This window comes from Clinocottus analis, unplaced genomic scaffold (genome assembly GCF_023055335.1).
Source record: "Clinocottus analis isolate CAN_PGR_092001 unplaced genomic scaffold, fCliAna1.0.p SCAF_23, whole genome shotgun sequence".
NCBI lineage: Eukaryota > Metazoa > Chordata > Actinopteri > Perciformes > Cottidae > Clinocottus > Clinocottus analis.
The window spans coordinates 2,558,221-2,629,200 of NW_027175965.1; the positions used below are offsets into that span (position 1 = coordinate 2,558,221).

General features: G+C 40.8%; 5 protein-coding genes across 5 annotated transcripts in view; 1 reads left to right on the forward strand and 4 right to left on the reverse strand.

The window, feature by feature from the left end:
* Positions 1–3,908: 3,908 nt before the first annotated feature.
* Positions 3,909–22,076, reverse strand: tut4 (terminal uridylyl transferase 4). The gene is made up of 31 exons (XM_068589713.1): positions 21,950–22,076; positions 21,715–21,837; positions 20,357–20,912; positions 20,128–20,270; positions 19,589–19,705; positions 19,323–19,500; positions 18,706–18,794; positions 18,530–18,581; positions 17,687–17,756; positions 16,532–16,658; positions 16,025–16,144; positions 13,894–14,076; positions 13,570–13,744; positions 12,971–13,476; positions 11,733–11,883; positions 11,055–11,141; positions 10,349–10,452; positions 10,176–10,233; positions 9,975–10,078; positions 9,777–9,866; positions 8,842–8,955; positions 8,656–8,733; positions 8,310–8,487; positions 7,982–8,029; positions 7,816–7,898; positions 7,605–7,720; positions 6,683–6,837; positions 6,424–6,521; positions 5,321–5,885; positions 4,534–4,692; positions 3,909–4,428 (listed from the first exon to the last, which is right to left on the reverse strand). Exons 3-31 carry the CDS (start codon positions 20,838–20,840, stop codon positions 4,340–4,342), a joined length of 4,521 nt encoding a protein of 1,506 aa, XP_068445814.1. The 5' UTR covers positions 20,841–20,912; positions 21,715–21,837; positions 21,950–22,076; the 3' UTR covers positions 3,909–4,339.
* A 3,172-nt stretch (positions 22,077–25,248) lies between these two features.
* LOC137793620 (interferon-induced protein with tetratricopeptide repeats 1B-like) lies at positions 25,249–28,128 on the reverse strand. The gene is made up of 2 exons (XM_068589888.1): positions 28,115–28,128; positions 25,249–26,554 (listed from the first exon to the last, which is right to left on the reverse strand). Exons 1-2 carry the CDS (start codon positions 28,120–28,122, stop codon positions 25,249–25,251), a joined length of 1,314 nt encoding a protein of 437 aa, XP_068445989.1. The 5' UTR covers positions 28,123–28,128.
* A 3,896-nt stretch (positions 28,129–32,024) lies between these two features.
* Positions 32,025–36,724, reverse strand: LOC137793550 (interferon-induced protein with tetratricopeptide repeats 5-like). The gene is made up of 2 exons (XM_068589783.1): positions 36,645–36,724; positions 32,025–33,430 (listed from the first exon to the last, which is right to left on the reverse strand). The coding sequence occupies exons 1-2, from the start codon at positions 36,650–36,652 to the stop codon at positions 32,113–32,115; spliced, it is 1,326 nt and encodes a 441-aa protein (XP_068445884.1). The 5' UTR covers positions 36,653–36,724; the 3' UTR covers positions 32,025–32,112.
* A 6,118-nt stretch (positions 36,725–42,842) lies between these two features.
* On the forward strand, positions 42,843–45,785 carry gpx7 (glutathione peroxidase 7). Its single transcript, XM_068589905.1, has 3 exons — positions 42,843–42,976; positions 44,899–45,160; positions 45,342–45,785. Exons 1-3 carry the CDS (start codon positions 42,845–42,847, stop codon positions 45,503–45,505), a joined length of 558 nt encoding a protein of 185 aa, XP_068446006.1. The 5' UTR covers positions 42,843–42,844; the 3' UTR covers positions 45,506–45,785.
* Positions 45,786–67,947: 22,162 nt separating this feature from the next.
* LOC137793773 (threonine-rich protein-like) overlaps positions 67,948–70,980 on the reverse strand; it is a gene marked incomplete at its 3' end in the record, with an annotated part of 4,446 nt that continues 1,413 nt past the window's right edge. Inside the window, exons 2-4 of the mRNA XM_068590128.1 lie at positions 69,127–69,171; positions 68,536–68,796; positions 67,948–67,989 (exon numbers count right to left, since the gene is read on the reverse strand). Of these exons, the coding sequence (XP_068446229.1) occupies positions 67,948–67,989; positions 68,536–68,796; positions 69,127–69,171 (348 nt within the window). The remainder of the gene's footprint in view (positions 67,990–68,535; positions 68,797–69,126; positions 69,172–70,980) is intronic.

Here is a 70,980-nt window from a genome sequence, read left to right on the forward strand (position 1 = left end):
ACTATTAAAAATACTTTATATTCCTGTAAAAGCTTTAGCCTACGGGTCCCTTATGGTGGGTTCCCTGGGCTCTCATCGGGTTTCCCCAACATTAGGGACTTCATTCGGTCAATCTAGGTCAGTTTGAAGTCTTCTGAAAAGATTGTCAACGGCCCGTGTTCACATGAATTTTTTTTTTAATAATATGAATAAATAAATTTCCCTGCAGGAATCTCATTAGATGATGGATTTGAGCATCTATTCAATCACTGCAATACGTACACATCAGACACAAACACATGCACACAAAAGAGACGGAAAGGAAAAGAGACAACAAATGGTCATAAAATGAACATCATATTTCTTCATCTGGCATTTAGTTTCACCTTCACCTGCTGGTCACTTCTCTCCTCTGCCTTTTCACACATTTTTTAATAATGCCAGCCGACTCCAATGCAAAACACGCCTATCGTGTGTGTCTGTGTGCATAAAGTGACTCCCAGTCCTCTGCAGAGGGCTGCAGGGTGTCAGGGGGTGGGAACAGAGTGGCTACTGAGGAGACGAAAGAACAAACAGGAAGCCAGACACCTCGGGAAACTGGTTCAAACTCACAGGACAAGAAGCACTTGGTCATGGAGAAGTATAAGGGAGATGGAAAACTGAATAATTCTATCAAGAGGAAACCGAAGAGATCCTGCTGTTCATGCTGTCGGTGCTTTACCGTGCTGGCTTCAACACCTTGATAATACAAGTTCGAGCCCTCAATCAGCCCTGTGATTGATGCCTCTCCGACTGCTCGTCTCGTCCTCCAGGGAATCCTGGTCACATCACCTGTCCTGCGTCATGGCTCAGAAAAACACGTCTGCAACCAATTCAATCCCCAGACTTGTTGTCAGGCTCATCGGCAGCAAACAAGTCAATCAGTTTAAAGAGGAGCCGTACAAGTGAGATGTGCATTCAAGATACTGCGTCTGATTGTTGCCTGAGGACTATGTATTAGCTGTTAAACCCTTTAAGTGTGAATTCATTCAATGCTTTATTCTTGCTTTTGTTGTTCTGTATTCTTTACCATTAACATCCCATTGATTTATGGTAGTTTTTACTCGTTATCACAGAATCAATATCACTTGTCGTGTATTTTGTTTATATCATTTTAAATCCCCTTGATGAATTAACTGTGATTATGGGATGGAATCGACTAGATTTGATTTAATAAAAGTTATTATTGTTCGTTTTCCTCCCAAACAGAGAATCTGGAAAGATGTCCAAAAAAAAAGAAGAAACTTCACCAGTTGGCATATTTGAGGATGATTTCCATAAGTCTAGACTAGAGGGAAACAATAAGAGATGATGTCCAAGTCTCACAGACAGCAGACTCCGCCCTTTGGGCTGTGATTAACCAGGTATAGGTCACACATATTCAGATGAAGGAAAAACTACTTACATGCATGAAGCACCTCTCAAAATAAAGGCTGAAGCAGCAAAAACAAAGAATGAAAGTAAATCAAATCCCCATCCATCAATCCATCCATTATCCGAACCGCTTATCCTCTTTAGGGTCGCTGGCACCGATCCCAGCTGTCAATGGGCGAAAGCAGGTTTCACCCTGGACAAGTCGCCAGTCCATCACAAGGCAGACATAGAGACAGACAACCATTCACGCTCACATTCACACCTACGGGCAATTCAGCGTCCAATTAACCTAACCTGCATGTCTTTGGACTGTGAGAGGAAGCCGGAGAACTCGTAGAGAACCAGCAAAAACAATGAATGAAAGTAAATCAAATCCCCCCACAAAAAAAAATCTAAAACCAAGATAGAATAATTGGAAAAGGTGGAAGATACGGATTGGGAGCATTTTCATTGCCTCTCACCGGCTCTCAACTGGGCGCCAGCAGGCCAGTGTCCGTGAGCTAACCTAGAGGTAAATGTGATAGAGTAAGCTGTACCTGTCAGATAAATGTAGTTGAGAATATTGAACTGTAAAGAATAAAATGTAGTGTGCCTCCTAAAAACAGCACAAGGGACATTAAGTGCCATACAGTTTAGAAGTTCTGGTTCTTATTAACACGTTTGGTTTCTTTGAGGAGAGTGTGAACACAGCGGCCATACTGCAAGCACATGTTCATGGAGGCTCTACTTCACTGATGCTTATTGTGTCTCTCTCCAGGTTGCAGACAGGTTGTGCGTGAGAGCGCCCTCTAGTGATCGCTCCAGGTCCTCCAGTCACCCAAAGACTCCACAGCTGTGACATCAGAGCCGCTGACCTACTGGAGACTAAAGAGCATGTTCTCCTGTGAACCACAACATACAACTACAGCTAACAACTACACGTTCTAACAGTAAAATGTACATGAAGGACAAAATGATGAAGCCGATAAAACCTACCACAGATTCAAATCTTTTTAAAGGTCATGCAGCAAGGACAATCGTGTGTTACATCCATTTATTTTAACTGGAACATCAAGGCTGGGATAATATGAATTGCTCTGCTCGGCTGTCTGATTGGCAGCTCTCTGTGAGATTACCTGAGGAAGAGGTGGCAGCTCTCGATCTCACCCTCACTTTCCACTACCTCGACCTTTGTGAAAGTTGTGTAAGAATCCCCAAACACCTGAATACAATAAAACCGAGCGACGTCTCGCCACGTGTACAGTCGTACACGGCATTAACCTTTGTTTTTCCCTTTGTGTTGACCTCGAGGGGTCACACATTTGTTACAGAGATCTCCTGCAGTTCATGAGAAGTGCTGCGTCCCGTGAGGAACTCCATGTGACAGTGAAGTAAAGTCGGTTTTCAGGCGCACGATAAACTCACTACATCAGATTTCTGTATCAATTAACTGAAGAGGCGACTCGTTCTCCTTTCATCCCTCTGTAACGTCAGTGGAGCCGAATCGGGAGCAACAATTGTATGTGAGACGATCACGTTGTGAATCTGGAGCAATGCCAAGCAAGGAACCACACTCACCTGGCCACAGCGCTGCAATGCCTCAAAGGACTTCACTTCACGATTTTGGGTAGAAATGAACTGGATTGTAAATTTGTTTACCTATATAAACAAACATACAGGATTATTACACTTGTCTTCATTTAGCACACATTGTGTCTAAAAAGGAACTTGCACGGGCCTGCCAGCAGGGACGCTCAAGGACACTTTAGCTCATGGGCAGGACTGTTTTTCAGCCAATTAAATTCATAGCTTTATAATCATTAATACACTTATTTCAGTCTTTTGAGTGTAATGTCAGACTTTGTGCGTACCATAGGAAGCCATGTTAGCTCGGGGTGAAATGGTCATTGCAACAGGCGCGCACCGAGCTACAGAGCAATACGTCATTTTGGCGAGCAATAATTGACAAATGAAGGTGAAAGTCCTCGTCTTGAGAGCAATCCAGTAAATGAAAGTGGTAAAAGCATAATGATAGTGGGTTAAGTTCACATCTGCGATTTGTTCAACAATTCAAGTAGATGTGCTGTTGAACTCACTGATACTCGACCAATTAACGCTAGGACATCTTCTTCCTACATAGCTCGCAAGCTACATTGCTACATCATGCAAAATGGAGACGGGAAAGGATGACTGTCGGAGCTGTACAGGTTGTGATGTTTATACAGACAGAAAAATGAATAAAAAAAGCCACACGTCTTCAGTCGTTGTGAAAACACAACGATTGAGTGGTTCCTAGATATGGATACATTTTCCCACTCTGCAGTGGCTCTGTTCATCTGAATGGAACTTCACTTTTCCAGACTTAACGACGGCATCACACAGACTCTGTATGACGTCTCTGATGCGTAGACCACGTGAGTGCACTCTACAGACCTGGTTTGGTTGATGGGTTTACAAACACACAGTATCCAGGACAACTCAAACATGACAATGACGAGATTAACCCAAACGACACATCAAAGTAGTTTGCTTTTTTTCTTTATTTTTTGGGGCTTTTTTTTTTCTCCCCTTGAGGATTTTTCCCCTTTTTTCTTGCTATCCCTGCTTTTGGCACTACATACTTAGGGTGACATGTTAGATTGTTTTTAAAACAAACGTCTATTCAAAGCCTTCATCTTGTGGCAAGCAAAGTATGAATACAGCTAATAAAAATAAAGGTTTATATTTTTCCTCCTTACTTTACACATGAAATAAAAACACTTTTTGGACCCCCTCAAAAATGGGGGTATTAAAATATTTTACATTTGTATCACAAATCAATGTAATGAGAGAAAATATAAAACATAAAAACTGTACAAAAATGATAAAAAAAAAAAAATCATTTGAAAAATTCTTGTGATCAAAAAGTACACGATGTTACTTTGCTATGTTACTGACCATGAACTGATTTAAAAAAGGAGATGCAAGTTCACTTCTTCTGTTGAATGAAATTCAAATTTACTTGATGCCGGACATGGGGGACCAGGGGGAAGTTTGGATTCGGATGCACCACAGGCCCTGCTGAAGGAAAACAAAGAAATCAAGAAAAGACTGTACAATTGGAGAACTTGTGATCATCTCTTCTGGTCAGCACCAATAAGAGAAATATCCGTCATGTCTGACCTTGGGTTGCGAAGGGTTTGCCAGCCTGGTAGCCCCCGTTCCCCTGCTGGATGAAGTTTTGGGGCATCCGGTAGGGCCAGGATGGAGACATGGCGTACTGCGGTGTTTTATTGTGTTCCCATAACCGAGAGCCTACAAACTGGGCTGGGTGACTTGACTCTGTGGAGACAAAAAACAAACACACTCAGTAACAACAACAACAACAAAGTCAAAGTGCAATAAAATCTAATAATGAAAGTTCAGTTTGTATAAACTAAACCATGTTCCTTCATCTGTGACGTTATGAATCGTTACCAACATCCTAAAGAACTGCATCTTAGAGCATTCACCCCTTCACTGTCTACAATAATCAAGGTTCACTCCTCTTATTGTGACCTAACTTCCATCTACCTTGTGCGCAATCTGTCTTACATCTGTCTCGTGCTCAATTGGTCTTACATCTGTCTCGTGCTCAATCTGTCTTACATCTGCAAACAAGAGAAACGTATGCGACTAAAAATGACAAAACTAGATAGAAAACAGCTCTATGACTTCTGGATGACTGGAGGAGATTGTACTTAAATTAATTATAAAATTCAAATCAGAATGGTCCACAGTTCTGATTTAATGTGGTGTCTGTATGTCGAAGGGGGCGTGGCCCACATCGGAGGGAGCATGCGGTCTCCTTTTACTTCATGTGAACTTATAAAATACAAGGAAATCTAAAATATATCCTTAAAGATACAGAAACTGGAAGACAAAGAGAATCACACACAGACAGTGCCACCAAAGTTCACCCAGTGAATACCTGACTTGACAACAGTGCCATTGCCCATGAGTGACCCAGGTTGTGCCAAGTGGTTGTGCCAGTGTCCTTCCCGTCCTGGCCCGATGCCCAGCTGTCTCCCCGCCGGCTGGGCGAAGATGATGCTGGGGTCGTTCAGGTTCATGGGGCTGGAGTTGCCCCCTGAGCCTGTGGGACTCCCGTTTCCTGACGCCGATCGCAGGGCGAATTTCAGGCCGGGCGGGGAGGGGCCGTTGGGAGAGGACGTGGCGAGGACTGGTCCGTGTATGGGCCAGGAGGTGGAAGGGATGTGGACTGGGTGATGAGGCTGCCCCTGGGACTGGTGTGACTGGTGCTGATGAGAGGGAAGAAGCCCTAGGGCGCTAAGCGCCCCGGGGTGATACTGGCCTGGATGGGAGGTAGGGAAGCTGAAGAGAGACAGGGGCAGCTGGGGGTGAACCGGCGGCTTCAGGGGACCAGCAGGACTGGTCTTAATGTGGGAGGGCTGAGGAGAACTGGAGGACTTTGAGGAACTCTGAGGAACAGCTGGAGTCTGCGGGGAGTAGGGCGGAGTCTGCCGACTATCGGACTATTGACAAGAAGAAAGACAGATTTAAAAGTTATGCTTTTAATTTATATTCAAATATTAATTAATTCAACTGGGAATCAGATTAGACTTCCAAATTGTGTTTCATGAACAGTTCAGCAGGAACCACAGTGGCAAACTCATTGAAATTAGTTTGGATTTGAATTGCCCAAATTTCAAGATACAAGTTTTATAGGAACTAATAATTATAGCAAACGTCTTAGTGCTTTGACTTTGTGCAGAGGATTTTACAGTCTTGACTGAAGAAACCAAAATGTTCTCTACACACTGTCAATGCCTTGTAATGACATTGTCAATTACATTGAAGTCCACAGACCTTCATCGGGTAAGATGATGAAGGTCTGTGGACTGAAACATCTTTCATCGCGAGTTTCTTTACAGAAATTACAAAAACACAAATTTTGTTTGAAAGATTATCTTTCACAGAAATTGCTACACATATAGGTGAGAAATTATAAATATATATCTTTTGTAACGTGTGTGAACTGCCCTCAGTGTCCTGTCTCACTATTTTACTCACACATTCAGAGGGCTGTCTGGTCCTTCCAGGTCTGTCTGCAGCTGTTTGAGGAATGGGGATGGACTGGGAGCTCACTACAGCGCGTACCATGTGAGGAGCTGGGGAAAAATAAAAAATATGTTTTCATTTTGCACTTTAATGGTCTGAATATTAGCCATGTTTCATGAGTGATAACCTTTGTAACCAAAGCCCCCCTCTAAACATTTAGAGAAATGCTTTGTGAGGTCGTCTTTAGGTTGGATGGGGATATTGTGGATACCTGGTGCTCCGGCGGGCCTCTGTTTGAGATGGCGGTACTCAGGACAGTCCCTCCTGACGTGACCCAGGTCCCCACACTGGAAACAACGCCTGTCCTTTGGCTCCCGCTCATCCTCTTTTACGTCCTCGTCTTTGTCGTTTTCCTTCTTCTTCATCCTGGCAGAGGACAAAGTTCAGAGCGAAACAAGAAGGGAAGATTAAATCTGACACATAAGTGTGTGCAGACATACACACAATAATAACAACATCATTGGTAAATGCTCCCTCCTAAATAGAAAAGTGTACACCCTCAACTACCAATTCTACAAAGCTCTTGCCAACAAAAAAGGTTACGGTGTTAATTGAATCCTAGATTTCAACAAAAGTCGTATATAGACACCCAAGGATTTTTTAAAAGTTGAAACTAACATTCATAGCTCAGCGAGTATCATCCTTTCCATAAATATTCTAACAGTTATACAATAAGTTGTACCTTTACAAACACCACCTATAGACCAGCCTAACCTCACTATATCTATATTTCTTTCTGTGGTCGTAAACATTTTGACAGTTTTAAGTGAATATCACCGAAGACTGTGGAGAAATGTATGAACTTAAGCAAAATAGTACATTTTCTATGAAGCCACAACTAAAATAAGGGAGAAATAAAATTCAATTAATGAGTTGATTTCACCATCACCAATTGTGTTTTGAGTCACAAATGACAACACTCATTGGTTAAGAAGACATAGTTAAGAAGTTTACGGCCACCTCGTAGACCGGCAAACATAATTGAAAAGCTGCAATGATGCAGTATACTTTACATTCAGATAAATAAGTACTACTTTTCTTACATTGCGAGTTATCACAAAGTACAACATAACCGACATATTTATTACTTCTCAGTAAATTCTTTTAGTTTAGGCAAACAAAGAGTGGACAACCTGCGTCTCTTTGGACAGTCCTTCATGTAATGTCCAATCTTCCCGCAGATCCGGCAGCACCGGTCGTTGGGCGCCAGCTCTCCGTCTGTCAACACCTTTGAGTCAAAGAAGTAGTCCTGCAGCAGAACACAACAGAAACGGAAGATATTTCAGACAGAGCTGACCGCATTCAAGTCGTTTGTTTCATTTGGTTGGATGGTGATTGACGTACCACTTCAGTGCCCATTATGGGATAGAACGGAGTCCCAAAAAGCTTTCTCCCGTTTATAAAGGCCTTCATGATGAAGTTTGTCACTAGAAGCAAACAAGGAACATTTTCACACTGTGAGTGCATCGAAGCAGACATGAATCTTCTTTTAACTGGACAAGGCACTTACTTTTGCGAGAAACTCCAGCACCAAGATTGTGATTCAAGTCAAACGGATCTGAGGAGAAGAACAGATGAGAGAGTAAAAAAGACGACCTTAAGAGTCCCTTTGGTAGCCGAACGGTTACCACGCATGCCGCATGTTAACCGCAACAACGAAGGTTTGATTCATTGCAGGTCATATCCCTCCTCTCTACCCCAGTTTCCAGTCTGCCTCTACGCTGCAGTCATGCAAATAAAGTCGAAAAACGCCCCCAACATAATCATTTTAAAGTAAGATAGGAAAGCCGACTTGTTAAAATGAAGGTCAAAACAGAGCAAAAGAGCCGTGTAAGCACCTTCAATAGCGATGCATTTACTGGTCCACTGTTTCTCAAAGGTGGTGAGGCGTTTCCTCTGGCGGATGCTGATGACGTGCTCTTTGAAGTCGAACTCTTCAGTGTAAAAGCGCAGGAGTCCCAACCACAGCTCCCCCACCGACTCTGTGTTGGGCTGCAGCTCTGAGAGATGCCGACGCTGTGCAGACAGAGGACAAGCACACTTAGCATCCATGTATATTTAATGCTGAAATATTATAACATATGAGACAGGAGAAACTAGCTGATTTGGACTACATTGAGATAATGGCATTTAAATGCACGATCATCCCAAATTAAAAAGTCATGCATGATTCATTTAACTCACCAGATCGTCAAGGTCATCACAAAAGAAAGCATTCCAGCCATCTACCATCCGCTGGGGGACAGTGCTGCCATCAAAGATCTAAAGAGACATCATACAGAGCTATTTATCCTATTTTGGTCAAGGCTATAAGCCCTTTGCGTTTCAGTTTCAGTTCATTTCTTCCGATCATTAATGAGTGACTGGTACCTCCTGTAAGACTGGAATGACCGGCGGCTGCTTCTGCTGCAGGAAGTAAAGCACCATCAAGATGTAAGCATAAGATGAGAGGCTTCCTCTGGACGCATCTCCGATGTCGCAGCGCTGCAAGCACAGGGGGACGTTAGTTAAAAAAGCAAGAGAAAGCAGGGTCACACTTCACTGCCTTTAGGTGCTCATCAGAAAGCATGAGGTGTATAGTACATGAGATATGAGCACTTATTTTTATCAGGGGGGAAAAAGAGCCATCTGCAAAAGCTGTTTTTTAAAAATAACTTAATGCCAGTGCTGAAAAGCAATGTCAACTCGGGGATTCACCTCTACACCAAGTATCACTGATGAGAGCGTGGACCTTAATGGCTAATAAGACAGGAGCTGTGCGTTCTACTCATTCTGAAAATGTATTTCTTCTTGTACGCATATCTGAATGATCCCAAGTTTAAATTTGATTGGCACTTTTATGTTTGGTACAGTGTCCTTTCAAACTGGTATTTTCAGTTATATTACAGCTTGTGATGCTGCATTCAAACGCAGTTAGCTTAACTGTTTTGTTATTGACTGCTTCCAATATTTTCAAGCACCAGATGTATAATTGACATTCCCTAAGGATCGCGGTTTCAATGGGCTTAACGGTCTAAACAACTGGGTTTTCATAATGCACACAAACTAAGTAAACCACTAGTGTGAAGACATTACACATAAATTCAGTAATTAATTTGCAAACAGCTGGAGCAACCCAATCCAGATACGTCAATGTTGTTTTGTCAATAAGCCCTAGTTATAGGATGTATTCAGGCAGTGCTCTTGAATGTCAAAAACATTTCTAAACCTCTTAAAGTAAGAAGTAGGACAGAAAACTACAGCACAAACTATCCATAAGCAAACAGCAAAGCGTAACTGTGTCAGTCTGACAAACTTTCGCATACCTTTGCAAAGACCTTCATTGTGTAGCCCAGGAATTGCACACGTGGATCCAGAGCTGCATACATAGCCAGCATTCTCGTGTTGTGTTGAGCCTACACGGGAGAGTACAAAATTAATTCATAAGGCACTTTTAATGAACAAAGACATGTAAACTTAACTTAACTCAATACAACAGTGCATCAAGGTTCTGATTGACTCACCAGAGTATTATAAAGGCTAATGTCTCCCTCCAAACCGCTCTGTCTGTGTTCAAACTTCACAATAGGCACTTTAGCTGTTGTGATAGGCAAGATGTTCCTCAAACCTGTGATGTTGGGAAAATGGGAGATCACAACCAGTCAGATTCAGTCCTGGACACATAGAAATAGTCTTAAAGAGATAATTGGTACATGTTAATTCACCTGTATGCTTCTTTAGCACTTTTGCGAGGCCTTCGATGATCTCTTTGCAGTTCAGCCTCTGTTTAGACAGATTATAATATAAATGGAACAGTGGAGGACTATGAGGGAGACATCTCTTCTCCCATTTGAAGACACATGAGTTACATTAAATGTTGTGTGTTTTGTCCGTCTACCTCTGCAGTCTCATGGCCCTCCAAAGTCATGCAGATGTCGAGGTCACTGTCGCGGAAGCCAAAGCCATTCTTGGACGAGCCAAACAAGCATAGCTGAGCTTTATCTGTGGATTCAGGCACAGGAAGAGATTATCATTTTGTATCCAAATGTAAAATAGCCATTCTGTATCAATTTAGAAAATTCCTAAAACTAAACCAAAAAAAGTTTCTCAAATTATACATCGTTTGTTAAATATCTCTTGATCCTCTTAGATAATATTGCACAACACTCTTGTGTTTAAAGCAGTTGTTACTTAAACTCAACAATTGCCCCAGACATGTCTCAAAAGCCTTCAGGGAAGATCTTGTCCAATTCAAAGCTGGATCTGCAAGTGTTTGAGTCTCTGGCAGACATTTTGAGCCCTTTATGAACCTTAGTGCCAACTTTGCCGAAGGGAATTACCGACACCCGCCATTATGTCTTGTATGCAACTGTAAAGCCTTTTAACTTAAAAAGTACATTAAGTGTGCATTAACATTAAAGAACACGTTAACACAACAGAAATGGTGCAGGAGGGTTTGCAAATAAGATATTTATAAAAACTCAAATAAATTGCGGACATTAGAAAAAAAGGCCTGATTCTCTCTACATTGGGAGGAGTATACGTAAAGGCTCAGGTTAATACGTGAACATTGTTGTCGACAGTAGTTTATGCTTAATGCTCACCATTGTACTCCTTTCTTATGAACCGCTCCAGGCTGCAGAGGATCTGCTCCCTCTTTTGCTGCTCAGCATGTGAAGGTGACAGTTCATCTACAAACCACGGGACAGAAATTCAATCATACAGCGCTGCATTTTAATCATAAATCAATCAAAGTAAAACTATCAAAATGGTTTTGGCTGTCTACCTTAAGTCTAAATTATAGCACATTTTATATTTTGGGGTTTTGGTCAGACAAAATGGAACATCATTAATTATTTGATATAACACTATACAAATTAATCAAAATAATTAATTCCACCACTACAATCCTATTATACTGACTATATTGGGCAGGTTTACTTCTGGTAATAAGAGTAAACTAGCATTAGTAAACTAATGTGGCTTATAGTTGGGAGTAAATGTAATGCATTTCTTCTTCTTTTTTTTTTTTTTTTTTAAACTCGAGTTTAAAGCATACACAAAATAAAACATAATTGTAATACCTGTATTGTATAGCTAATACTTACCAAATTGTAACACATTATAATACCTTAGTACAGTTATCCACTGTAAAATGAGAGCAGCATAAAACCAGAGTCAGATTGCTTGTATGTGCACACACATACTTGGCCAATAAAGCGTAATCTGCCTTCCATCCAGAAAAGAGTGAAGTAAAAGAAAGTGCACCATTGACTACTTACAGAAGCACAATTTGCAGAGCCCATCGAGGATATCCCGAAAGCGGTCGTTCATCGGAGGCAGTAGCTTCAACTCAATCTTCTTGAAGTCTTCAGGGCACTCGTCCTTCAGGTGACCATCTCGCTTGCAGATGCTACACACAACAGTTGGTGGCTGGAACGACAAATTTCAAAGACAGTAAATTAGATGACTGGTTACACATGACGGCCTCTAACGACACAAAACTTGTAATGATCACATATGTCCGTCTCTGTGTACGGCACCAGTAATGGAGAAACATGTTTAGTTCTTTTCTTTTGCGCACTTAAAGTGTCGTGTATGGGTAAGATTATCGGTGGCCTGAAGCGTAAACTCAGGTTTAAATAGGATCTGTTATCATTGTCATTTGTCAGTGTATAAAATGACGTGAGGTCTGAAGAGCGTGCGGACAGGTGAAGCAGTCGGCGTTTCGTGGACTCAGGACGGCGTGTTATTCTGGCGACTAATCTGGTGTGGATTACAAACTGAAGACTGCGCTGGAAGACGGCCAACTGGACCCACATTTAAAATGGACTGCAGTGAGGTAGCGTTGGGTCAAGGGGATGCGTCGCTTCGCTACGTTTCTGTCTGTTGTTGAACTTTGCTTGCTGACTTTGGGAGACGAAGGGGGGATTTTACTTGTCAATAGACTTTCTTTTGGAAACATTAAGAGACTTCGGGACTGTCAGGACCCGGGGATTGAATTGTACTTTTGATGGGGTTAATTGTTTGTTGTGCACATTCAATTTTGAAGCGTATGCCGCATTGAATTTGATTTAATAACAACTTTTTTCAAATCGCAACTGGCTGTTTGGTTTCTTTTATGACCGTTTCCATTAGCAGTCCGGTGGCAGAGACTGCATGCACGTAACAGATCTGCCCATTTCCTTAAATTTAGCGTATGTGCTTTTCCCCTCAGGTTTGATGAGTTGTAGACTATCATGTGTCAATAATCCAATAAACACCCTCTCTAATAATAAAAATCTCACCTAACTGACAGGATCACGCTTCTCCTAAAGTGCAGCTATAAACGTGGGAGAGGTTGAAATCTTTTTTTTTTTTAAATACCTATCAAAAACAGTTCAGAAGCTATATTAAATAGTATCACATACAAAATCTAGGAGGTTTGGCAGTACAATGGGTTAATATATTGTACTATTGTCATAGTCTCAAATACAACAAATACTTGATTGTGTATTGGATAACAAACAGCGATAGTTACCTTCCCACCAGTAAAAATCATCTTATCAAACACATAGTGAAGATCCTCTGATGTAACGGGCCTGTCTTTTTCTGATATACTGCTTTCCTCCGCCTCTTCCTCCTCCTCCTCATCCTCCTCGTAACTGTCCAGCAGGCCATTGGGGGAGAAGGATGGTTTGTTCCCCTCATTGAGAACCATTTCCATGAGTTTTGCATCTAAAGTCTTCTTATTGTCTTTTCTGAAAGGATCTGATCCATCTTCATCACTTTCCAGCTCCTCATCCTCCTTACACCCTTGCTGCTCCTTCGGAGAGCCAAGACTTTTTCCATGGTCTTCATCTTTCTCAAGCGCTTTCAATTTTTCCACTTGCTTGCCTGCCTTCTTGGCTCTCTGGTGCCCCCCAGTGCTCCTTCTCTGAGGGCAAGCAAAGTATTTGTAAGCCGCACGCAAGCGCTCCTGGATGTACTCGAACACCATTTGGCTGTTTAAGCTTCGTGCGACATTCCTCTTCAAGGCAAAAGGATCTGAATCGTAAAAAGAATGATAAAGACAGAGTGAATTTCTGATAATTCTCCAGACCATGTGTTTGTTTTCTTTATAACAGAGAAGTCTCTCACCTTCAATGGCGAGCCTGCGCCGAGGCCAGTTCTTCTTTTCTCTAGAGAGGAGCTCCTTTAGGCGGATGCTGATGATGTGTTCTTCTAGAGCAAACTCCAGTGTGTAGAAACGCAAGAGCTCCAACCACAACTGGCCCAGCGACACATCTTTACCCAAGCCTGATGTTAGGCGAGTCTTCAAGGGACAGTAGCAGAAGCATAGTAAAAAGCAGGGTGACACAGCAAGATTAGCAACACTGCCCTTTGTAGAAGTAGGATTCGAAATCTGAATCAAAGGCTAAATTGCTCTCTTATGACATGACCATGTGCTGCTGTGAGACTCACCAAGCCTTCTGAGTAATAATCCTCAGCAGGTTTGTTCTGCTCTGGTTTGGGTCTGCTTTCTCCTCTGGCCTCATTTCGATTGTCCGTGGAGCTTAAAGGTCTGCGCTCCCACCGGACAAACACATCCAGCGAGATTCCAGTGAGATGATACTCGTCCACATTTTTCACATCAAAGTCTTCAATCTAAAACAGGAGAATTAAGTCAAACAGAGAAGACAACTAATATTAAACAAAAGAGGTGACTTAAAACTCTGCATCTCCTTGGCCGGCATGTTTCCATGCTCCATCGAGATGCTACTGGTAAAGGCTTGGGGACTTCAACACTACACCACTAGAGGTCATCTCACAGCTTGTGTTGCTCCCTATATTGGCATTTAATTTGACAGGTTAAAACATTTAATATTCCATATGTGCCATGTCCAAAAATGTGAAAATGTTACCACATGTTAAGAAATATGCAAACATTTTATTCATTACATCAGAAATATTTGCCAATATATTGATTATCAACTAATGTTGATATTGTATCATGGCTGAAAAAAATAAAGCCATCAAGATTAAAAATAAGAATTCCACATTAATTTCACAGCTTATTATTGTGGGCAGATTTATATTCTAAAGACAACATCCACAGGAGAAACAAGACAATAAATGTCTGAACTTTGTCATTTAAACAAGCCAGCAGGAAAGTTAGCTCCACCCTCTGATGTTAGCATTTCTATCTCAGCTAGAAGTGGTTAAAATGTCTACATTAAAATAATTATCCATTTCTTCCACCACTTTAGCCTTTTTTTGTCAGAGATTATTGAGACAGACAAAAGGACAGGAGGATACAGATGAGGAAGTCATGTTGTAACAAAATCCCTCGCTAAACGACATACGGACGCATTTTATCCAGCCAGCCCACAATGCACTTTGAGGAAAGCAACAAGGACTTCCAGTTTTAGAAAGCTCAGCTCCAAGTGGATACATGCTTTACATCACTGCATGTTTCCCTTTGCTGCACAATCAAAAAAGCATATGTTGAGCAGAAAAGTAAACTATAACTACAGAACTACAAAGATGGAGGACAGCCTACTGCTGCCATTTTACAGAAAGGAAAATGGAGCATTTGGGTCAGTTGAAGTTTCAGGATAAGTTTTAGGTTTGCGTGTTATGTTGTGTTATTATTTTATGTATTTATTATTGTTGATGTCACTGTTTGATGTGGTAGCAGAGTGTTTTCTGGCACAACTTTACCTACTTCAAAAAAGTTGCATGGAGCACATACCACACAGGTTCGTGGGCACATACCACACCACACCACACCACACCCAGGAGTGATGCCAGGTGTGGAATGTTATTGGAATAAGGGCATGACACTATGACAACAGAGTGAGTTGTAAAACACTGTTCTTCAGCCGGGTGTTGTTACTCTTTAACATGCAACCTTTGTTTGAGTGGAGGTCCATTATCAATTTGTTTTAGGTTTTCATACAATTCTGTAGCCTTTCACTGGTTTACACAATGTATTCAAATCCAAACATTTAATTCAATTTATATACTTAACAATAGTCAAATGTGTATTACCTACAGTAACTTCGATGGCGGTCGGCATGCTCCCATTTGGAGCGCACCAGCACAGACGTTAGTCAAAGTTCAGCTGTGCTACATTATATCCAGAAGTCTGGTGGCAAGGTTAAACAGTGAAAGTGGCAATTCAGTGTTTTTTCTCATTATCAGGCAAATTAAAGCAGTGTAGCGGAAGAATGATTTTTGGGTCCAGAGTAAATGTACCTGCTCACAACAATACAGACAGACTTCCACATCTTGTGTTCAACCTGTGTTACCCAACACAGACCAGAGACCTGTCAGACATGCTATGTGTATGACACAGACAAAGAATGTGGATCATCCTGTAAATTGCAATAAATGTGCGGACAATGTCTACATTACACCAAGCAGTCACACTCACACTATCCATTGCATTTTCTGAGACTTGTTTTAAATTGCAGCTTGCTTCCCTGATCTATTTTTTTTTTTAGCAATGAATGCCCCACTACTTATAGAGGGGTAAGCAGGAAGGCACTTAGAAATAAATCCCTGAATGGAAAGGTGGACTAAGACCTGAAATACCCAACACTTCACATACCCAGCGGCCCAGGTAGACGGAGAGTATGGGCTCCTTCCTTTGCTGCAGGAAAAAGATGACCATGAGGGCTAAGGAGTACGAGGGGATGCCACCTTCAGCCTGGCAGTCGACATGACACAGCTGTGGCGAAGAACATACAGTGGGAAAAAATGCTTTAGTCTGCAGTTTTGATATTCAACATTAGAACATATAGATAATACAGATTATTTGTGCAGAGAGAGATGTATTTGCATGTATTTGTAGTCTGCCTCCTTTAAAATCCAGTACTGTATACTATTAGTACATTTAATTTATAAACCTACTAATTTGTTTTAAAAAAAAAAAGAAAAGAAAGAAAAGAACAATTGAAACCTGTTGACACCTGCTTTTGTACTACAATGAGGATATCATTTTTTCCTGAAATGTGTTAGAAAATACATGCAAAGAAAAACAACTGAACACACCAAAACCCATCAGAAACTATTTGTGGTTTCTTCTTTCAGCTGAAGAGTGTCTGTGACAGCTTACCCTTGCCCAGTAGCGGAAGGCCATCACCAGCGGGATTAATCTGGGTTCCAGTTTCGACAGGGCTGCCAGGTGATTGGTGGTGAGATAAGCAACGTCATTACCTGCACTCACTTTACACACCAGGCCGCTGCACGGACACAAAAGGGAGAGAAGAACATGATGAAGAGTCGGGTACCATTTTTAAAAATTGACATCAAACAGAACCTTAGTCCAAGTGCTGCAAGGGCTTATTGAGCGATAAGATATGGTTTATGTTTTTAACCGAGAAGATATAAAAGACAAAAAAACTTAAAAAGTAGAAAAAAAAAATTGAAGGCAGCAAAGTTGTGCCAGACTATTTAAGCTAGTGTTGGAACTGCAAGCCTCAAACGGTAACACAAGTGGGAGTTGATTTCTGGTGAAACAATGTGCAGTTGCATACATTCACTGAAATGAGATCTAACACAACTGAAAAAGAGTAAAATGGCACAATATGAAGCTACCATGTTGAAATGATATGAAGATGTCCTTCCTCTAATCAATGTTAAGTCAAAAAAATTGAAAAACCACATACTATAAACAATCACTAAAGTAACTATGAACTCTCTTTTTAGACGTCAATGACCGTAAACTGACATAAATATAAAAAAAAGTAAACATAAAAGTGGTGAGGGTGCCTGGCACAGAAAACATAGTGACCTTACACCCTCGGGAAAGCACTGAGGTAGCAGAAACATGCTTATTTTTGGTGTAATCAAGCCAGGGGTGAGATCTGTTTTGTGTATTTATAGCTTCATAGACATAGGCGCCCATCGGTAGAGAGGGCACTCGAGGTGAAATACTTTGAGATTTGAATTTATATTTAAACTTAACCACTGATAGAGAAAATATAAGAACATAGCAGATTATACAAGTGAAATTCTACAGCAGCCCCAAAAGGTCTCCATTCTACTCTGTGCTGCAAATATGGCTACTGATTTTAATATTATGAAGTGGGTTATTTCGTTATATTTTATCCATTTTCATGTTTATTCTTTGTCTTTTGTTCATTGTTGTAAAGCACTCTGTTCTACATTTTTTGTGTGAAAAATGCTACACAAATAAACTTAAAATACATGTTAAGCATAAGTAAATAAGTAACAAAAACCTGCATCAATGCATTTAATGATAACTCACTTGATAGCATCCCGACAGAACACGGCAGGAACCTTCGCATGAAAATCTGACTCAACCTCAGAAAATTCAGCTGGAGAGGAGAGACAGAAGAAGAGAACAGCAAGTTATCTTGAGAAGAGTTGCACAAACTAAAATTAATTACAGGACATTTACATTCAACTCAAACTACATCAAGGAGCAATAACGATCCAAACCATTTGAATGAGGTCCTTTAACATATTACATCAAGACCAAAACAATGTCCTTCTTGACAATGTTCTGCTTAGTCTATTTTGCAAATGCTATCAGACGCATGAACCAACAAGACAAAGCCAATAACTCCAGACAAAATAACAGTGGATTGACGCTACTTAGAAAAAAATAGTGCTGGGCAATAGTTTTGATTAATAAATTAAAATTCATGGTTTAGTAACTATAAATGAGTAATTATGGTAGAGAACTGCCATCACTTCTGAGCTCCTGCAGTTCATAGTTAGCATGCAAGTTCTCTTCAGACACAGTTCAATATCAACATGGCAGCATGCGCTAATAAAAGGGAGGTGCTGGTTCTCAAAAAGAGTAGTTCTCCTCAGCAGTAGACGCACAAAAGCTTTTTTTTTCTTCTTTGGGGAAACATTTTTTCAAGAAGAATCATTTAATTGTTTTCTTAAAAAGTTAACATACAATATTAATTCCTTCCTTCCCTTTTGTAGGCCTGGTTTGATAACTGGTTGAAAACGTTCACATAGTAAATTGGAGGTAATGTGACCAAATCTGAGATTTTATTCTCAGGGCGTATTGTCAAGTCCTAATAACAATTCATCATGTCTCAACTCAATGTAACATGCACTGAGCAAAACTTACGGCTCTTCCTAAGGATTTCCAGCACTTGAATCAAGACCTCAGGTTGTGTCATCTGAACGGAGGAAAGGAATGAGAGAATCATCAACTATCTATATAGATATCTATCTATCTATACACATATTTATGTTATTATTGAAAATACATATGTTTTTGCTATAGAGCAAGAGCCGACATACTGAGGCGGGGTGGGTGACGTCGATGTTGATATCACTCGTCTTGAAGGCAAATCGGGTAAGACATGAACCATAGAGACGGAGAGCACAAGCTGGAAAAAAATATAATAAAAAGATATTTCAAACAAACGGATTAATAAAGAAAGACTTGGATGAAAAAATAATAAACTGAGAACCAGTAAGTCCTAAATTTCAAAAGGACTAAAAATAACAAAAGATTCCATAAAACAAAGTTTAAAAACAGTCTCAGTTGTGTTGGTACCAAAGTATTGATATTGAACGTAGTTGTTGCTCTTGTGTGCAGTTATCTTTCATCAAATTATATATTGCTGTCATTAAGTAACAATTGAAAGTTTTGCAGCCAGTCCTGGCCCACGCCTTACAGTAAACTCCACATCTAGTGGAGGAGTACATAATGTTAATCCTCAATAAATATAATATACTCTAGTTTAAACATCCCCTGTTTTTTTTTTGACAAATAAAAATACACTGTTGGGAATAACAGTATGTGGCTGACTCTTTTTCCCACGAGGTTTCCCACAAAGGTTTCTCAAAGAAGATTTTTACACGACTCGCTTCAGAAAATATAGACCAGGCTGAGTGACGTCCCAGCAAACAACCTGAGAGGTGCCTCTTTATGATCTCTTCCATCTTGATGACCACAGCTTTCCGAACCTCAAAGTCCTCCTCTGAGATGCCGTACTGCCGCGCTGTATCTAGGACAGCCATGTCCACGGCCTTCAGCTGGGCAGCAGAGGCGGACGGCAGGGCACGCAGCTCGTTCTCCTCCTGTTTCTCCTGAAAAAACAGAGCCATAATATGTTTAATACTTAATTCTAAGCAGGTCTTGTAATGAGTGACAATACAAACTTAAAAGTTTCCAAACCATTGTGTTCTTCTTGTGTCTCTTCTCCTTAATGTGTTTGTGTGCTCCTTGAATGTTCTCAATGTGCACAGAACAGAGCTTGCATAAGTATTGATAGTTTGGGTACTCAGGGGACTGCTGTGAAAACAGGGAGAGAAGCAAAAGTAATCAGTTCATGCATGTTCTCTCGCAGTTTTTGAGCTGGAGATTTGAAGATCACATAATTGTGAATTACAATTCCAAAAAAGCCAGCTACTCGTATTAGTTGGAGATAAAAACAAACAAATCACAGGAAAAAAAAACAAGCTGGTGGTAATTCTATGAAACAAAGTGAAAAGAGGGTCTTTATGTTTTAAGACTTCATAGTGTATTTGGACTTCACGCAGTTGTATAATTTTAAGTGATTTGATGACCAAAACATGTCTACATTCAGGAAAACAGTTTAAAAAGATAAATAAATGTGTTTATCCATTGATCTATTTATCAAATTGCCCATAATGCAGCAGTTGAAATGACCTGACCCATATATGACATCAGGCACGAGTGGATTGTTTTCTTACTTTCAACAGTCGGTGGATGTAGTCTCTGTAGAGCCGCTCCTCTGCCTGTCGGAGGCCCAGCTGTTGCTCTGTCAGCGGCCTTTCCACCCCAGTGGGCCTCACCTCGTCAATAGACCGATGCATCAATGAAGCCACTTTCACCCCTTTCACATCGACAACGACAATGCAGTTTACCAGAGAAACATTTGGTGGAGAAGACATCTCAGGAAAAAACATTGTGCAAACTCACCATGGGACTTTTCCTTTGCTGGCACTACACTGGAGCTACACTGGAGCTCTGTGGGGCCTTTCTCAGGTGTACCAGACACTACAGGAGAGCTGGTCTCTCTGTGTGCTGAAGGGCTGCTGTCTGCAGAAATAGACACCCTGGAGTCGGGATCCTGTGCCACAAGCTTCTGTTGTGAACTTGCCACCTTTCCTTTTTCCCTTTCCCCAGAACTTGTTCTTCCAGTCAGTCTAGTCAGCCTGGAGGGCCGCCCTCTTCTCTTATCCTGGGGGATTTCAGTGAAAGTTTTGCCTGGCCCGCGGCTTCCCTGACCGCCTATATTATGTTCATCCTTTGCAGCGGTTAGGTTTTCATTGCTGCAGGTTGCAGACTTGGTCCCATCTGTCTGTGCAGGAGCCTCTTTATTTGACTTGTCAGTGGATAAAGCTTTGGGTCCTCTGGGTTGAGAATGTTTGACTGATTTTACTGGATTTTTTGACTCATCCATCCCTGTCCTGCTGTTCTTGTCCCCGGTGGAGTCAACACCTCAGGATGAGCAGGGAGGCAGGCCACCTAAAGTCTAGGTAAAAAGAAGAGAGGAAATTATAGCAATCAGTCCAACTACAATATTACACTACATTGTGATAGCCTGCTTCGTCTCTTGTTAATCTCTCTGATCAGGTGAAGCTAACTGATCAAACACATTTTAAAGCTCATTTTGCATTTAACTTACAAGGATTATATATTATTGGATCTTATTTATTTTTAACAACAGAAATGTAATGAAATGTTAAATCCATTAAAATCTTACAAGTGTTTTTATAACGTTATACAATTCTTAGAAGTGTTCCAAGTCTGAAACAAATGAGTAAATGAGTAAATGTTCTGAAATACAGCATTTCATCAAGTATGGTACTTAAGTTAAATTGTGAGGTTCCTCCATTTTACTTAAGTATGTCCATGGTATGCTACTTTCTATATAGCCTAGTTAACTATAGTTAGGGGAGGGGAAATATTTGACATTTTTAAAATCAACTAAATTTGTTTCCATAATTTCAGTTGCTAAATTACTTTTTATATTCAGATGACTGATACAAAACATGAATTAACCGATAAATGATTGTGTTATGATAAAGAGTGATACCGTGTCGCCACCCACGCTGCACCGTCCGTGTGGTTAACACGTGACCGGTTGGGCTGGCGTTTGTTTCAGGTAACGATACCTACCGTTATTTCACGGGAAAACGAAACTCACAGATGAAACAGACTGGGACAGTGTTAGCTCTACTTCCAAAACACAAATGAAAACATAGAGGCACCTCCCGCACGCATATATACCCGACTAAAATAAAACACAGACCATTAAAACCAAAAAGTGTCACCTGCGTTATGGGAACGATTCACGTTGACTTCCCGGAGGCTCTTTGCTCAGACGACTTTCCCGTGAGCGGTCTTCGTAGGCTAACCAACGTTAGCTGCTGTGCTGGGTCGTCCGCCTGAGCTAGCTAACGGGAAATACATAACATTGGCACCCAGTTGGCATATAGCAGCAAGTCATTAAAAGCAGAAAACAACGACTTCGGCCAGAACAACGCAGAAGACCGCATATAAACTTACTTTTGGTCTCTAAAGTTGATTTCGGATTTTTGTTCAGCTGTCCATGGTGTTGTTCCACATAATATTTTTAAAATCCCACGGCCCTGGTCAAAACAGCAACCGTTGACGCCATGTTAATACATTACCCCGCTGCATTGTGGGAGTGTCAGTGATGATGAAGAGGGGCGTGAAGGGGGATGCGTTCAAGTGCTGCTCGGATACATTTTACTGTAACTGCACTGCAACCGTATACTGTGTACATCTGTCTTGTCTTTCCTCAAAATATAAAACAAATAATCACGGAAAAGTAGGTTAACATATTAAAAAAAATAACATCTTAGCAGTTAATGTTCTTGAAATGTTTAAAAGGTTTTTAACTTTTTTTCTTACTATCACAAACAACTGAACACATTTCATGAAAAAAAAAACATTAAATCGTAGTGCTTATAATCCAAAATTATAGATATTGAAGATGATATTCCAGTATGACCGGAATATGCTGTGATCAGACACATATTGTTATCTTCCTTCAAGCCTATTTTTTATTTAATTTCCCTTTGTTTGTCTAAAAAGCCAAATACAACAATGAAAAATGTTCTGTCCTTACTTGAGTAAAATATCGTTTAATGTTACTCCAAAGGGAAATCCAGGTCAATCAGAGTGTTTCGAATCAGAGCTGTCCAATCATGTTAAATTATAGCCCAAATATCTCATGTAAACTTGCATGATTGAAAACCCTTCTACCCTTCCCCTTTTCATGATATTGATTTATCTGTTAAAAAAACACTGGTCATTTTACTAAAAAGTGTAATGGGGACGGGCTCCCCCCATTTAGATTTAGACTCTATTTTGACATATTAATATATGTATGTATATATATATATATATATATATATATATATATATATATATATATATATATATATATATATATATATATATATATATAAATATATATATATATATATATATATATATATATATATATATATATATATATATATATATATATATATATATATATATATATAAATATATATAAATATTCATGTCAGGATACCGGATAATGTCATGTTTATGTCAATGAGCCCTCTCAAGGTTATTTATTTATGTTTTGATTTGTGTTGGCATACAGTGTAGGCCATTTAAACCAAAACTACATTTCAGAGTGCAGGATATTATCAGAAATATTCCTTCAATCTCTAATTTGTGCAATTAAATTGAGACCCAATTTGTGAACAGTTCTCGCAATAAGTCTGTAATTAATATGCAGAGTTTAGATTTTGTTCTGTATTTTTGGCTCATGTTCATTTGTTTTCCTTCAGAAAAAAAGAAGGCCATGTTGTGCACTTTATTTGCCTAATGGGCTGAGAGTGAGTGCAGAAACGTGTTTGTTCCAGTTACAACTCTTCTCTAGTCAACATGCCTTAAAAATAAAAGCCTGAGATTAGTCTACAACAAATCCCTGAAGCAAAAAGAATATGCTGCACTACTTATAATGTAAAGGTCTTTGCCAGCATACATGCTTTACATTTTTGTAGATTGCTTTTAGCTGCCAAATTCTACTTTATTACAATTTTAGACAAGTTTAATGTCAACGACTGTCCACAAAATGAAAAACCTCATTGTATAACTCTGTTCTGTTTTACTGAGATCGTTATCCCTGACAAATAAACAGAACTACAATTGAGATAGTAAATCTGAATTATGAGATGATAAGTGAAAATTAATTTAACTTCTCATAATTTTGACAAAATTACAATGCTAAAAAAAATGAAAACAAAAAGTAAAAACCCAATTTGCAATGCATACTTTATTTGCAAAAATTGACTTTGTCAAAGTGTAGAGTTCTCTTATTTGATTTAACATGTCACATTTTGGAATTATGAAGTCGTAGATTTTGCTTTGAAATCTCAATTAGATTACATATTTATTCTCAGGCTAAATCAAGGCACATTCTATAGGTTAAAGTGACCTTTATTTGTACATTTGTACCATTATTATTTTTAGATGTATTTAAATGTAAGATTGGATACTTAAGATACCAAAAACCTGGCCAATAGAATGCAATCATCTTTTATATACATGTATAATTTATTATAAATACAAAACACATCCACAAATAAAACTGTGTAAATTACTGAAGACAAGAGATACTTTACAAAAGATTTCAGTTATAATAAATAGTAGGAAACCATGTATATATTTTTTACAAATATGTGGTTGTCCCAACTCACATGTTTTAGCAACTGAAGTTAAAAAAAAAGCACTGTTAAAAATACATTTAACCACTTTAAAAAGTTACTTAACAAATGATACTTGTTTAAATACATTGTTCCAGACACAAATAAATATGCTTTACACCGAGTATTACATTTTTTTAACGAGTCCTTTTTAGAAGCATTATTTGTCACTGATGCAAATATTAACTAAGAGTGCATTATTTTAAACACACTTATATATTAAGTGTATGTGAACAGTGTCGATATGAACAGCGGTTACCTGGAGACACCTGCATTGTGCCGCTCTGCTGCCACCTTTAGGTGTAACCTGGGTACTGTTTGGTGACCACTTCACACTGACGGGGTCCTGTTTAATACACCAGAAAGTATCTTTGGCAGTAGCTTTCAAGAGTGTAGTTTGATTAACGTCCATCACTGTAGCGATTGTGTAGAGTACATGAATGTTATGTATAGTAATCAGAAAAAAACACAACTCGAAGATGTCTTAGTGTAAACATTTCATATTTAATAGTATTAGAAGGCAATTGTGTACAACTGAGGCACAGCTTGACATACTTTATATGCATACAATTAGTTGCATCTGGCATTCAGTTTACGTCAAATTAACTATTGCATTCTGAGATAATTTCATATTTCACAACCCAAAGGCATACAGAAAAGATGATTTCATATAGTGCTAGGAGCAGGAATATAAATGCTCTTACATGAACTTCAAATACAATGCAAAGAGGAAGAAAAACACTTAACAGTAGTATAATAAACACAACATCTATTGTAATAAACCAAATAATATCTAGTTATGGAAATGACATTGAGACATGTCCACAGCGGATGTTATATAAAAGAGCAGTGTTATTAAATGATTGAGCCTGTCATTCTAACAAACAACAACTTTTATTTTTGTTAGGCCTTTTTTCCCCATTGACTTCAAACTTGTAAAAACAGCCAAAACGCCTTTTAAAGGATACAAATAATCAATTAAGTATTTTCAGATACATTTTTTAGGTAATGCAATACCTTTTCGCTTTGCATTTTCTTTCTCCAGATTTAGGACCAGTGTTGTAGAAAAAACAAACACTATGGCTCTTGCAGGTTTTTCAGAAACTCCTCTACGTCTCTACACGTTCGGTTCCTGCTTCTGTTCTTGATCTCCTCCAGAACATTGATGCTGTTGTCACGATAGTAGGATTGCTGTGGTATCGCTGCCACCTTCATGTGATACTGTATTGACTTGTTTGCATCCCGTCGATTGAAGTATAAATATTTTGCGTAGTGGTTGTAGAGAACCTGTTTGTCTGCAGGTTCCAGATCTTTTCTTAGCAGGTCCTGGTAGATCTGCTCAGCTTTAGCCATGCCATGATTGGACTTTGTATGTATATTTGCAAGATCTATTTTCTTGACAAGTGAAGAGTGAGGGTAGAGCGAAATCACGTCCTCAAAGAGACTGACGGCTCTGTCTATCGTGCTTTGTTTTGGGTGACTGTCACTGAATAAAATGATCTTCCAATTGTAGCAGAGTGTAGCACATCTCTTCAGATAACGCTCATCTGGATGCTGTTTCAGAGCCTCCTCTGCCAAAGCAATGGCTTCATCAATAGATGCAAGGTTTCTGTAAACCCTTAGTATCGGTTTTATACCACTGTAGCTGCTGACGGGATTTCTCAAAACCTTTTTGGCCAACTCACGTGCTTCATCCTTAACATCTTCTCCTTTCGCTCCACGTTGCTGAAGGTAGTAAGCAGCGAGGTACAAGTTCTCTGGATCCAGTTCCTTGGCAACTCTCATTTTCTCCAAGAAGTCAGCCGGCAGCCCTGTGTCGCTGTGCTTCACTCTTGCTAACCCTATGACCTGACTGGTGTTCCACTCCACCATGTCCGGCTGCATCCTGATGGCTCTCTGGAAGTAATCTGTCACCAGCTCTTTGTCTGTGCTGAACTTCATCAGGGTCCAGGCTTTCTCAGCGTAGGTCTCTGCATGGAGCTCGTCCTGCGATGGTGGTGGGTATTTCTTCATCAGGGCGTCAACCTTTGACAGGTAAGCCTCGCTCTCTGCTTGGTCTCCCAGGTGGTGGTGGTGGAGCCAAGCCAGGTTCCCGTAGTTCACCACTAACCAGGGACCGTCATCTGCATTTCTCATCTGGCTGAAGGCCTCTGCAGCCTTGTTGAAGAAACTCTGGGCGTCTTCGTTGGAGCCCACCTTGTACTGAATGAACCCCTGCAAGTTGTAGATGTGACCCAGCCAGCTCTTTCCCCCCTCCGTGCCGATGTCCACAAGCTTGTCATTGAGACGTAAAAGTTTGGTCCTGATGAATTCCAGATCCCAGGTGAAGTGGCACTGCAGGGCCTGCAGTTTTGCCACCAGTGTTGTTTGACTCTGAGCAGCACTGATGGGGAATAAAAATAAAAATATTATTCAACATCACTAGAGGAAGGGAGGAAAATTGAAATGGAGTAAGGAGCATTGAATAAACAGTAAGGATATAATAAAAAATAATCTGTCAAAGAAGTAATGAAAGAAGGAATGGATAACTAAAGAAGCATGAGAAAAAAAAATGCACCAACATACCGATGGAAAGAAAAAGTATAAGATGAGCAGCACTGGAAATGAAAATACCAAATATTAATAGGCAAGACATCCCCAGAGGAAATGAGGAAGATAGAAATGGAGTAAGGAGCATTGAACGCCCAGGAAAGAAATAATAAATAACAATCTATCAGCGATTTCTTTGATCTCGACACAAAATCATTTCACTACAGGTCCTGTGTATGGATGTGTATGTGACAAATAAACAGGGTCTGATGTGAAACTGATGTGCATTTTCTGAAAACTATCAAGCGACAGATGAGCGAAGAAGAGGGATTTCACAACTGCTGCTGCAGTGAACTGAGCAAAGAAAAAATACTTTCAGGAAGTGGATCACGTGTCCAAACTCAACGACCGCAGCTGGTTCTGTGACAGCTCGTTAGACAGCGAGGCGTCCGTTAGTAAAAACGTATCCGTCCTCGATTGCGTTTCTCAACTCCTTTGTTTTTGGGGTTTCTAGTCTCAAACTCCGGCATAGTGAGGACACTCAGTGTAAACGTAGCAAAAGATAACCTTTTTTTTCTTAAACATAGTCGTGCAGGCGTGGCCTATTTATTTCAGAGTTATTATATTTAAGTAATAAGTTATTGCATTTAAACCAGCATTCTAGCTTCAGTGGGCTGCCGTGAAGCGCCCGAGGAGCAACTGAGGGTTCAGTGTCTTGCTGAAGGTATTGAACCTGCTCCCTGGTGGTTACAGGACGACCACTCTGTCCCGTGAGCCATACATATGAGGGATCAAGGACTGCATAGATGTGTCTTTATGTAGCTGACTCATGACTTTATAAAAGGTAAAATAGCAATAAAATGTCAAGAACTGTCTTCATCTTTGTTTTATAATTTCATAAATACAACAAACTATCGTGTTTGTATATATGATATGACTATATATAAAACTTTATAAGCTGTTATATTGAATGTCTTTTGCAGCTCCAGACAATTATTTGGTATGAATTCGGGCAAAATGGCTCTTTGGATAAGAAAGGTGACTACCGCCCTATAACTCAAGGGAGAACTAATAGATGGCTGAATGAGGTAAGGAAGGTAGGAAGGAAGGAAAGGGAGGTGTGAGCCCCAGAGGAGAACAAGCAATTTTATGTGAGTATGAATATGGGAATTAAAATGCATTTAACATTTCTACACCAGAATTATATTCTTGTAAGTGTGGGATGAAACTTAAAGAAAACAACTGATCAGTAATAATTGTTAAGTAAAATACATGTTTAAATCATTACATCATCAATGTCTTGAAGGATCCATATTGGTAATAATGTGTGACTCGAGGACACAATGACACGATATTAAACAAATCATAATGATTTACTCCAACGATGATTTGAAATGCAGAAACAGCTTCTTACCTCATCATGCAGCTGTTTCCTCAACTCAGTAACTTCTCTAAGTCAGTGCGGCTGGTTTCTGCTCTTGATGCTGCTCTGGCCTCGCAGGTGGAAATGATGTCATACTGCTGAGCAGCTTTATATGTTCACGATCACGCCGAGGCGGGGCATAAGCGTGTCAATGTTTCTATTATGCTATAAAAACATTTCTTGACTTTCGTTTCCTGGGAATGTAAGCCAATAGTCTAATAAGTCTAAAACATGACAAGACAAGTTTTCTCTTCATTCTTCTTGCAGCACATTGCACAACACTGTGAGAAAGATTTAACCCGAAGATACCACATCTGTATGGCTGCACTTTCAAATCCATTAGAAATAAAGAAGTGTTGTGAAACCTTGACTTTATCACAATGGCATTATAATTGTAACATACATTTTTACACAAGAACTAGATGCACTGTGTTAAGTGTTTGTAGCAAAACACTTAACAACACCTGTCCACAGAGGTTATAAAAACAATAAAATAAAAAAAGAGAATACATACACAAATACATACACAGATACAAAGTACACGTGTGTTTACAGAGGTGTTAGGTGTGAGAACAATGTTGTTTCTCTTTTAGCCATGATTTAATACCTTTATTAAAAACAGAAAATGGTGTTGTACATTCAGTTCCATTGCTTTGTTCCTTGAACAGAGAAAACTGACTGACCAAAGGAGGTCCTGTGCAAAGCGACACGGCAGTTCTCGTCCACTGAGGCCTCTGTGTTCACTTTACTGGTGTGCTTGTGTCTTTTAACAAATGTGTTGTACAGTATAGTTGTTTGTGAGGCTAGTGACCAGGTAGTGATGGAGTATGATAGGTGTGAGAATATCATGGCATGCATGTAAGGCTGGGCTTACACATCAATGGTCTGTTGATTGAACTCGAAAAGTGAAACCTGGTCATATGCCTCCTTGTCCATGAAATGTGACCTCTGAATATAAACCCATCTTGGCTCGAGAAGCAGTGGGCTGCTGTGAAGCAGACCAAGAAGCAACTTTGGGTTTAGTATTTTGCTAATGGACAGCAAGACGGACAGAGGATCAAACAACCAACATGAGGTAAAAGTTTTTTTTTATGTGATTTCTTTGGCAATACATTTCACCCAACATTGCGCAAACACTAATTGTTTTCCCTAAATGTGTTGTGTATAACCAGGAAGAGCTCATTGGTATACTGTATGAAGTGAATTTGGTCAAGCTAAAACATGACTCGTCACATTGTGTTATTATTTTTCCTCTTAAAGGAACAGTGTGTAACATTAAGGGGGGTTATTTGGCAGAAATATAACATGCAAAACTGTGTTCATATCAGTGTATCGTGACCTGAAACTAAGAATCGTTGTGTTTTATTTAGCTTAGATAAAACCATTTACATCAATCTAGGGAGCAGGTCCTTTTCCACAGAGTCCGCCAAATGTAGGGATGTCTGCTGAAACTCTGCATTAAACATGAGCCGGATTAATAAAGATTGGAGTATTTATAAACTCTGACATTACTGGTGCATGTTATGAGTACTTTTTATTTTTGTTGTAATTTAATATCACACTACTACTGTCTTTATTGGGCTGAGCTCCTCCAACTACACGCACACACTGCACACACACACACACACACACACACACACACACACACACACACACACACACACACACACACACACACACACATACACACACACTCACTCACAGTGAGTGAGCACAGAGGCGAGATGAAGGGGATTGAACCTAGTGAAGTGAAGAATACTCGATTGGAAGGCAACTTCGCTTGTCACTGTTAGAGTAAAAAGTCAATGCTTTATTATGTTCAACAAGCACTAACATGTAAACAAAAGTGAAACCTAATTAAATTGTCCGCTCTCATACACCGCCACTGTGTTTACACAAACTCAGCACATGCTATTGGCCAAAAGCTCTTTTTTTAACTTTATTTTTTACAAAAATATTGTATACATTTGCTAAGTAGAACAAAAACTAATACAGTAGACGCCTGATTAATTTAAACTAAGTCGCAAAAGTCAAGAGGCGCAACCAGTAAATCAGGTGAGGCAAATGCAAGGAATGTTACTATATTATAATATATTTGAAGCTCTAATATTATTTACTACATTAATCATTTTAAGTTAAAGGCAAGGTTAGCAATAATGAGAATGTAGCAACAGTATGCCTAATTGTAAAAGTTGACCAATCCCCCCAAAAAGCCAACTCTTTTTCAGTGAAAGTAGCAGCGCTAGAAAATTGCTAAATCTAGCAAGAAAGTCTCAGTCTTTATTCTTCAACCCTCGAAAGCCACTCCCCCAAAATTATTATTATGAATGTAAACAACAAACATGGCGGCTACTAGTACTCATAGCTGTGAGAATTGCAACTTGTGGAAGACCGGTGATAAGCGAGCAATACATAATAGGTTAAAGTAACCAAATGTTTGATCACTAAATAACTATTAATTGCATGTATTCCTTTTATTATGAATACAAAACACAAATTCAAAACATGTTAGTCACTGGAGACAAGAGATAATTGCCAAAAGATTTCAGTTAGTAGTATATATATATATATATATATATATATATATATATATATATATATATATATATATATATATATATACATATATACATATACATATATATATACATATACATATATATACATATATATATATATATATGTATATATATATATATGTATATATATATATATGTATATATATATACATATATACATATACATATATATATACATATACATATACATATACATATATATATATATATACATATATATATACATATACATATATATATACATATATATATATATATACATATATATATATATATATATATATATATATATATATATATATACATATATATATATATATATATATATATATATATATATATATATATATATATATACTTTACACCGAGTATTACATTTTTTTAACGAGTCCTTTTTAGAAGCCTCATTTGTTACTGATCCAAATATTGACTTTGTTGTTGTTTTAAACACGCTTATATATTAAGTGTATGTGAACAGTGTCGATATGAACAGCGGTTACCTGGAGACACCTGCATTATGCTGCTCTGCTGCCACCTTCAGGTGTAACCTGGGTACTGTTTGGTGACCACTTCACACTGACAGGGTCCTGTTTAATACACCAGAAAGTATCTTTGGCAGTAGCTTTCAAGAGTGTAGTTTGATTAACGTCCATCACTGTAGAGTTCTGCAAGATTCTACAGAGTGCATGAATGTTATGTATAGTAACCAGAAAAAAACACAACTCGAAGATGTCTTAGTGTACACATTTCATATTTAATCGTATTAGAAGGCAATTGTGTACAACTGAGGCACAGCTTGACATACTTTATATGCATACAATCAGTTGCATCTGGCTGTAATATTCAGTTTACATCAAATTAATTATTTGAGATTATTTGATTATTTAATTATTATTTAATTATTTGAGATTTGAGAGATTAATTGAGATCATTTAATATTTCACAACCCAAAGGCATACAGCAAAGCTGATTTCATATAGTGCTAGAAGTATATAAACGTAGATGAACTTAAAATACAGTGCTAAGAGGGAGGAAAACACATAACAGGAATATAATAAACACAACATCTGATAAAGATCTATTGTAATTAACCAAGTACTATTTCATTATGGTAATGAAATTAAGACATGTCCACAGTGGATGTTATATGAAAGAACAGTGTTCTTGAATGATTCAGCTGACATACAAATCGAGTGTACTACTTCTCAAATAACAAGGTTGATTTTTGTAACGTCTTTTTTTTCCCATTGAATACAAACATATAAAAACTTGCAGACACCTGTCTATTAAAGGATACAAATAATCAATTAATAAGTATTTTCAGATATTTTTTTTAGGTAATACAATACCTATTTGCGTTGCATTTTCTTTCTCCAGATTTATGACCAGTGATGGGAAGAAAAAAAATCACTATGGTAGGTTGGTAGGTTGGTAGTATGGCAGTTTTTCCAGAAACTCCTCTACTTCTTCACACATTGGGTGCCTTCTTCTTTTCTTGATCTTCTCCAGAACTTTGATGCTGTTGTCACGATAGAAACATTTATCCGGTATCGCTGCCGCCTTCATGTGATACTGTATTGCCTGGTTTTCATCACGTCGATCTAAATATTTTGCGTAGTGGTTGTAGAGAACCTGTTTGTCTGCAGGTTCCAGATCTTTTCTTAGCAGGTCCTGGTAGATCTCCTCAGCTTTAGCCTTGCCATGATTGGACTTTGCATGTACATTTGCAAGGTCTATTTTCTTCACAAGTGAAGAGTGAGGGTAGAGCGAAATCACCTCATTGAGGAGACTGACAGCTCTGTCTATCATGCTTTGCTGTGGGCGACCTTCGCTGAAATAAACGATCTTCCATTTGTAGCAAAGTGTAGCACATTTTTTCAGATAACGCTCATCTGGATGCTGTTTCAGAGCCTCCTCTGCCAAAGCAATGGCCTCATCAATAGATTCACGGTTTCTGTGAGCCCTAAGTATCACTTTTATACCGCTGTAGCTGCTGACAGGATTTCTCAAAACCTTTTCGGCCAACTCACGTGTTTCATCTTTAACGTCTTCTTTTTTCTTTGCACGTTGCTGAAGGTAATAAGCAGCGAGGTACAAGTTGTCTGGATCCAGTTCCTTGGCGACTCTCACTTCCTCCAAGAATTCAGCCGGCACCCCTTTGTCGCTGTGCTTTAACTCCCTCGTTAATGCTATGACATGACTGGTGTTCCACTCCACCATGTCCGGCTGCATCCTGATGGCTCTCTGGAAGTAATCTGTCACCAGCTCTTTGTCTGTGCTGAACTTCATCAGGGTCCAGGCTTTCTCAGCGTAGGTCTCTGCATGGAGCTCGTCCTGCGATGGTGGTGGGTATTTCTTCATCAGGGCGTCAACCTTTGACAGGTAAGCCTCGCTCTCTGCTTGGTCTCCCAGGTGGTGGTGGAGCCAAGCCAGGTTCCCGTAGTTCACCACTAACCAGGGACCGTCATCTGCATTTCTCATCTGGCTGAAGGCCTCTGCAGCCTTGTTGAAGAAACTCTGGGCGTCTTCGTTGGAGCCCAGCTTGTACTGAATGAACCCCCGCAGGTTGTAGATGTGACCCAGCCAGCTGTTTCCCTCCTCCGTGCCGATGTCCACAAGCTTGTCATTGAGACGTAAAAGTTTGGTCCTGATGAATTCCAGATCCCAGGTGAAGTGGCACTGCAGGGCCTGCAGTTTTGCCACCAGTGTTGTTTGACTCTGAGCAGCACTGATGGGGAATAAAAATACCAAATATTAAAAGAAATCACTAGAGGAAGGGAGGAAGATATAAATGGAGTAAGGAGTTGTGATGGTGAGATGAAGCTTCCTGAAGCTTTGAAGCTTTCCATCCAATTGGTTCGCTCATGGGCCAAAGCTTCATGAGGTTTTACTGCGCCACCAAGTGGACAAAACATGTAAAAGAGACAAAGTCATCGTAACGACACAGTGTGAAGCTTTGTTAATAAATAAACGAATGATGTCTATGATGCCAATACATCAATTATGGACTTATTAATAGTGTGTCTGTCTTTATGATATAATGTCAGGGTCAAAAGGAAAAGTGGAAACAAATTGGTTAGAGGGTTGTGATGTGAATGCGGCTCAGTGGCCCACGATGCCCATCTTTCAATTAGAGGATCAATGGTTTGAACCCTGTGCTCTGCAAGTCTATGCTGATGTGTCCTTGAGCAAGACACTTAACCCCGAATTGCTCCCTGTTGCTGTGTCTACGGTGTATAGGTCATAAATTTAAATCGCTTTGGCTGAAAACTTCAATGTAATGTTACTCTAGATACAACATTTTAGTCATTTTTATGAAAATAACACCTTTTCCAGTGCTGGGCTTTTTGAGACAATTTCCCCTGCTTTATAAAATACCCTTTCATAGGCACAGAGTAAGCTGGTTACACAGAGGAAGGGGGGGAAATCCATTGAGTTTCGTTGCCCCACCACAAGGTAAAGCACACATTTTTAGAGCAAATGGACTGACTCACATCCAAAATTAAGGCACAGAAATATAAACTTAAGAGCCCAATACGATCAGAACTCTGCATGAACTAATATGATCAACCCTCACACATGAATTAACTGACCAACAATGATATTAACAAAGAGGAGAAATGAGCTGAAACATAGAAGTCCCTGCCTGCCGGTTAGATTTGTGTCCGACTTGCTCCCGCCTTGCTCTGACGTCATGCACACGTGGTCAACGATACTCTCACGAGAGCAAGGCGGCTGTCAATTGGCTCGTTCGTCAGAGCTGCGACTCGCCTGGGATCCAGACGAGAGCAGGCGACGGTGCGGGAGGCGTTGACAAAAAACTGCGATCAAGTCGGACAGTTTCCAGCTGCCTTGAAAGTATTAACAGGAAGTTACGGAATGTAATACTTCCTGTTAGTTCCGATATGTAGTCTACTTGTAGTTTTCAGTTCACGTTTGAATTTATATGTGATTATAAACATATATTCATGTAGAAATGTGTGTGTGTCGCAGCAACTTTTGTTGTTTTGTTGCTGATTGGCTGTTGTAGAAAATCCTTATTTTATGTGTAGTTGTAATACGTAATGCTCGATTGTTGACTATTATTCCCAGGTTTAATCCAAAAACATATTTTGTGTGGTTTATACTACAAAATCGTATTTGTATAACACACATCCAAACCAGTAGTAATGTATTCCACAGGCAGACATAAAAACAACAAAGGACGCAGCTACACACACATTTCCACATAAATATATATGTATAATTACATATGAATAAATTCAAACGTTAACTGAAAACCACAAGTAGACTACAAATCGGAACTAACAGGAAGTATTATATTCCGTAACTTCCTGTTCATACTTTGAAGGCAGCTGAAAACTGTCCGACTTGATCGCAGTTTTTTGTCAACGCCTCCCGCAGCGGCCGCCTGCTCTCGTCTGGATTACAGGCGAGGCGCAGCTCTAACAACGAGCAACTGTTGGCTACTTATCCACTGCTGCTGCTGCTGGCTCCACCCACTCAGTTTGCCAGCTTCTCAACAAGTTGACGTCCGCTTGCAGCTGTCATGGCAGTTGAATGGCGAACCGTCGCATACTCGTCCCAAACTCGCAGGCGCCTGCGCAGACACGTCGGAGATTCGCTGCTTGACTGACGCCTGCCACGCCCACACGGCTTGCCACTTGGTGCCAGTGCCACATGAGCTCGGCCTTACTGCCGTCCCATCGTGTCCGAATATCGATGTGTTGTGCAACTTCTGAACGAATTTATATCTTTAAGTCTTCTGGATTGTTTTTGCCTCTACTTTCGTTTCCCAGGAATGGACGGTTAGAAAAATATGTGTTTCTTTCTCCAGTAAGATATAATAGCCTATGAGAATGTGACAGAGGGCCGCCTCACTTCCGGGCGCCCAGCGCACCTGTAAATTATTAGCCAATCATAGTGGGCGGGCACCCTACAAAGGTGACAGAGGCGCTAGTTACTCTGCATGGCTTTAAGCGCATGGTACGGTCGGCGTGACGTCCGCTTACCGTCTGTCTCGGGCTCCCCTTCTCCTGCACCAAGTCCTTCTGGTAGCTTAGCATCGGTGAGTTTTAGAGCATCCCGTATCCTATTAGTCTTATGGTGCCAGGTGGCTAATTGACCCATTATTTTGTCTAGCCGGTGGCGTACCCCTGTTATATGACCGCGTACGCCCATCAGAAGGGAACCTCTCCTTGTGCCTGATCAGTATGTGACCTCCGGGTTCTGCTTTATATAGTTTATTGGCTAAAGTTGATTTATTTTCATTGATTAGATGCCCTCATTATAGGGGACTGTTGGTCGGCGGAACCTGCCCCAAACTCGGGGAATCAGCTGTTTTGCCTACGGCTGCGCCGCCTACGGCTGTGTTTTGCCTACAGCTGGGTCATCTCTCTCGCCACTGGCCATTGCCTGCCTTATTATTTACCTTCTTGGTTCTTTTTATTATCGTATAGTATCTAGAATTTGCTAATGTTATGAAAATAAAGATTGTAAATTTTGTACTGGAACCACGTCTCTGCCATTTTCCATTTTACCACCTAAGGACCATATGTCCTCGCCACAATTACGCAACGCTGGGTTACACATTGAAACCCGATATACCACATTGTCACGTCTGCACCTTCTCATCAAATAAAACCAGTAAGATGTGAGCATTATAATTACACATGACGTACACAGTATATATGTGTGTACAACGGATCAGTAATACTTATTAAGTAGAAGACATAATTTTTAAATGTATTTTAATAATCTCTGTGGCACTGACTGAAAGGAAGAAACATCGGACTGAACAGCAGAGTTATACATCATCAATGTCTTGAAGGATAATGGTAATAATCTTTGGCTCGAGGACACAATAATAATAATGATATTAAACAAATCCTAATAATACTAATGATTTACTCCAATAATGAAATGCAGGAACGACTTCTCACCTCATCATGCAGCTGTTTCCTCAACTCAGTAAATTCTCTCTGTGCGGATGGTTTCTGCTCTTGTTGCAGATCTGGTGTCGCAGGTAGAACTTATGACATGTTGCTGAGCAGCTTTATATGTTTACAAATGCACCGAGGCGGGGCATTAGCTTATTAATGTTTCTATTGTATTATAAACACATTCCTTGACTTTCGTTTCTTTCTGCCAGTATCTTTGGCAGTAGCTTTCAAGAATGTAGTTTGGTTAACATTCATCAGTGTAGAGTACTGCAAGATTGTACAGAGTACATGAATGTTATGTATAGTAACCAGAAAAAAACACAACTCGAAGATGTCTTAGTGTACACATTTCATATTTAATCGTATTAGAAGGCAATTGTGTACAACTGAGGCACAATTTGACATACTTTATATGCATACAATCAGTTGCATCTGGCTGTAATATTCAGTTGACATCAAATTACCTATTTCATTGTGAGATCATTTAATATTTCACAACCCAAAGGCATACAGCAAAGCTGATTTCATATAGTGCTAGAAGTATATAAACGTAGATGAACTTAAAATACAGTGCTAAGAGGGAGGAAAACACATAACAGGAATGTAATAAACAACATCTGATCAAGCTCTATTGTAATAAACCAAGTAATATGTCACTAAGGTAATGAAATTGAGACACTGCAAGATTCTGCAGAGTACATGAATGCAGTGGTGGACCATGAGGGCCTCCTAAGCCTTCTCTGGTGGCCTTAACAGAATCACAAAGTTATAGCTGTTCATCTTGTTTTTATATTAACAGTTAGAGCTATTTTATAATGTAATTGGTTTTTACAAATATACTCCATGTATACATTTTTTTCTTCTCCCCATTAGCTTATTTTGTCATTGCACAGCTGCCTTCATCGGTTCTCGGCTCCTTCAGGCCTCTGGTATTCCTTTGAAGCTGGTTAACTGTATTTTTCCAATCACATTTCACCTCTTTTTTTTCTCGTCAGAGTGGTGGAGTGGCTCCACTGTATGAACGCGCCATGTATTGAGTGGGTCGGTCGGTGACAGTAACTCCCAGGATACTTTTTTCCCCTAGTCCGCCCGTGATGTGGACTATACGGCACTCACAGAAGGCCAAAGTCTAAAACGCACGGCCCGCCACTGCATGAATGTCATGTATAGTAACCAGAAAGAAAAACGCAACTTGAAGATTTGTTAGTGTACACATTTTTATATTTAATAGTATTAGTAGGCAATTGTGTACAACTAAGAAACAGCTTTGAGACATGTCCACAGTAGATGTTATTTAAAAGAGCAGTGTTCCTGAATGATTCAGCCGTCATACAAATCGAGTGTATTACTTCTAACAAATGACAAAGTTGATTTTTGTTACGCCTTTTTTCCCCATTGACTTCAAACATGTAAAAACGTGCAGACACCTGTCTGCACGGATACAAATAATCAATTAATTAGTATTTTCAGATATTTTTTTAAGTAATGCAATACCTTTTTGCATTGCATTTTCTTTTTTCTTGCTGCTCTGGCTTCACTGTTTCGATTATATTATAAAACACCCCTTGACTTTCGTTTTCCCGGAATCAAAGGTGTGTGTTGTGATCTGTCTCCTTCAGTTTCGTTTCCCCGGATTGAAAACCTACAGCCGCACCTCATGAAACTTAACTCCCTACATTTTCTATTCATGCGCCACTGTTCTGTAATCACAAGAACATAACTAACTGACAACAGATCTCACAATTACAAGATCTGGATTTTATATTTAAGAAAAAAGTTAAGGTTTAACCTGTTTGGTAAAGTCTGAAAGATATTCAGATTCAGACTTCCCAGATCAGTTACTCAAACACAGGCAAAAAAGGGACAATCGACAAGGTGCAATGCAAAAAAAGGCATCATAGAAATATTCAATAACTTAGTTTGTCATGCTGTGGAGTGTGACCAAAACCACGTTGTACATCAATGGTGCCCTCACGGACTGCGGTTAAGTGAGCCCTCATTTGCTGAGTGAGCCACATGCATAAAAATAAATGGTGTTACGGTATGGTGGTCTACGGTGACTTAAATAGCACAAAAAAACATTCAAACGTAATTTCCCAATACCCCAATATTCAAACGGCTAAACACATTCCTTGACTTTCGTTTCTTTCTGCCAGTATCTTTGGCAGTAGCTTTCAAGAATGTAGTTTGGTTAACATCCATCAGTGTAGAGTACTGCAAGATTGTACAGAGTACATGAATGTTATGTATAGTAACCAGAAAAAAACACAACTCGAAGATGTCTTAGTGTACACATTTCATATTTAATTGTATTAGAAGGCAATTGTGTACAACTGAGGCACAATTTGACATACTTTATATGCATACAATCAGTTGCATCTGGCTGTAATATTCAGTTGACATCAAATTACCTATTTCATTGTGAGATCATTTAATATTTCACAACCCAAAGGCATACAGCAAAGCTGATTTCATATAGTGCTAGAAGTATATAAACGTAGATGAACTTAAAATACAGTGCTAAGAGGGAGGAAAACACATAACGGGAATGTAATAAACAACATCTGATCAAGCTCTATTGTAATAAACCAAGTAATATGTCACTAAGGTAATGAAATTGAGACACTGCAAGATTCTGCAGAGTACATGAATGCAGTGGTGGACCATGAGGGCCTCCTAAGCCTTCTCTGGTGGCCTTAACAGAATCACAAAGTTATAGCTGTTCATCTTGTTTTTATATTAACAGTTAGAGCTATTTTATAATGTAATTGGTTTTTACAAATATACTCCATGTATACATTTTTTTCTTCTCCCCATTAGCTTATTTTGTCATTGCACAGCTGCCTTCATCGGTTCTCGGCTCCTTCAGGCCTCTGGTATTCCTTTGAAGCTGGTTAACTGTATTTTTCCAATCACATTTCACCTCTTTTTTTTTCTCGTCAGAGTGGTGGAGTGGCTCCACTGTATGAACGCGCCATGTATTGAGTGGGTCGGTCGGTGACAGTAACTCCCAGGATACTTTTTTCCCCTAGTCCGCCCGTGATGTGGACTATACGGCACTCACAGAAGGCCAAAGTCTAAAACGCACGGCCCGCCACTGCATGAATGTCATGTATAGTAACCAGAAAGAAAAACGCAACTTGAAGATTTGTTAGTGTACACATTTTTATATTTAATAGTATTAGTAGGCAATTGTGTACAACTAAGAAACAGCTTTGAGACATGTCCACAGTAGATGTTATTTAAAAGAGCAGTGTTCCTGAATGATTCAGCCGTCATACAAATCGAGTGTATTACTTCTAACAAATGACAAAGTTGATTTTTGTTACGCCTTTTTTCCCCATTGACTTCAAACATGTAAAAACGTGCAGACACCTGTCTGCACGGATACAAATAATCAATTAATTATTATTTTCAGATATTTTTTTAAGTAATGCAATACCTTTTTGCATTGCATTTTCTTTTTTCTTGCTGCTCTGGCTTCACTGTTTCGATTATATTATAAAACACTCCTTGACTTTCGTTTTCCCGGAATCAAAGGTGTGTGTTGTGATCTGTCTCCTTCAGTTTCGTTTCCCCGGATTGAAAACCTACAGCCGCACCTCATGAAACTTAACTCCCTACATTTTCTATTCATGCGCCACTGTTCTGTAATCACAAGAACATAACTAACTGACAACAGATCTCACAATTACAAGATCTGGATTTTATATTTAAGAAAAAAGTTAAGGTTTAACCTGTTTGGTAAAGTCTGAAAGATATTCAGATTCAGACTTCCCAGATCAGTTACTCAAACACAGGCAAAAAAGGGACAATCGACAAGGTGCAATGCAAAAAAAGGCATCATAGAAATATTCAATAACTTAGTTTGTCATGCTGTGGAGTGTGACCAAAACCACGTTGTACATCAATGGTGCCCTCACGGACTGCGGTTAAGTGAGCCCTCATTTGCTGAGTGAGCCACATGCATAAAAATAAATGGTGTTACGGTATGGTGGTCTACGGTGACTTAAATAGCACAAAAAAACATTCAAACGTAATTTCCCAATACCCCAATATTCAAACGGCTATAAAAACAGATCCTTACATACATGTGTATGGCTTTGAGATTTTACTGTACAGTTTTAGAGAAAAGTGACTTCAAAGTCAGCTTCAATGACATAATGATATTCATAATATCACAATGTACAATATTCAAACTGTTATAAAACAGATCCTTACATTTGTAATGTAAACTTACAACGCATGATCTCTTTTCATAGCAGTTTGAATATTGGAAATTCTGAATATCATTATTTAATTCAAGCTGAATAAGAATTAAATTTTCTCCAAAAGTGTACAGTAAACTCTGAAGGCCATACACATGTGCGTGGCAGAGGTCAGCCTGAACAAGGTTGTAAGTTTACTTTACAAATGTAAGGATCTGTTTTTATAGCAGTTTGAATATTGGATATTGTGACATTATGAATATTATTATGTCATTGAAGATGACTTTGAAGTCACTTTTCTCCAAAACAGGCTTTCTCAGCGTAGGTCATGCATGAAGCTCGTCCTGCGATGGTGGTGGATATTTCTTCATCAGGGCATCAACCTTTGACAGGTTCATGCCCTTTTTGCTGATCTGGTCTCGCAGGTATAACTTATGACATGTTGCTGAGCAGCTTTATATGTTTATATATACACCGAGGCGGGGCATTAGCGTGTCAATGTTTCTATTGTATTATAAACACACTCCTTGACTTTCGTTTCCCGTGAATGGAAGCCTACAGTTTTAAAGTCTGAAACATGACCCATCAATGAAATGTCATGATTATGTTTTCTCTTCATTCTTCTTGCAGCAAATGATGCCACACTGGGAGAAAGATACCATATCTGTATGGCTGAACATTCCCATCTCGTGAAACCTTTGAAAGCATCTGTGTGTGTTGTGATCTGTCTTCTCCTTCAGTTTCGTTTCCCCGGATTGAAAACCTACAGCCGCATCTCATGAAACTAAAACTTAACTCCCTACGTTTTCTATTCATGTGTCACTGTTCTGTAATCACAAAAACATAACTAACTGACAACAGATCTCACAATTACAAGATCTGGATTTCATATTAAAGAAAAAAGTAAGGTTCAGGAAGGAAGGAAGAATGAAAATGGAGTAAGGAGCATTGAATAATAAGTAATAATCTGTCAACTCCTCCTTTGATCGCGACACAAACTAATTTCACTACAGGTTCTGTGTATAGATGTGTATGTGACAAATACACAGGATCTGATGTGAAAGGCAGCAAAGGAAAAAAAAAGTGGGTAAATAAGGAAAACTTGAAAGGTATGAGGATAAAGGAAGGCAAATGAGTGGACATAGAAGAAAAGAGGCATTAGAACACAATTTGTATTATCTTGAAAAGATATCCAATGCTAAACAGGTTAATTGCAGCCAATAGGTTGATTTTCTTGCCAAATATGAGTTTTTGTTTTGCACAGATTAAACTTCATTTGCATTGATCTAACAAAGTGATTGCCCTTTTATTATATTTTTGTCTAACGGAGCAATCCGGTTTACTTGAAAGTGATTGCAATGTTCTTTTTTCTATGATTTGAAAAAGCACAGTTATTTCAATAACAAGTCAGCATGGACTATTTTGTTACAATTTTGTTGGGCCAGTGGTGCATGAACATTTTTCTTCCTCCAAAGGGGGGTATGACAAACAAAGTTTGAGAACCACTGGTTTAACCCGAGGAAGAAAGAGGTAAGGAAAGTAGAAAAGAAAAGGAAGATATGAGCCACAGAGGAGAACACGCAATTACATGCGAGTATGAAAATGAAAAATAAAATACATTTAACATTTCTCCACCAGAAATATATTCTTGAAAACGTGGGATGAAACTTAAAGAAAACAACTGATCAGTAATACATGTTAAAAAAAAAAAGACAGAATGTTTTACTCCAACGGCAGAGTTTATAATTTGTGGTATGAAGCATGACAAAAAACTCACAGTTTTGACTTATTAAGACGTAATGTATGACAATTATTTAGAATTGTGGCAATCGCCACGGAATGCAACACAAGTGCGTCAACACGGCTTTTATTTTGAAATGTGCGGCTCTTGTCCAGGAAGTGTCTTCCTTCCCATCTGTAGCTTCACCGCCAGACCCAAGACAGACTCCGCATAAGTTTCCTCTGTGTTGCGTTGGCGGTTTGACTGCAAAGATGCTTCCAGCAGCACTCACCGTGTTGCTGACGCTATTCAGCCTCATTGACACTAAACAGAAAGACTTTTATACTTTCAAAGTTGTGAACATCAGGGGAAAGTTAGTGTCCCTGGAAAAATACCGGGGTTCGGTAAGTTTGAGATAACATTGCACAAACAGTGTGATGGCGAGAGTCTCACTGCAACCGCTCTCTCTGCATGTCAACCGGTGGCACGTCTGGATTTTGCATGGCAATGCTTATTTCCCACTTCTCCTAGTTTGCATTGTGTGTGTAGACGTAACTAACACAGCAGTGTTACTGCTGCAGCTGGCTCGGGATGTCCCATCATGTTGCCACTGCTAGCCTACGTGGCAAGAGGCCTGCAGAGCTTCAGAGGGGGTTTCATTCAAAGCAGCTTCTGAGGTCTACAATGGATTGACACAATGTAGCACGACCTGTATCTACATCTGATTTAGTTTGAGCTCACCTGGGTTCTTAAATGACACAGCGCCTAATGCATTTTATTTTTTGTAGTCGGGTTTCTTCTACATTGATTGTTTTATTTGTTGTGCATTGCAATTCTGCCAACCAGGCTTTCTTCAACACAGTTCCTGTCCAAAGCCACCACGTAGAACAGAATAAAGAAATGTATCACTTATTAGTTTGTGGGCAGCATTGTATTTGTGTCACTATATTCACTACATTTGCCGTTAAGTAAAGTCACCTTTAACTTTTTGCTTAAACAGAACTTCAAAGGATGCTCCCTTGAACACCTGTAATACTATATAAAATACATAACAACATAAAAATACGTATCCTCCCCAATGTCCCGAGTGAAGGTCTCTTTCACAGATGATTCCATGTTATTACCGTACCAGCTACCACTGTAATGTGTGTCAAACATTTTAAATATAATGAGAAGGATTTGATTTGTATATAGGGTCTACTACAATGCCTATAAATAACCCTCTGAGGCTTTTAGATGCCTGAATTGCTTTATTGTGACACTAGGTGTCAGTACTAGATAGCTTCATCAAAGTCTCAGTCTGAAGTCTAATTAAAGAACACGTGTGCTTATCCAGTGACGAGGAACTGCATGATTGACAGTGACCTGAAGCATGAGGCTTCAACATGTATTAATCTGCACTAACATACTCAACTGTTGCCGTGCCGTGTATCTGTACAGGTCCACCCTCGACCATGTCACTAACACTTAACATGAAAAGGCAAACAACAAAAGCATTGATCTCCTCGGACATGGAACTGTCATTTTGTGAAGAAAGTATTTAGATCCTTTACCGAAGTAAAATAACTAGCACAGCATTATAACAATACTCCATCATAAGTAAAAGTCCTGCATTAATAGCCTTACTCAGTACAAAAGTATTAGCATCAACATGTGCTGAATGTATCAAAGTAAAAGTACTTGTTTCGCCCTTGTGACACATGTTACAGTTACATGTTGTTGTATCTCATATGTCTGAGCCTCAATCACCAATATTTACATTTTTGTTCTTGAATTTACTCTGGAGACGTCTACGTCAGATTCATGACGAGTTCTTTAAGCAGCAGAATTGTTTGGAAATATTTAATTATCATGATTAAATCCTTTGACACTGAAGCTCATTGTATAATTATATATACAGTTCTGGGGCGTTAGTATTAATGTCTGTCTCTATATGTGCCTTGAGATACACTGGTGACCTGTTCAGGTGAAGCCTGCCTTTGCAATGGGATTGGTTCCAGCGCCCTTCAATAGGATAAGCGGTTATCTTTAAGGAATAATCTTTATAAGCTGCATTGTGTACTTATTGTTAAACCATGATCAACCCTGGTATTCAACTAGAAAACATATGTTGTCTTTCTTTTTACATATTCGTCATTTCTGAGATGAATTTATAAGCTAACAAAACAAACAGCTGATGTGCGCAAAGCATGTTCAGTACATTTATGCTCAATCAGGTCGGTGAACAGCTGTTTTACAGTTCCTCAGTTGCTGTTAATTGTTGTGTTGTTGCTGTCAGGACTGTGGCTATCGTGTTGTCACACACATTGTGTTCCTTTGGCTTTAGGCGTCCCTGGTGGTGAATGTAGCCAGTGAATGTGGCTTCACTGAAGAACACTACGGACAGCTTCAGCAGCTCCAGCGGGACTTTGGGCCGTATCACTTCAATGTGCTGGCCTTCCCCTGCAACCAGTTCGGGCAGCAAGAGCCCGGCAGCGACAAGGAGATCGACAGCTTTGTTCGTAGAGTGTACGGAGTCTCCTTCCCCATGTTCAGTAAAATCGCTGTCGTCGGAACCGGCGCCAACAATGTCTACAAGTACCTTGTTGGTGAGTGAGATGTGATGGAGGATTAAATTCAAGGGCAAATGTTAGATATTCAGAAATGACAAATGACAATTAAGACGAAAGGTAGAATGGCAGAATAAATGAAAGAGGGCAGCAATGAGATGAAGGTATTAAGGAAGATGGCAATAACTAATATATATTTCCCTTCCCTCATTCTCTGCAGAGTCTTCTGGAAATGAGCCTGACTGGAATTTCTGGAAATATCTCATTGATGTAAATGGGAAAGTGTTGGATGCATGGGGACCCAAGGTTCCTGTCAAAGAAATCAGACCCAAAATAGCTGAAATGGTTCGGCAGATAATCCTGAAGAAGAAAGAGGAGCTTTAACCTCTTGTTAAGGGTTTGAGTTAAAGAAGTAAACAGAACACATTTGTTTTGCGTGTACAATCAGACTGTGTTCAACTAAAACAAGTCACATAGCAAAAGTCAGTTTTACTTGCTCTGAAAGCACTGATGAAACACCACTATTTCAGTATCAAGTTTTATATTAGGTGTATGACATTTGAAGCTGCAGCTTTGATCCAAAGAGCTCCTGTTTCCCTATTTGTTTGTCATGTGGATTATGTGTTTTGCTGATGATTATGTCTGATTTGTGGAATAAAATGTATCTGTGATGAGAGAAAGCTATACCTGGCTACTAATGTTTTGTAATCTGGTTTTATTAACTGCACATTTTCAGAACACAAACAGTGATTTTGGAGAAACATTTCTTCTCTGGTAATTCACTATAATGGTGACATGAAGAAGACACAAAATATCCAACCAAGTTTTACTGTTTTGATTTGACTGCTTATCAATATTACTACATGTACCATAAATATAAACTTGTAGTTTAAAGTCTTTTCAATTTTTGGAGGTGTAGGCTTCAACAACTTACTCTCTTCCTGTGAAGCATCCAGAACTGGATTTTAGTATATAAACAGAAAGTAAATGACATGTGACAACACAGTTGTAATAATGCACATAGCGTCTTCATAGGAGAAGTTAGCATTCCTGATTATCTCCTAAATGCATTAATAGTGGCTTAAAATGTCTTTGTATCCGCTTACAACTACACTATATTGTGTAAAACAACTACAATTAAAGTCAGTGATATTAAGACTAGGGTAGGTTATTTCAAAGCATTTTAGTTATATTTGTCAAAATTCTTATTACATCCCCCAAAAATTGGAATCTGTAGCTGTCACAGGACTGTAAGAAGCTGTAAAATGATTGGATGTGAACGTGCCTCGCACTCATTGTGCATCACGGAGCCTTCCACAAGCTGCTGTGGCTTTCAGCCTGACAATAGTTTGTGAGGGAGAGAAGGAGGCCGAGACAAATGGACTGTCAGTGTCACTAATTTGGCAACTTCCTCGCTAAAAGTGACGCTTTTTGGGGATAGAGTTAGATGCTGACTTAAATTACCCTCAAAACTGACATTCAAGGATACATTTCAGATAGCTAGTGTTGATTTAAAAAGCATGTAGCCTTTTATACTTTTTTTACAGTTTCTTCCTCGTGGCAGTGTAAATTGAGGGATTCCCTACATGATGTATGTAAACATTATGTTCATTTAATAACTTTATGATTTTAAAGGGTGCAACTTGGTCCTTTTGATCTATTTTTGTTTTTGTTATTTAAGTGACTTAACACATCATTCTTTTCATTCTTTCATTCTTTTTGATAACAACACCACGGATAAGCCACAAACTATTGCTGTCTCATACATCACAGGAGACCTCATCACATGAAGGAATTTATGAATTCATTGAATTTCATGAATTTATTGCAAGAAATATATAGTTGATGAAAGAGTTTACAAAATGTGACATTTATATTAAATACAACTATAGCTATAACTGTTGGATGTAAATGAGCAATATTTGATAAGAGACAAATTAAATTACATGAAGAGATAGATTATCGAACACCATTTTATACCACCTATTACACCATTGCAAAACTCAATACTCAATGGGCCTCATGAAGGGGGAAAGTTTAAAACCACCAGCCACCTTATTTCAGACTCATTTCAGGAATATAAAGCATACTGCTCAATCATTCAATTTACATTCAATTTATTGTAATGGGAAATGTTGGTATACACACATTTTCATAATAAATACTAATAAATACATTTAAATAAATACCTGTGAGATTAATTGTTGTGCTGAGCTGCTTGTTGATCAAACAGTAGGATTTGCTTCTGTCTATAAGCATGTGTTTCTATTACATTGCCGCCTACTTCTCCCAACAAAGCTTCACCCAGACTCAAAAAGCTCTTCCCTACATTTGGATATTCTAGTCCCTGTACCTGCCAATAAAGATGTCAGTGAGCATCAAACCCAAGTTGTGTCTTTTCTGTATTCTAGCAGACGGTAAAGATAAGGAGTCCAAGCAGCAGATGGACCACACCCAGTCGGATGGAGCAGGCGTCACTACAAAGACCTTGTTTGAGGAAGAGAAAACGTTTCAGCTTCACAAAATATAACTTGAACTTGTCAGAAGATGGCAGGATGTAAATGTTCTTTTCCAATCTATTTCATCTTCTCTCATCTTAAATTAGCTACTTATCCGTCTGTACTTACATGGTTCTGAGTTGCAATTATTTGTGTTGCAGCACCTAGCAGATAGAACTACACCCTCTGAACCCAAGCTGGCTGAAGATGTCATAGAACCGGTGGATGGACATCGGGGGGACGGTACACACCCCTTGAAGAATGTTGTATTTCCAGAAGTGGCTACAAAATGGGGAAAAAAGTGCAGTTTGTTAATATAGAAGAAAATAACACGACTCCGCAATATCTTTATTTCACTCCAAAGTAATACATGGTATAAAGAAATGCCTACCATTAATAGTCGCTGTTACACACATCATCTCTGAGGAACAATTGCGTGGTGTTTGGATTGAACACGACTCATCTGTGCACATCATACACTCAAGTGCTCGAGCTGCAATTGGAAGAAAAAAATGTCGTTGAATGATGATTACATACAAACGTCTCATAAAATGTCTGACAAATGGGCTTATCTAATCTGCTCTTCTCTCGTTTCTTTCTGTACAAATGTGCACAGCCAAGTTTTGCCATGTATTGTAATGTTTTTAAACAGATTTTGAATAGAATTGATCATGAACTTATTTGTCTTATTTCTTTGTTTTTATTATGAATTGTGTTCCTTCTGAAATGCTCATCCCTGCTTCCTCCACTGCTTGACTGTAAGTTCTGGATTCACCCTGTGGGAATCAATTAATTCTTCAGTCTTGATCTATATACATGCTATTCATATTTTCCAGGATAACATATCATATACTTTCCAAAACATGAATTCTGATAAATGAAAAAACCTCTCAAAAGTTCTTAGTGAAGCTCTATTGGTGCTTCATAAAATATATTGTAAGAATAAGTTACCTGTGCTGGAGAGTGCCCAGAGGAGAGTCAGAGAAAGGATCAGCTTCATCATGATGAACAGGTAGTATACTGTCCTGGAAGGTGATACTACTCCTCATCGACACCGCTGCACTAATATACTGTGCAGGTGTTCCATAAATATATGGAGCTTGCGTAGGTAAGCATTTTAGGGTTTGGGTGTGATCCCATCTTCACACATGTTCTGTCTCCCACTTCTTCTTTTGTCTTCCAAACAGGTCATACTTAGGTATGTGAACAGGTGAGCCCCAGACCACATGAAGGTATGTGAACAGGTGTGCCCTTGACCACATAACGATATGTGAACAGGTGTGCCCCAGACCACATGAAGGTATGTTTTGAAAAAGGTTAGTATAATAGCGTCCGTTTTATCTTTGTCTTTATTTTATTTTCTTTTTTTTAGGTTTGGATCTTTGATAGATAACCCTAAATAAAATAGATTTATGTTTTAATATAATACATTTGCTTACTTACGTTCACATAAATGCATGTACAATATTTTTTCTTGAATAAAAAATGAAATGCAAAGACAGTTATTTAACAATATGTTAGTTAGGGAGTAGTTAATACAGTGTTACAGTTACAACCGGCCTTTTGAGGGCAACCATGATGCTGATGTGGACCAGGGTGAAAATGAGTTTGACACCCCTGGGGTAAGCGGTTTGGAGATGGGAATGAAATGGAATATTTATCTTACGTTGTATATTAACGCCAACATAATCATGCATATGTATTAACGACAACTATCTCATCATAAAAGTCATTTGACTATTCAGTTCACCCTGTCACACACATAACAAGTGCAGCCAACATGTCAAACTGTTGCATGATCCCTACTGGAGGACACAAACCATAGATCAAACCAAAGAATCAGAATCAGAACCTTTTATTGCCGTGTATGCTTTCACATACATGGAATTTGTCCTGGCGGGAAGTGTATAAATTTAATATTTAGACAATACACATTTAACAGTAATTGGAGTGCAACAATATGCATAATTAAATCTAGAAAATCTAAATCAACAGTAGAATACAGTAAATATAAAATATATATTGTTTTAATTCAAACAAAGTGCACGGTCAGCAAATAGCAGTACTTTAAGGTGGGATGTAAGTGGTATGTGAAGGTGACAAGTGTAAAGTAAAGTGGCCAACTGTATTTATGTATGAAGTGTGCAGTCAGTCAGTGGGACCCGGGCTCTGTAGATGAGCTCGACTGCCGACGGGAAAAAACTGTTGGTGTGGCGTGAGGTCTTGGTCCTGATGGACCTCAGCCTCTTGCCAGAGGTAAGGGATTCAAGTGATTTATTGACAACTTTGACTGAATTAATTGAATAATAAATAGATATGCAATGACGTCAATACAACAATAGCAGAGGGTGCGGTACTGTCACCATAAGAATCAACAGCATTGCCAACACAAACTAGAAACTACTGTGATCTCCACCCAGTGCTGCAAAGAGCACTGCTGTAATGTGTGATTAATAATATACACTGAATTTTTCCATGAGATGCATTCAATACAATGCTAGTAGATAGAGTACAGAAAAAGAGCATACAAGGAGTAGAACGAGTACTCTTTCTACTAGCTTAGCTTAGCTAGCTTAGCTAGTTGCTTAGTTTCCCCGCTGACGGTATATCATCAGTAAACCACAGTAGTTGCACATTGTGTGCATTTTAAATGTCTCTAAAAAATGTAATATATTTCATGATCGTTGATGTTGATGTCTTTAATCTCAGTGCATAATCACCAGAAAATCAACCTATTTCCTGATGGGGCACAGCTGACGAAGTAAATGGCAAACAAAACTATACTCACATCAGGACTGACCGTTTCTGTCTGAAATGATTAGAATTGTATTTTTTGTTTATTTATTTTTACTTAATTCAAAGAAAATGTCAATGAGAGTGTCTTTTACATGAGATGTGTGAGTCTGCAGTCCTGCCGTGCGTTTGGCTGATAGAGCTAACAGCTAACAGAGCTAACAGTGTACAAAACTAAATAAACAGCAGTTCAGAGGAAGTTTCGAGGAAGTATAAACTCAAAGTTTTACTCAGTGAGCTGTAGTTTAGTTGCCGGCAGGGTTCAAATGAGAGCGTTTCTGTTGTGTGAGATGTGCTCATTACAAACGCTTCTGGGATTTATTGTGGTTAAAAAAAACATGACAGCAGTGGTTGTTACAAAAATACCTGGAGGCGGTCTGCACTCTACTCAATGCACTGTTCTAATTTTGTTGGCAGTAGTCTGTTGTTGATATTCACTGGCAATACTGGCCACACCTGCCATTGTTGAGTTGACGCCACTGCCTCTCTCTATTTTTATTTGAATAAGTCACAGAGCCACCAACTCTCACGCTTTCGCCGTGTGACACACGCTTTTTCATGGTTTCACACGCTCACACGCCACACAACCAATATCTCATGCCAACAAAAAAAAGTCTGGGGGCGCATTCGTTTCTTTTTTCAAACTCCCCCACGATAGATAGCGCATCTGTAAACCTATTCGCTGCATAGACATCCTGTTTACCCCAAACAGACAGTCACGGGACTGTGTCCGCCACTGGGCTACTGCCGGCAGTGAGGAGCAGAGAGGCTGAGGTATAGGGGCTCTCAAGTCTCACGCATTGAACGTGACTGTCACTCAATGGTCTTAAGTCACGCCCACCCGACACACAGCTGTTCGCTGCTGCGCGCATTTCTCGTCGTCGTAATAAGTTATATTTAAAGGGAAGATTAACTTTCAGTCTGAAGAGGTATCAGCAGCTGTTTTAAGGGAGAGAGGTTTTAGACAATTTGTAGAAATCCTATCACACATTTAACTGACGTATTTTTTTTCCAACTTGTCAGACAACTCTGTTCTATAATTATAGCATTGCATAAAATCTGATGACCTGTTGTTATTGTCGGTTCAAACCTCTCTTTTCCAGAAATTGGTCTAGAAAGCTTATGAAGCTGAAAATAAGATTTAACATTTTAGTGGTCAATGCAAGGCTTGTTAGGCTTGTTCCAGCGCTTTGGCCGAATCAAGAAGAGCTGCAGACCTAGATGCCTATGAAATTTAGATGTTAAAAGGCACATAGCTTTTTGTACTTTTGTACGCTTTCTTCCTGGTGGTAGTGTAAATTGAGGGATTCCACACAACATCACCACAAGTGCAGCTCTGGCAGAAACTTAGCAGACCTTTGCGATTGAATTATGGTGGCAGGAGCTGTGTATTAATCACAGGTGCCCAAAACCTGCGGTTTGATCTCTGATCATATTTTCTCTTCATTTAAGAGGTGATCCAAATATTCCTCCATAGGAAGTTTCAGTTTTTCAAGTGACCCTGTTCATTTTCAGACAGATTAAGGAAACACAGAGCTGTCTTTGTGAATTCTGCAAAAGGGCCAGTTCCCTCTCTTCCATCATACTTTCCCACACCATGATCTGTTAGAATCCCATTAAAGATTGTTTTTGTTCCTTTTTAAGATGGTACAGATTACCTCTGAATGACGTGTTTACCCAAAAGACAATTATGTTCATTTACTACCTTTATGATTTAAAAAAAGTTTTCTCTTCCTGTTTCAACACACATACATAACAAGCAACGTTTCCTATGCAAGTGGACTCATTTCCTTATAAAAGGCTTTGTGGTCGAACCCGGTATGTTTTGACCATAGACTGTACATGCGAAGGTTTTGACTGTAATGCAAAACTACACAATTTGGCTTCCACGAAGACAGCTACGTGTTCTCTTCCTATTTTCAACAGCTGTTGTAACTACAACAACCACGCGTTTGAGTGAGAGTTGCCAGTTAACAGGATTGCTTGATAGATTGAAACACCGGCTTGTGCTGCATTTCTATTGAGAGTCCAATGTGAGCCTATTGTTTAGCCCTCCAGGTCATCCATCTATCTATCTATCTATCTATCTATCTATCTATCTATCTATCTATCTATCTATCTATCTATCTATCTATCTATCTATCTATCTATCTATCTATCTATCTTTATTTAAGTGACTTCACACATCATTCTTGGCTGTTTTGATAACATCATAGATAAGCCACAAACTATCTCATACATCACAGGAGATCTCATCACATCAATTTATTGCAACACATATGTATTTGATAAAACAAAATAGTACAAAATGTGACATTTATAGAAGATATAGGTATAAAGATAATCATTTGATGTAAATCAGTAATATGTGAAAACAGGCAAACAAATAGTAAAAGTATATAAAGAGATTAAGATAAAGAAATAGATTTTAAAAAATCCTTTTATACCACCTATTACACCATTGCAAAACTCAATACGCAATGCGCCTCATGGAGGGGGAAAGTTTAAAACCACCAGCCACATCATTTCAGACTCATATCAGGAATATAACGAAAACTGCTCAATCCAAGATGTGACATTCAATTTATTGTGATGGGAAATGTTGGTTTAAGCACATTTCCATCATAAATAATCATTAATAATTAATAAAGATAAATACCAGTGGGATTAATTGGTGTGCTGAGCTGCTTGTTGATCAAACAGTAGGATTTGCTTCTGTGCATGGGTTTCTATGACATTGCTGCCTACCTCTCCCAACAAAGCTTCACCCAGACTCAATAAGCTCTTCCCTACATTTGTTGCATTATTTCTGTATTCTACCAGACAGTAAAGATAAGGAGTCCAAGCAGCAGATGGACCACACCCAGTCGGATGGAGCAGGCGTCACTGCAGGTTGTGGTTGATTGGGTTGCTACGATTAGTCCTGGAGCGGAGGTTGTTGTAGTTGTTGTTGGAGCAGCTGTGGTCGTTGTTGCTTCTGTTGTAGTTGTGGCAACTGTAGTTGTTGTTGGAGCAGCTGTGGTCGTTGTTGCTGCCGGTGTAGTTGTGGCAACTGTGGTTGTTGTTGGAGCAGCTGTGGTCGTTGTTGCTGCCGGTGTAGTTGTTGTTGGAGCAGCTGTGGTCGTTGTTGCTGCCTGTGTAGTTGTGGCAACTGTGGTTGTTGTTGGAGCAGCTGTGGTCGTTGTTGCTGCCGGTGTAGTTGTTGTTGGAGCAGCTGTGGTCGTTGTTGCTGCCGGTGTAGTTGTTGTTGGAGCAGCTGTGGTCGTTGTTGCTGCCGGTGTAGTTGTGGCAACTGTGGTTGTTGTTGGAGCAGCTGTGGTCGTTGTTGCTGCCGGCGTAGTTGTGGTTGGAGCAGCTGTGGTCGTTGTTGCTGCCGGTGTAGTTGTGGTTGGAGCAGCTGTGGTCGTTGTTGTCAACACAGTGTTACACAAACTGGTCCCACAACAGGTTGGTCCACTAGTGATGTTACCAACGCTTTGCATGAAAGGAAAGCTGCCCAGTGATGGAGCAACTGCACAAAGGTTTGAAGACGCACAGCCAAATGCTGGAGAAGTGCTGGACCCACTTGTCACTGTCAATGAAAAATATTTTTTAGTGTAGATCTTCCATTGTTGTCAGTCTGCTAATTTCAATAATACATTTTCAGATTAATTGCTTATACTTTTAACACTTTAAATACATTTTGTGTTTAAAAAGTAAAAGGCGCTTTTCTAGTCTCAAAGCGCTTTCACACTGCATGTCATCCTTCACCCATGAGGCAATTTAGTGTTAAGTGTCTTGCCAAAGATACATAGACATGGAGTATTTTCGCTTGGGATTGAACCTCCAATCCTTTGTTATGAGGATCCTCTACCACAGAGCCACAGTCACCATATTACAGAATTCTATTGTTTGTTGTTGAATTTCAACATCATTGCCTATTGCGGGTTGAATATTTGCGAGATTATCATCACTTCTAGTAAGCAGTCATTGTAGCAGTCATTTACATGTAATGCAGGTTTTGTGACCTATAAATATTCTACTGCAGTAAACTAAAAATGAAATATATCCCTCTGCTATATAACATACAGTAACATACTTTCCTCCACTGGTGGATTTTTGCACATGTAGTTTGTTTGATATACTTTAATTAAGGTCGTAAAACATGTTTTGTAAACTATGTATGAATAAGACTCACCAGTTGCTTGAAGGCATTGGTCCTCCGCCCCTCTGCATTGTAATGGAGTATTACATTGAGAGGTGAGCGGGTTACACGTGAAACACTGAAGGGAGTTTGCTGTCTGAGCAGTTGGGACTGAAACGTAAAAGAAGATAACTTGTTTGAGGAAGAGAAAACATTTTAGCTTCACAAAATTGAACTTGAACTTAAAGATGGCAGAATGTAAATGTTCTTTTTGTATCTGTTTAATCTTTTTTTTATCTTAAAATTAGCTACTTATCTCTCTGTACTTACATGGTTCATTTACTGTGTTGCAATTATCTGTGTTGCAGCACCGAGCAGATGCAACTGCACCCGAAACACCCAAGTTGGCTGAAAATGTCTGAGAACCGATGGACGGACACAGAACGGACGATGCACACGCCTTGAAGATTTGCTGTGCTGTATTTCCAGTTGAAGTGGCTACAAGAAATGTGAAAGTCCAATTTGTCAATATTGATGGAAAGAACACAAAACTCCTTAGTATCTTTATTTCACTCAAAAGTAGTACATGGTAAACATAAATGCCTACCTTGAATGGCAGCTGATACACACATCGTCTCTGAGGAACATGTAAATGGTACTTGGGTTGAACATGACTCATCTGTACAAGTCAAACACTGCAATGCTCGAGCTGCAATTGGAAGGAAAAAATGTCAATGAATGATGATCACATCCAAACGTCTAATCAAATGTCTAAAAAATGGGCTTCTCTAATCTGCTCTTCTCTTCTTCGTATATATATATGTATATATATATATATAAATAACATTTTTTTTTTTTTTTTACAATCAACACTTGAAATGATGTAGGCATATATATATATATATATATATATATATATATATATATATATATATATATATATATATATATATATATATATATATATATATATATATATTATTCAAAGTTCTTCATATATCATATTGTTGCTTCAGAAAATATATTGTAAGAATAAGTAGTTACCTGTGCTGGAGAGTGCCCAGATGAGAGTCAGAGAAAGGATCAGCTTCATCATGATGAACAGGTAGTATACTGTAGATTAGTTTTCCTTGAGGGTGATACTGCTCCTCATTGACACCGCTGTACTTAATATACTGTGCAGGTGTTCTATTAATATATGGCACTTGCGTAGGTCATCATTTTAGGGTTTGGGTGTGATCCCATTTTCAGACGTGTTCTGCCTCTCAGTTCTTCTTTTGTCTTTTAGAAAAGCAACACACCTTCGCGCATGTTTTTAATTTACAACGGTAGTGTCATCCTTCAAAGACAAATGACAACAACAAAACAATAATGAAGTCAATGTGATGTGACGTTGTCATGATGGTAACAACGTACCATTTGATAAAACATTCTCACACTATGTCTAAAGAAAAGCTCTTACTCACACCTAAATATGTCACTGCTAGGTGGCATGTGTTTTGTGCTTTACATCATTGGGAATGCTATGAAATTAAAAATTGTTTTACATTGCAAGTTCAATTAGAACGATCTTTTTATTTTACTCTCGTTTAATCTGGTTGGTTCTATACTTTTCAATATATATTTATTTTATATGTTGTCTCAAGTCCACTGCCTAATTCCCTTATTGTTGAAAGATGCTATATAAATACATTTGTCTTGTCCTGCTTTCCATTGTTTGCACCACCTTAAAACATAAACTAAATAACAGCTTATGAAGTAGAAGTAGTGATATGACTGCCATTGCACCTTAAACAGCATTGACTTCATTCAGTAATATCATCTTTTTAATAATATCCATAATTCAACTATATAAAGTATGTACTATAAAGTAGCACTGTCACTGAGACATAATGAACTCTACAAGAAACACTGTTATCCGAGTTACCTTAATTGACACAATCAATATGACAACAACTTAAGGGAACTTTTAATGCAGCAGAGTGTCGTCTCGTCACACTCCTCAATGTTGCATTCACAACACACATTTTAATTGTGTGAGTTTACTCGCTGAACTATTTGTGCTTCATTCACAATTTTTTTTGTTGGTTATGGTTGTACATGAAAGCACTAATTAGTCTGTTGAAAAAGGCTAAAGTTGTACAATTTGTATGTGTATTGAATAGTACAACATACATAATAATGCCATGGGAAACTTCACCTCATGGCATTAAGTTAATGGTAAAAAAAAAACAAAACATGTTTTTCTTTAGAAATAATATGTTAGGGTTGTAAATAACAGTATTAGTATAGTTTATGAGAGTTTTGCCACTTGCTGGCCCACCTAAACCCCCCACTTTAGGCCACTTTCCTCTTCTCACAAACACAAAGAAGGTCAGTGGAAAAAAAACAGACAGAAGGCCGTTCTGGGAGAAAGCAGTGTACTAGCTGCCTGTAAAAGCCTGCCTGGATGTGTGAGCAGTACAATAATGGGTTCTGTCTTCAGCTGGACAGGAACTCCTTCAGGGAGATTAACGAATCTCAAAAATGTCTGAACATGGACTCTTATAAAAGACTATGTCTTCAGGTGCAAGGGTGGCGTTGTCGTGCTCTGACGATTGGTTACGAGTATGTTACAAATGGAACTTATTGACTTGCAGTGCAACAGTGATCTAAAAGCTAAATTCAGAGCGGCACAAAGAGAACCAGACATAACTGGATAATGTAATTGTTTCCATCAAATAATCAGACAAAAGTGATCAGTCGGGTAATGTGCCTTTTTGAAAGCACATATCCGTGTGAGAAACCTTTCTCAATCAGGGTCACTGTCGAAAAGATAAACCGGTGGATCTGGGAGGTAGCTGACTACGACAGATGGAATGCAACATGTCAAAGAAATGTAAAGGCCTGGGGGAGTTGGAACGGCAGAATGGCTTGACAGAGAGGCACAGGTAGTGACAAAGGTATACCCGTCATGCTGCCGTACTTGTTGAATCATTTGTTTTTGTTTTTTAGAGGGCCTTTATTGTGTTGATGATATGACGACTAATGTTTTGCGGTCATATGTAGGAGTGGCAGTTCAGCAAAAGTGGGTGTGGCAATTTTCTCACAGCCTTGAAGCAACTGTACATTTTAAAGAAATGATTAACTGGATCTTTGATCAAGATTTCTTTTTTTTTTTAAGTTTCAACTTTTAATGCATGGTTATACAACACATGTTGAATGTAAAATGTTTTAGTTTTTCTAAACCAAAAATGCCTTATTAATTATCTCTTTAAAGGCATGGGTAAACATTGGAGCAGTGAGAGTAAGCAAGAGTTTAAAAATGATCTAACAAAAAAATACTGGAGGGCAAAGTGTTATCTGGTGACCAAGTTAGACAAAAAGTGACACTTTCAGCGAGAAAGTTGCCAAATAAGTGACACCGACAGTCCATCTGTCTCGGCCTCCTTCTCTCCCTCACAAACTATTGTCAGGCTGAAAGCCACAGCAGCTTGTGGAAGGCTCCATGATGCACAATGAGTGCAAGGCAGGTTTGCGTCCAATCATTTCACAGAAAATAATTCACCGTAGACTTAATATCATTGACTAGGGTGGGTCGTAAATGGTTAATTCACTGGCCACCAGGGACGACGAAACCAAAGAAACACAACGTGTGTGAAAAAGCGACAGCCACAGTTCTGACAGCCACAAAACAACAATTAACAGCAACTGATGAACTGTAAAACTGCTGTTCACCTGATTGAGCATAAATGTACTGAACATGCTCTGTGCAAATCAGCTGTTTGTTTTGTTAGCTTAAGTTCATCTAAGAAATGACAAAAATGTGAAAAGAAAGGCAACATATGTTTTCTAGTTTCATACCAGAGTTGATCGAGGTTTACAATAAGTACACAATCGATGGAGCAACAGAAACGCTCTATTTGACAAATGTAAACTGTGTTGAAATAATGTTGTGGTGACGGGTGACTGGTTAGGCTCAGCTGCAGAGGGGAGAGGAGGAACGGCTCACGGAACAAGTGCCTGCAGAGGCCTGATTGGCCTCAGCTGAAACAGGTGTTTTGTTTCTTGTTCGTATGTAGCTCCTATGTTTTGACCATAGACTGCACATGAGAAGGTTGTCACTGTGTTGAACAAATTAACAATTCGGCTTTCACAAGGACTGCTACGTTCTCTTCTATTTTGAACAGCTGTCGTAACAACAATAACCACAGATGCGTTCAGCCAGTTAACAAGATTGCTTGATAGATTGAGACACCGGCACCACACATTAATCTATCAACCTATCAGGTTTGCCTACATGTATAAATAAAGTAACCTTAACCATCAATCTATCTATCTATCTATCTATCTATCTATCTATCTATCTATCTATCTATCTATCTATCTATCTATCTATCTATCTATGTTTTTTTTTTATGGCACTTCACAAAATAAACTTGTCTTTTTTGAAAACAACACCACAGATAAGCCACAAACTATTGCTGTTTCAGGAGATCTCATCATATGAATTTATTGCAACAAATATTTATTTGATAAAACAGGAGAATACAAATGTTACATTTATTAAAGATATATGTATGAATATAATCGTTGGATGTAAATAAGCAATATGTGAAAACAGACAAAGAAATAATTAAATAACATAAATATTAAATAATTAAACAACATTTCGATACCACCTATTACACCATTGCACTACTCAATGTGCCTCATGGAGGGGGAAAGTTTAAAACCACCAGCCACAAATTTTCAGACTCATTTCAAGATGTTCAATCCAAGATGTGCCATTCAATTTCAACATCTTTTTAATAAATATTAATTAATACAAAAAAAATAATCCTCAAAAACCTCTTCCCTACATTTGGATATCCTAGTCCCTCTACCTGCCAATAAAGATGTTGGTGAGCATCAAACCCAAGTTGTGTCTTGTCTGTATTCTACCAGACGGTAAAGATAAGGAGTCCAAGCAGCAGATGGACCACACCCAGTCGGATGGAGCAGGCGTCACTGGCAGTTGATTGGGTTGATGGAGCGGAGGTTGATGTCGTTGTTGATGGGGCGGATGTGGTTGTTGTTGATGCTGCTAGTGTAGTTGCGGCAGCTGCAGTTGTTGCTGCAACACCTGTGGGTGTTGCTGCTGCTGGTGTAGTTGTGGCAGCTGAAGTTGTTGCTGGAGCAGCTGTTGTCGCTGGTGCTGCTGTTGTAGTTGCGGCAGCTACAGTTGTTGTTGGAGCAGCTGTGGTCGTTGCTGCAGGTATAGTTGTGGCAACTGTAGTTGTTGTTGGAGCAACTGTGGTCGTTGCTGCTGGTGTAGTTGTGGAAACTGTAGTTGTTGTTGGAGCAGCTGTGGTCGTTGCTGCTGGTGTAGTTGTGGAAACTGTAGTTGTAGTTGGAGCAGCTGTGGTCGTTGCTGCTGGTGTAGTTGTGGCAACTGTAGTTGTTGTTGGAGCAGCTGTGGTCGTTGCTGCTGGTGTAGTTGTGGAAACTGTAGTTGTAGTTGGAGCAGCTGTGGTCGTTGCTGCTGGTGTAGTTGTGGCAACTGTAGTTGTTGCTGAAGCAGCTGTGGTCACTGTTGGTGAAGTTGTGGCAGCTGTAGTTGTTGTTAGAGCAGCTGTGGTCGTTGCTGCTGGTGTAGTTGTGGAAACTGTAGTTGTTGTAACAGCAGCTGTGGTCGTTGCTGCTGGTGTAGTTGTGGAAACTGTAGTTGTTGTTGGAGCAGTTGTGGTCGTTGCTGTTGGTGTAGTTGTGGAAACTGTAGTTGTTGTTAGAGCTGCTGTGGTCGTTGCTGTTGGTGTAGTTGTGGAAACTGTAGTTGTTGTTAGAGCTGCTGTGGTCGTTGCTGTTGGTGTAGTTGTGGAAACTGTAGTTGTTGTTGGAGCAGCTGTGGTCGTTGCTGCTGGTGTAGTTGTGGAAACTGTAGTTGTAGTTGGAGCAGCTGTGGTCGTTGCTGCTGGTGTAGTTGTGTCAACTGTAGTTGTTGTTGGAGCAGATGTGGTCGTTGCTGCTGGTGTAGTTGTGGCAACTGTAGTTGTTGCTGAAGCAGCTGTGGTCACTGTTGGTGAAGTTGTGGCAGCTGTAGTTGTTGTTAGAGCAGCTGTGGTCGTTGCTGCTGGTGTAGTTGTGGCAACTGTAGTTGTTGTAACAGCAGCTGTGGTCGTTGCTGCTGGTGTAGTTGTGGAAACTGTAGTTGTTGTTGGAGCAGTTGTGGTCGTTGCTGTTGGTGTAGTTGTGGAAACTGTAGTTGTTGTTAGAGCTGCTGTGGTCGTTGCTGTTGGTGTAGTTGTGGAAACTGTAGTTGTTGTTAGAGCTGCTGTGGTCGTTGCTGTTGGTGTAGTTGTGGAAACTGTAGTTGTTGTTGGAGCAGCTGTGGTCGTTGCTGCTGGTGTAGTTGTGGAAACTGTAGTTGTAGTTGGAGCAGCTGTGGTCGTTGCTGCTGGTGTAGTTGTGTCAACTGTAGTTGTTGTTGGAACAGATGTGGTCGTTGCTGCAGGTGTAGTTGTGGCAACTGTAGAAGATGTTGGAGCAGCTGTGGTCGTTGCTCTTGGTGTAGTTGTGGAAACTGTAGTTGTTGTTGGAGCAGCTGTGGTCGTTGCTGCTGGTGTAGTTGTGGAAACTGTAGTTGTAGTTGGAGCAGCTGTGGTCGTTGCTGCTGGTGTAGTTGTGGCAACTGTAGTTGTTGCTGAAGCAGCTGTGGTCACTGTTGGTGAAGTTGTGGCAGCTGTAGTTGTTGTTAGAGCAGCTGTGGTCGTTGCTGCTGGTGTAGTTGTGGAAACTGTAGTTGTTGTAACAGCAGCTGTGGTCGTTGCTGCTGGTGTAGTTGTGGAAACTGTAGTTGTTGTTGGAGCAGTTGTGGTCGTTGCTGTTGGTGTAGTTGTGGAAACTGTAGTTGTTGTTAGAGCTGCTGTGGTCGTTGCTGTTGGTGTAGTTGTGGAAACTGTAGTTGTTGTTAGAGCTGCTGTGGTCGTTGCTGTTGGTGTAGTTGTGGAAACTGTAGTTGTTGTTGGAGCAGCTGTGGTCGTTGCTGCTGGTGTAGTTGTGGAAACTGTAGTTGTAGTTGGAGCAGCTGTGGTCGTTGCTGCTGGTGTGGTTGTGGCAACTGTAGTTGTTGCTGAAGCAGCTGTGGTCACTGTTGGTGTAGTTGTGGAAACTGTAGTTGTTGTTGGAGCAGCTGTGGTCGTTGCTGCTGGTGTAGTTGTGGAAACTGTAGTTGTAGTTGGAGCAGCTGTGGTCGTTGCTGCTGGTGTAGTTGTGGCAACTGTAGTTGTTGCTGAAGCAGCTGTGGTCACTGTTGGTGAAGTTGTGGCAGCTGTAGTTGTTGTTAGAGCAGCTGTGGTCGTTGCTGCTGGTGTAGTTGTGGAAACTGTAGTTGTTGTAACAGCAGCTGTGGTCGTTGCTGCTGGTGTAGTTGTGGAAACTGTAGTTGTTGTTGGAGCAGTTGTGGTCGTTGCTGTTGGTGTAGTTGTGGAAACTGTAGTTGTTGTTAGAGCTGCTGTGGTCGTTGCTGTTGGTGTAGTTGTGGAAACTGTAGTTGTTGTTAGAGCTGCTGTGGTCGTTGCTGTTGGTGTAGTTGTGGAAACTGTAGTTGTTGTTGGAGCAGCTGTGGTCGTTGCTGCTGGTGTAGTTGTGGAAACTGTAGTTGTAGTTGGAGCAGCTGTGGTCGTTGCTGCTGGTGTGGTTGTGGCAACTGTAGTTGTTGCTGAAGCAGCTGTGGTCACTGTTGGTGTAGTTGTGGAAACTGTAGTTGTTGTTGGAGCAGCTGTGGTCGTTGCTGCTGGTGTAGTTGTGGAAACTGTAGTTGTAGTTGGAGCAGCTGTGGTCGTTGCTGCTGGTGTAGTTGTGGCAACTGTAGTTGTTGTTGGAGCAGCTGTGGTCGTTGCTGCAGGTGTAGTTGTGGAAACTGTAGTTGTAGTTGGAGCAGCTGTGGTCGTTGCTGCTGGTGTAGTTGTGTCAACTGTAGTTGTTGTTGGAGCAGATGTGGTCGTTGCTGCTGGTGTAGTTGTGTCAACTGTAGTTGTTGTTGGAGCAGATGTGGTCGTTGCTGCAGGTGTAGTTGTGGCAACTGTAGAAGTTGTTGGAGCAGCTGTGGTCGTTGCTGCAGGTGTAGTTGTGGCAACTGTAGAAGTTGTTGAAGCAGCTGTGGTTGTTGCTGTTGGTGTAGTTGTGGAAACTGTAGTTGTAGTTGGAGCAGCTGTGGTCGTTGCTGCTGGTGTAGTTGTGGCAACTGTAGTTGTTGCTGAAGCAGCTGTGGTCACTGTTGGTGTAGTTGTGGAAACTGTAGTTGTTGTTGGAGCAGCTGTGGTCGTTGCTGCTGGTGTAGTTGTGGCAACTGTAGAAGTTGTTGGAGCAGTTGTGGTCGTTGCTGTTGGTGTAGTTGTGGAAACTGTAGTTGTTGTTACAGCTGCTGTGGTCGTTGCTGTTGGTGTAGTTGTGGAAACTGTAGTTGTTGTTGGAGCAGCTGTGGTCGTTGCTGCTGGTGTAGTTGTGGAAACTGTAGTTGTAGTTGGAGCAGCTGTGGTCGTTGCTGCTGGTGTAGTTGTGGCAACTGTAGTTGTTGTTGGAGCAGCTGTGGTCGTTGCTGCAGGTGTAGTTGTGGAAACTGTAGTTGTAGTTGGAGCAGCTGTGGTCGTTGCTGCTGGTGTGGTTGTGGCAACTGTAGTTGTTGCTGAAGCAGCTGTGGTCACTGTTGGTGAAGTTGTGGAAACTGTAGTTGTTGTTGGAGCAGCTGTGGTCGTTGCTGCTGGTGTAGTTGTGTCAACTGTAGTTGTTGTTGGAGCAGATGTGGTCGTTGCTGCAGGTGTAGTTGTGGCAACTGTAGAAGATGTTGGAGCAGCTGTGGTCGTTGCTCTTGGTGTAGTTGTGGAAACTGTAGTTGTTGTTGGAGCAGCTGTGGTCGTTGCTGCTGGTGTAGTTGTGGAAACTGTAGTTGTTGTTGGAGCAGCTGTGGTCGTTGCTGCTGGTGTAGTTGTGGAAACTCTAGTTGTAGTTGGAGCAGCTGTGGTCGTTGCTGCTGGTGTAGTTGTGGCAACTGTAGTTGTTGCTGAAGCAGCTGTGGTCACTGTTGGTGAAGTTGTGGCAGCTGTAGTTGTTGTTAGAGCAGCTGTGGTCGTTGCTGCTGGTGTAGTTGTGTCAACTGTAGTTGTTGTTGGAGCAGATGTGGTCGTTGCTGCAGGTGTAGTTGTGGCAACTGTAGAAGTTGTTGGAGCAGCTGTGGTCGTTGCTGCAGGTGTAGTTGTGGAAACTGTAGTTGTTGTTGGAGCAGCTGTGGTCGTTGCTGCTGGTGTAGTTGTGGAAACTCTAGTTGTAGTTGGAGCAGCTGTGGTCGTTGCTGCTGGTGTAGTTGTGGCAACTGTAGTTGTTGCTGAAGCAGCTGTGGTCACTGTTGGTGAAGTTGTGGCAGCTGTAGTTGTTGTTAGAGCAGCTGTGGTCGTTGCTGCTGGTGTAGTTGTGGAAACTGTAGTTGTTGTAACAGCAGCTGTGGTCGTTGCTGCTGGTGTAGTTGTGGAAACTGTAGTTGTTGTTGGAGCAGTTGTGGTCGTTGCTGTTGGTGTAGTTGTGGAAACTGTAGTTGTTGTTAGAGCTGCTGTGGTCGTTGCTGTTGGTGTAGTTGTGGAAACTGTAGTTGTTGTTGGAGCAGCTGTGGTCGTTGCTGCAGGTGTAGTTGTGGAAACTGTAGTTGTAGTTGGAGCAGCTGTGGTCGTTGCTGCTGGTGTGGTTGTGGCAACTGTAGTTGTTGCTGAAGCAGCTGTGGTCACTGTTGGTGTAGTTGTGGAAACTGTAGTTGTCGTTGGAGCAGCTGTGGTCGTTGCTGCTGGTGTAGTTGTGGAAACTGTAGTTGTAGTTGGAGCAGCTGTGGTCGTTGCTGCTGGTGTAGTTGTGGCAACTGTAGTTGTTGTTGGAGCAGCTGTGGTCGTTGCTGCAGGTGTAGTTGTGGAAACTGTAGTTGTAGTTGGAGCAGCTGTGGTCGTTGCTGCAGGTGTAGTTGTGGCAACTGTAGAAGATGTTGGAGCAGCTGTGGTCGTTGCTCTTGGTGTAGTTGTGGAAACTGTAGTTGTTGTTGGAGCAGCTGTGGTCGTTGCTGCTGGTGTAGTTGTGGAAACTGTAGTTGTTGTTGGAGCAGCTGTGGTCGTTGCTGCTGGTGTAGTTGTGGAAACTCTAGTTGTAGTTGGAGCAGCTGTGGTCGTTGCTGCTGGTGTAGTTGTGGCAACTGTAGTTGTTGCTGAAGCAGCTGTGGTCACTGTTGGTGAAGTTGTGGCAGCTGTAGTTGTTGTTAGAGCAGCTGTGGTCGTTGCTGCTGGTGTAGTTGTGGAAACTGTAGTTGTTGTAACAGCAGCTGTGGTCGTTGCTGCTGGTGTAGTTGTGGAAACTGTAGTTGTTGTTGGAGCAGTTGTGGTCGTTGCTGTTGGTGTAGTTGTGGAAACTGTAGTTGTTGTTAGAGCTGCTGTGGTCGTTGCTGTTGGTGTAGTTGTGGAAACTGTAGTTGTTGTTGGAGCAGCTGTGGTCGTTGCTGCAGGTGTAGTTGTGGAAACTGTAGTTGTAGTTGGAGCAGCTGTGGTCGTTGCTGCTGGTGTGGTTGTGGCAACTGTAGTTGTTGCTGAAGCAGCTGTGGTCACTGTTGGTGTAGTTGTGGAAACTGTAGTTGTCGTTGGAGCAGCTGTGGTCGTTGCTGCTGGTGTAGTTGTGGAAACTGTAGTTGTAGTTGGAGCAGCTGTGGTCGTTGCTGCTGGTGTAGTTGTGGCAACTGTAGTTGTTGTTGGAGCAGCTGTGGTCGTTGCTGCAGGTGTAGTTGTGGAAACTGTAGTTGTAGTTGGAGCAGCTGTGGTCGTTGCTGCTGGTGTGGTTGTGGCAACTGTAGTTGTTGCTGAAGCAGCTGTGGTCACTGTTGGTGAAGTTGTGGAAACTGTAGTTGTTGTTGGAGCAGCTGTGGTCGTTGCTGCTGGTGTAGTTGTGTCAACTGTAGTTGTTGTTGGAGCAGATGTGGTCGTTGCTGCAGGTGTAGTTGTGGCAACTGTAGAAGTTGTTGGAGCAGCTGTGGTCGTTGCTGCAGGTGTAGTTGTGGCAACTGTAGAAGTTGTTGGAGCAGCTGTGGTTGTTGCTGTTGGTGTAGTTGTGGAAACTGTAGTTGTAGTTGGAGCAGCTGTGGTCGTTGCTGCTGGTGTAGTTGTGGCAACTGTAGTTGTTGCTGAAGCAGCTGTGGTCACTGTTGGTGTAGTTGTGGAAACTGTAGTTGTTGTTGGAGCAGCTGTGGTCGTTGCTGCTGGTGTAGTTGTGGCAACTGTAGAAGTTGTTGGAGCAGTTGTGGTCGTTGCTGTTGGTGTAGTTGTGGAAACTGTAGTTGTTGTTACAGCTGCTGTGGTCGTTGCTGTTGGTGTAGTTGTGGAAACTGTAGTTGTTGTTGGAGCAGCTGTGGTCGTTGCTGCTGGTGTAGTTGTGGAAACTGTAGTTGTAGTTGGAGCAGCTGTGGTCGTTGCTGCTGGTGTAGTTGTGGCAACTGTAGTTGTTGTTGGAGCAGCTGTGGTCGTTGCTGCAGGTGTAGTTGTGGAAACTGTAGTTGTAGTTGGAGCAGCTGTGGTCGTTGCTGCTGGTGTGGTTGTGGCAACTGTAGTTGTTGCTGAAGCAGCTGTGGTCACTGTTGGTGAAGTTGTGGAAACTGTAGTTGTTGTTGGAGCAGCTGTGGTCGTTGCTGCTGGTGTAGTTGTGTCAACTGTAGTTGTTGTTGGAGCAGATGTGGTCGTTGCTGCAGGTGTAGTTGTGGCAACTGTAGAAGATGTTGGAGCAGCTGTGGTCGTTGCTCTTGGTGTAGTTGTGGAAACTGTAGTTGTTGTTGGAGCAGCTGTGGTCGTTGCTGCTGGTGTAGTTGTGGAAACTGTAGTTGTTGTTGGAGCAGCTGTGGTCGTTGCTGCTGGTGTAGTTGTGGAAACTCTAGTTGTAGTTGGAGCAGCTGTGGTCGTTGCTGCTGGTGTAGTTGTGGCAACTGTAGTTGTTGCTGAAGCAGCTGTGGTCACTGTTGGTGAAGTTGTGGCAGCTGTAGTTGTTGTTAGAGCAGCTGTGGTCGTTGCTGCTGGTGTAGTTGTGTCAACTGTAGTTGTTGTTGGAGCAGATGTGGTCGTTGCTGCAGGTGTAGTTGTGGCAACTGTAGAAGTTGTTGGAGCAGCTGTGGTCGTTGCTGCAGGTGTAGTTGTGGCAACTGTAGAAGTTGTTGGAGCAGCTGTGGTTGTTGCTGTTGGTGTAGTTGTGGAAACTGTAGTTGTAGTTGGAGCAGCTGTGGTCGTTGCTGCTGGTGTAGTTGTGGCAACTGTAGTTGTTGCTGAAGCAGCTGTGGTCACTGTTGGTGTAGTTGTGGAAACTGTAGTTGTTGTTGGAGCAGCTGTGGTCGTTGCTGCTGGTGTAGTTGTGTCAACTGTAGTTGTTGTTGGAGCAGATGTGGTCGTTGCTGCAGGTGTAGTTGTGGAAACTGTAGTTGTAGTTGGAGCAGCTGTGGTCGTTGCTGCTGGTGTAGTTGTGGCAACTGTAGTTGTTGTTAGAGCAGCTGTGGTCGTTGCTGCAGGTGTAGTTGTGGAAACTGTAGTTGTAGTTGGAGCAGCTGTGGTCGTTGCTGCTGGTGTAGTTGTGTCAACTGTAGTTGTTGTTGGAGCAGATGTGGTCGTTGCTGCTGGTGTAGTTGTGTCAACTGTAGTTGTTGTTGGAGCAGATGTGGTCGTTGCTGCAGGTGTAGTTGTGGCAACTGTAGAAGTTGTTGGAGCAGCTGTGGTCGTTGCTGCTGGTGTAGTTGTGTCAACTGTAGTTGTTGTTGGAGCAGATGTGGTCGTTGCTGCAGGTGTAGTTGTGGCAACTGTAGAAGATGTTGGAGCAGCTGTGGTCGTTGCTCTTGGTGTAGTTGTGGAAACTGTAGTTGTTGTTGGAGCAGCTGTGGTCGTTGCTGCTGGTGTAGTTGTGGAAACTGTAGTTGTTGTTGGAGCAGCTGTGGTCGTTGCTGCTGGTGTAGTTGTGGAAACTCTAGTTGTAGTTGGAGCAGCTGTGGTCGTTGCTGCTGGTGTAGTTGTGGCAACTGTAGTTGTTGCTGAAGCAGCTGTGGTCACTGTTGGTGAAGTTGTGGCAGCTGTAGTTGTTGTTAGAGCAGCTGTGGTCGTTGCTGCTGGTGTAGTTGTGGAAACTGTAGTTGTTGTAACAGCAGCTGTGGTCGTTGCTGCTGGTGTAGTTGTGGAAACTGTAGTTGTTGTTGGAGCAGTTGTGGTCGTTGCTGTTGGTGTAGTTGTGGAAACTGTAGTTGTTGTTAGAGCTGCTGTGGTCGTTGCTGTTGGTGTAGTTGTGGAAACTGTAGTTGTTGTTGGAGCAGCTGTGGTCGTTGCTGCAGGTGTAGTTGTGGAAACTGTAGTTGTAGTTGGAGCAGCTGTGGTCGTTGCTGCTGGTGTGGTTGTGGCAACTGTAGTTGTTGCTGAAGCAGCTGTGGTCACTGTTGGTGTAGTTGTGGAAACTGTAGTTGTCGTTGGAGCAGCTGTGGTCGTTGCTGCTGGTGTAGTTGTGGAAACTGTAGTTGTAGTTGGAGCAGCTGTGGTCGTTGCTGCTGGTGTAGTTGTGGCAACTGTAGTTGTTGTTGGAGCAGCTGTGGTCGTTGCTGCAGGTGTAGTTGTGGAAACTGTAGTTGTAGTTGGAGCAGCTGTGGTCGTTGCTGCTGGTGTGGTTGTGGCAACTGTAGTTGTTGCTGAAGCAGCTGTGGTCACTGTTGGTGAAGTTGTGGAAACTGTAGTTGTTGTTGGAGCAGCTGTGGTCGTTGCTGCTGGTGTAGTTGTGTCAACTGTAGTTGTTGTTGGAGCAGATGTGGTCGTTGCTGCAGGTGTAGTTGTGGCAACTGTAGAAGTTGTTGGAGCAGCTGTGGTCGTTGCTGCAGGTGTAGTTGTGGCAACTGTAGAAGTTGTTGGAGCAGCTGTGGTTGTTGCTGTTGGTGTAGTTGTGGAAACTGTAGTTGTAGTTGGAGCAGCTGTGGTCGTTGCTGCTGGTGTAGTTGTGGCAACTGTAGTTGTTGCTGAAGCAGCTGTGGTCACTGTTGGTGTAGTTGTGGAAACTGTAGTTGTTGTTGGAGCAGCTGTGGTCGTTGCTGCTGGTGTAGTTGTGTCAACTGTAGTTGTTGTTGGAGCAGATGTGGTCGTTGCTGCAGGTGTAGTTGTGGAAACTGTAGTTGTAGTTGGAGCAGCTGTGGTCGTTGCTGCTGGTGTAGTTGTGGCAACTGTAGTTGTTGTTGGAGCAGCTGTGGTCGTTGCTGCAGGTGTAGTTGTGGAAACTGTAGTTGTAGTTGGAGCAGCTGTGGTCGTTGCTGCTGGTGTAGTTGTGTCAACTGTAGTTGTTGTTGGAGCAGATGTGGTCGTTGCTGCTGGTGTAGTTGTGTCAACTGTAGTTGTTGTTGGAGCAGATGTGGTCGTTGCTGCAGGTGTAGTTGTGGCAACTGTAGAAGTTGTTGGAGCAGCTGTGGTCGTTGCTGCAGGTGTAGTTGTGGCAACTGTAGAAGTTGTTGGAGCAGCTGTGGTTGTTGCTGTTGGTGTAGTTGTGGAAACTGTAGTTGTAGTTGGAGCAGCTGTGGTCGTTGCTGCTGGTGTAGTTGTGGCAACTGTAGTTGTTGCTGAAGCAGCTGTGGTCACTGTTGGTGTAGTTGTGGAAACTGTAGTTGTTGTTGGAGCAGCTGTGGTCGTTGCTGCTGGTGTAGTTGTGGCAACTGTAGAAGTTGTTGGAGCAGTTGTGGTCGTTGCTGTTGGTGTAGTTGTGGAAACTGTAGTTGTTGTTACAGCTGCTGTGGTCGTTGCTGTTGGTGTAGTTGTGGAAACTGTAGTTGTTGTTAGAGCAGCTGTGGTCGTTGCTGCTGGTGTAGTTGTGGAAACTGTAGTTGTAGTTGGAGCAGCTGTGGTCGTTGCTGCTGGTGTAGTTGTGGCAACTGTAGTTGTTGTTGGAGCAGCTGTGGTCGTTGCTGCTGGTGTAGTTGTGGCAACTGTAGAAGTTGTTGGAGCAGTTGTGGTCGTTGCTGTTGGTGTAGTTGTGGAAACTGTAGTTGTTGTTACAGCTGCTGTGGTCGTTGCTGTTGGTGTAGTTGTGGAAACTGTAGTTGTTGTTAGAGCAGCTGTGGTCGTTGCTGCTGGTGTAGTTGTGGAAACTGTAGTTGTAGTTGGAGCAGCTGTGGTCGTTGCTGCTAGTGTAGTTGTGGCAACTGTAGTTGTTGTTGGAGCAGCTGTGGTCGTTGCTGCAGGTGTAGTTGTGGAAACTGTAGTTGTAGTTGGAGCAGCTGTGGTCGTTGCTGCTGGTGTGGTTGTGGCAACTGTAGTTGTTGCTGAAGCAGCTGTGGTCACTGTTGGTGAAGTTGTGGAAACTGTAGTTGTTGTTGGAGCAGCTGTGGTCGTTGCTGCTGGTGTAGTTGTGTCAACTGTAGTTGTTGTTGGAGCAGATGTGGTCGTTGCTGCAGGTGTAGTTGTGGCAACTGTAGAAGATGTTTGAGCAGCTGTGGTCGTTGCTCTTGGTGTAGTTGTGGAAACTGTAGTTGTTGTTGGAGCAGCTGTGGTCGTTGCTGCTGGTGTAGTTGTGGAAACTGTAGTTGTTGTTGGAGCAGCTGTGGTCGTTGCTGCTGGTGTAGTTGTGGAAACTGTAGTTGTAGTTGGAGCAGCTGTGGTCGTTGCTGCTGGTGTAGTTGTGGCAACTGTAGTTGTTGCTGAAGCAGCTGTGGTCACTGTTGGTGAAGTTGTGGCAGCTGTAGTTGTTGTTAGAGCAGCTGTGGTCGTTGCTGCTGGTGTAGTTGTGGAAACTGTAGTTGTTGTAACAGCAGCTGTGGTCGTTGCTGCTGGTGTAGTTGTGGAAACTGTAGTTGTTGTTGGAGCAGTTGTGGTCGTTGCTGTTGGTGTAGTTGTGGAAACTGTAGTTGTTGTTAGAGCTGCTGTGGTCGTTGCTGTTGGTGTAGTTGTGGCAACTGTAGTTGTTGTTGGAGCAGCTGTGGTCGTTGCTGCAGGTGTAGTTGTGGAAACTGTAGTTGTAGTTGGAGCAGCTGTGGTCGTTGCTGCTGGTGTGGTTGTGGCAACTGTAGTTGTTGCTGAAGCAGCTGTGGTCACTGTTGGTGAAGTTGTGGAAACTGTAGTTGTTGTTGGAGCAGCTGTGGTCGTTGCTGCTGGTGTAGTTGTGTCAACTGTAGTTGTTGTTGGAGCAGATGTGGTCGTTGCTGCAGGTGTAGTTGTGGCAACTGTAGAAGTTGTTGGAGCAGCTGTGGTCGTTGCTGCAGGTGTAGTTGTGGCAACTGTAGAAGTTGTTGGAGCAGCTGTGGTTGTTGCTGTTGGTGTAGTTGTGGAAACTGTAGTTGTAGTTGGAGCAGCTGTGGTCGTTGCTGCTGGTGTAGTTGTGGCAACTGTAGAAGTTGTTGGAGCAGTTGTGGTCGTTGCTGTTGGTGTAGTTGTGGAAACTGTAGTTGTTGTTAGAGCTGCTGTGGTCGTTGCTGTTGG

Bases quoted from the DNA above. Each gene is read 5' to 3' on its own strand.
- gpx7 (XM_068589905.1), top strand. From the start codon at position 42,845: ATGCTTCCAGCAGCACTCACCGTGTTGCTGACGCTATTCAGCCTCATT. The intron at 42,977-44,898 runs GTAAGTTTGAGA...CTTTGGCTTTAG, and splicing joins TGGAAAAATACCGGGGTTCG to GCGTCCCTGGTGGTGAATGT. The intron at 45,161-45,341 runs GTGAGTGAGATG...CATTCTCTGCAG, and splicing joins TGTCTACAAGTACCTTGTTG to AGTCTTCTGGAAATGAGCCT.
- tut4 (XM_068589713.1), bottom strand. From the start codon at position 20,840: ATGGATGAGTCAAAAAATCCAGTAAAATCAGTCAAACATTCTCAACCC. The intron at 20,271-20,356 runs GTGAGTTTGCAC...TCGATGTGAAAG, and splicing joins AGCAAAGGAAAAGTCCCATG to GGGTGAAAGTGGCTTCATTG. The intron at 14,077-16,024 runs GTATGTGAAGTG...CTCCTGTTTTAG, and splicing joins CCGTCTACCTGGGCCGCTGG to ATTGAAGACTTTGATGTGAA.